Here is a 61,722-nt window from a genome sequence, read left to right on the forward strand (position 1 = left end):
GAGTGTGGACGGTCGGAGCATATACTGTGTTAGCTTAGCCGATCTCCATTCCGAAAACACGCATTTTGAAAGATTTTTCACCTGCCGTCTGTCTGCAGACTTGTCAAAGCATTAATTCATGGTTTTTACTATCCGGTATTAGTATGTTGTTACTTCGGCATCATTTTGAAACGTGTATTACAATTAAATCACGGTCAAATATGTTCATTTTGTTGTAGTTGTAGCCAGCGATTCTCTCTCTAGTTTAGCATACTCAGCCCTGACTCAGCCTGGTTGTTGGCCCGGAAAGAACCTCGATTTTATGGGGCCAGAAAAACTGTGAAATAGTACCCGTTAGCCGGAACTACGCCAAGTGGAAACGCAACCAAAAACGGGCACGGCACGGCACGCTTAAAGCGAGCTCCGCGCTGTAGTGGAAATGCGCCATAACAACCCCCCCTCTGGCACAGTTATTTTGGGGGTCGCGGGCTGAAAAGTTTGGGAACCCCTGTCTTAGAGCACCATTGTGTTCTTTTTTTTATATGATCATTATTGTTATAAAAAAAACAAGAGAATAAATTAAAAACAGTTATGAAATACTATATGACAATTGTTAAGTATTACCTTGTAATAGCCCCCTTACTCCATGTTTAATGGTACATCCCATTGTGACGTCATAAGCATGATAAGCGCGGAGCTGTATATGTCTCATGTTGATTACGCACAGTGGCGGTGCCAGAGATTTTCTCTAGGGGGTGCTGTGGGGTAGCTTGACGTTTCATAGAGGGTGCTCAATTTAGGGTTTCCCATTAATGCACCGGTGCTACAGTTGAATATTCTACTGCAACACTCCCCACACGCACACACACACAGTGTTCCCGCGACTGTTACAATGAAGGCTCTATAATCAGCTCCCGGCATATAGGTGTAAGCAGGGGTAAAGTGCTATTTTTACAAGTGGGGAGTGGACCTAACCTCCTATAGGAGGGTCCTCACCTCCTCTACGAGGGTCCGGGGGCATGCTCCCCCGTGAAGATTTTTTTTTTTTAATATTGAAGTTAAATGCATCAATTGGTGCACTTTGAGAGCAACATTAAGCGGTCTCTGCGTTCTGTTTTGCGTTGTTCATGGATGGATGAGACCCGAGCCAGCATACAGTTTAGACGATTTCCTTTTAATCACTGACAATCTGACAACAGATATAACAAATCAGTATAACATTTTGTATCCCTCACAGTGACTCCTCCTCTCACGTGGAAACATTTACAAAAACAAAAAGGGAAGAGGAAACGTGAGGGACACAATATAAAGGGGGGGTGTACCCACAAAAAGAATCTTCGGAGTATAGTGACTACATTTCAGAAGTTCCGCCCACTGATCTCCGACCTTGTCAGGTATTGAACATAAATAAACGAAGAACACAGAATTAGCGTGATTATACTAATTTAAATAATGTACAAACAAACACCACTGCATATTTATAACTGTTACAGCGGGTAAGGTCCACAAGCCTAACACACCTCTGGCTCTGAACATAAAATTAAACACAAGTAGGCAACATATAAATAACTATAAACAGTCAGAATGTTTGCCTCAACCATCAATGCATTACATTTATAATAGGCAACAGAGGGGGTGCATCATCATGCACTTACCATTAGACGTCTTCATAACAAAACAATGCGTCAGGTGCAGCCGCGGGGCCGGGCATTTCCGCGCCTTCCTCCTCATCTCCATCCTCCAACGGCTTTTCTTGGTCCTCCTCCTGGTCAGTGACCGTGACACTTTCAGCCTCTGCCTCACGAGGCCTATTATGTGCAGAATCCCTCTCGCTTACTGGTGGTTTTGATTGAGTGTCCACACGTGGACGTTTAAGGACTAAAAAACGATCAATTTTTCACTTTGCTCAACATCCACGTTAGCAAATAATTTGGCTCTCTAGCTAACAGGAAGTCACTCAAGTGTCACAAAGTAATTTAGCCTATGGGTAGGTCAAAAATCGAATGGGTGCTGGCCATTGGCCTAATCATATCACCTGTGTTGTCTTTATGTTTTTGGTCAAAAATGTGTTTGTTTCACATTTGCATTGATGTAATCAATAATTGTTCTAATTTAATTTAATAAAAATAATAATAATAATAATTTATTAAAAAAAAAGAAAAAATAACATATTTCTTGGGGGTGCTTAGGGGGTGCTTTGGCAATCATGGGGGTGCTTCCCCCTAGCTCCCCCCTGGTGCCGCCCCTGATCACGCAGCACTGCCATGCTGGTTCATGTCCCTGAATAAATGGATGAGAGAAGAAAAATGACTGTGCATACTTTATTAGTTTAACAACAATAAAACAAGAATACAGTTTAAAAGGGGAGTGATTTGTAAAATATCCATAAAGAAAAAGTAAATCTGTTTACAGTTCTGTTTCATCTGGGTGTTGAGAGATGTATCCATAGATCTCTTAATGTTGCTCTCGAAGTGCACCAGATTGATGCTTTTAACTTCAATATTTACTCCATACAGGAGGTTATGTCCACCCCCCACTTGTAACAAAAATAGCACTTTACCAGGGTTCGAGTTATGTGGGAGCCAATGGGAGCTGAGCTCCCATAAGGAGGGGTCTGAGCTCCCACGGACGCAGTGAAATCATACATCTGTGGGGGTCGCTAATACATTACCAACAACCATTATTTTAAAAGTCCAGCTAGTTCTAGCTAATGATATGACTACCTGCTTATTAAAAGACACCTAAACAATAAGTGTCGCTATGCAACCGGGTGAGGCCGCAAAGTATAGCGCAGCATTTGTTTACATGCCCACCGAGGCATTACCAACAGATCAACGCACAATCAACCCATCCAGGACATCTCTTTCTCCACATTAAGTGTTAGACATTAGAATGGACTATTCTTGTCTGTCACATACTCTTTTGTCTGTCACATAAATGGCGCAAGTTGCGCAACTGATGTGGTATTGCGCTAAACGGAAATTATTTTGAACGGACACTTTGACCGGAGAGATTTAGATTTACCGGTCTTCAGCATATTTTACCGGTCGTAGTCCGGTAATTACCGGCTAACGGGAACTCTGGTGTGTGTGTGTGTGTGTGTGTGTGTGTGTGTGTGTGTGTGTGTGTGTGTGTGTGTGTGTGTGTGCATGCGTGCGCAGTGCGCACACGTTAGTTTCAAAGACCCCCATAGAGCTCAGTTTAAAACTCGAACCCTGACTTTACCCCTGCTTACACGGTAAACTATATGCTGTGAGCTGATTATCGAGCCTTCATTGTAACAGTCGCGGGTGTACTGTGTATGTGCGTGTGGGGAGTGTTGCAGTAGAACATTCCACTGTAGCGCCCGGTACCCTATGAAACGTCAAGCTACCCCACAGAACAGGATGCCAGAACAGTAAACAGGATGACACCACAAGGCAGCCATTCTGTTTCACCAAGCCTTGCATAATGCCATCTACTGGTGAACAATGCATCACAACTACAACAAATAATAATTTATACAAAAAAAAGGCAAGGACGAGCTTCAAAGAAATGTCAAGTACATTGTTACGTTCCCCCTCTAGGGTAGAGGAAAACAACACACATCAGAATGGAATAGGTAATAATTATAACAGGGTTTAATGAATAACAAAAGGGTGTACAACAAATAAGAGCCAACGTAGCCTAAACTGAACAGAGGATCTATAAAAAAGGGCGCAGGTATCCTGCTAATAACTGAAGGAGGACTCTAGAAATTAGCCTATTTACACACCTGTAACCACTACTAATCACTACTAAAGGAAAGGAGGCCGCAGGGAAATGCAGCTAACGGGGGAAACAAAACACGCCACTTTAAACACATATCTCAACACGCTACTCTAAACACATAAATAAACACCAACACTGAACACAGTTCAGAAGAGTCAAACACAATCTACTAGTTTAAATATGAAATGTCCACACAGGAGCAAGATGTGTGAGGCGTCTGATTGCAACAGAGCCTCCCGAGTGATAGCTGTCCTCAGGCTTTGTAGAGTCATCTCTGGCAGGTGTGCGCTGGGATGGCACGGGGATTGGAGCGCGTCGGGCTCAAATCAGTATCTTCGGAGGCGGAACCAGGAGATGGTAGCCAATGACGTTGAAGCAACCACACAGCTCATTTACATAACTTATGTTTTTGCTGGTTCTTATGTAACATAAGAACAGGATTAACAGGACCTGAGAGGCGACAGCCGTCACATACCAAAAATAGTGAAAAACATGAATTATAAAGCTTAAATCTTTCCTTAAACCATGAAAAGAAGCTTTCCTCACAACCTGTTTCACAGCAAAAGAGGACGCAGTCTGCCCCATTTCCGCCTATATGGAGCTAAATCTGGGCCAAAGGTTTTGCTAAATTTGAAAAAATCTATGGAAATTCAAGTTTTGATCCTGAACTTTGACTACAAATAAGTATTTGAAAAGTGTTTTCAGGTTGAATATTATTTTTGATTCAGCATAGCAATTATTTTATTTTTTATTTCATTACTGTATTTTTCAAAGTTCAGGATCAAAACTTGAACTTTCAAATACATTTTATTTTTTAGAATGATCAAAACTTTTGGCCCAGATCAAGCTCCATACGCCTAACATCTTTAAACACAAAATATAAATATGGTCTTCCTTAAAATGTTGTAGTAATTCATTAGTAAAATGCTCTTTCTTGGTAGGCCTATCCAGGCAAAAACTACCGTTTTACTCTTCAACAGTTTACTGGGGTGGAAAGTAACTAAGTAGGCTACTGTAATTAAGTACACGTTTGCGGTACTTGTACTTTATCCGATTATTTTCGTTTTATTCAACTTTGTACTTCTACTCTTCTACATTTTGAGGCACATTTTGTACCTTTAAATCCACTATATTTATTTTACAGATTTATTTAACCTACTAGTTACTTTATAAATACAAATTTTGACACGCAATACTTTAAATATGATTACAACAATATTTAAGTAACTGAAACAATGAGTGGGTTAACAAATAATTAATTGGCATGAAATTGCAAGTTTTGTGTTTAAAGATATTTGATATTTTCAGTTTCTCAAATGTGAAGATGTGCTGCTTTTGCTCTAAAATTATTTAAAAGTATTCATTATGTTTAGAGTTTTTTCTTCAAGGAGTACTTTTACTCTTACTTTTGTACATTGCAGTAGGCCTACATCCTACTCATAGACTGATCCTACTCGTAATTAAACACTTACTAATGTACCGTTCTCTATGCGGTACTTATACTTGAAATTGAGTGTTTTTACAGTAGGCTTGTTTGAGACGCGTTGCGGCTCGCCTCGAAAGTAGACGAGAATAGCCGATCGCAGCCGGGGGAGGTCTCAACAAGCTCGCCTGAAGTCGGACAGCTCGGAGTCTTCTTCTTCTTCTTCTTCTTCTTCTTCTTCTTCTTCTTCTTCTTCTTCTTCTTCTTCTTCTTCTTCTTCTTCTTCTTCTTCTTCTTCTTCTTCTTCTTCTTCTTCTTATTCTTCTTCTTCTTCTTCTTCTTCTTCTTCTTCTTCTTCTTCTTCTTCTTCTTCTTCTTCTTCTTCTTCTTCTTCTTCTTCTTCTTCTTCTTCTTCTTCTTCTCTCCGTTTTTTGGCGGATTGCAAACAACTTTAAGGTGCATACCGCCACCTCCGGAGTCGGCTTGACTCGGTTTGCATTTATAAAGAATGCACACATGTGTTTAATCGTTAATGTCAGATATGTACTAAGTAAATACATTTGTTCCTGCTCCAGATTAGATTCAACTTTATTGTTATTGCACATATTACTAATGTACTGAGACAACGAAATGCAGTTTAGCTTCTAACCAGGTGCAACAAGCAGTAAAGTGAAAAGTAATGTACACAATCTACAGAATAAAATATAGAATGAATTGAATGATGAATAAACAGTGAGGGGCATGCATATACACAGCAGCCTGTGAGCAATATGAACAGTGTGTATGAATATGATATATAAAGTATGAAAACGGTAAGCAGTGCAAGTATAGTATAACATAGATATTAATTTCATGATGATAAACATTGTGGAACAATTATGAAACATTTTAATAGAGGGGGCGACGTAAAACTGACACAAAACAACAACAAACTTTTGCCGAGCCAATTGGAGAGTTTCATCACCAGCACGTGGTAAAAACCACCAATGAGCGCTCAGCTCGAGATACCAGCGAGTCGTTTCCATCAAGCATTTCGCTTCCGCAGCCCGTGGAGAGGAACTGCGCCGCCTCGCCGCGCCTCGCTCTCAAGGCTGCGGGCGTCTTTGTTCCGCGAGATTTCAACGTCTCATGTAGGCGGGCCTCCAGAGCAAGTCGGACAAAATGACTAACCATCATGCAACGCACTAGCAAGACGTTGATCGAAATTGCGCAGGTCTCGCTTGTCTCAAACAAGCCTAAGAACATGAATAAGGCCCAATCCCAAACCACTCCCTCGACCCTACCCCTCCGTGATGGAGTGAACTCCGTCTGTAGCCACACTCGCAGCTCAACGAGGCTCCCTCCTGTCAGATGGAGGGAGTAAATACAGCAGCAAGCTTTGGGACGGCCTCCCCTCTCTCCGGCAGAAACAGGAAATGCCGTAACTGTATGTAACAACGGTTTCAAATCAGCATCTCTTAGACAAAAAGTTTAAATGAATAACTCAAATAAAACTCCAAACGTTTTTCATTGTGTTTTTTTTGTAAAGCTCTTTTAGTTTTAAACCTGATGTTTATAAGCTTCTTAGTTTTCGCAACAGTCTGTAAATATACACAACTTTATAATAAAATGCACACATTTACCTTTTTCTAGACTAAACACAGGTATGATCCTAAAGTTAAAAACATATGAGGTTATCATGAGGTTGTTAACATCGCAGTTTATCAGTGGATGTTTGCTGGAACTACTTGTAAACAGCGTGTTTCCTGACGGACACACACAGCGTGACTCCGGTCAGGTAGAGACCGGTCTCAAGTCAGCACCGATGCAGACTCGCTGTTTGAGGGCTTGATAGCCCACTCCCCCTCCACACCGCTCCACACTCGTTGGTTTGGAACAGCCCTCAATATGGCGGACCCTCCGCGTGAACGCGCAAACGGAGGGGTAGGGTGTAGGGAGCGGTTTGGGAATGGGCCTACCTTTTCCAAACCTGACAGTGTACGGCTTTAATATTATGTAATGTATTATTAAACTCCGCCCGACTGTGCAACGCCGTAGTTGAAAACGAGCACCGCGCATTTTGATGACGCCATCACGAGCCACAACAAAAACAACAACAGCTGTTAGCAGCTAACTAGCTGGCCTAGTTACTGAACACCGTTATTCTCAGATTTTTAAAAAGTGAGATGTGTAGTCGTTGATTTACACTTACTAATACGTTCGCATACAAAGCACACTCTATAGAAAACAGCAACAACGCGTTTTATTGATGTTTTATCTCATATTCCTTTGTCTCTGATCTGCTATCGTTAGCTTCTAACAGGATGTCTTTTGGGAGCCCGGTCCACTGAGAGGTAAATACTCCACTGTTGTCTGGATGACGGCAGTGTAGATGGTGAGGGGCTGAGAGTCTATTATGGGATGTTGTTTGGACAGAAGCTGAAAGGTAACTGTCCCCAAAGCAGGAGGGCTCGAGTCATGTTGCACACTGATATGTCACTGTAGTGTTTATTAATTACAATTGAGTGTAATACCGTGATTAAAGTGAGCATGTGTTAATAACAGTAACTATACGTTTACTCAGTGGTGGAAGAAGTACTCAGAATGTTAACTTGGGTAAAAGTAGCAATACTAGATTATTCAAATACTTTGTTGCAAGTAAAAGTCCTGCATTTAACATCTTACTTAAGTAAAAGTACAAAAGAATCAGCATCAAAAGTACTGGTAACACGTAATGGCCTATTTCAGAATCATATATTTAGATTTATTTAGGATTATGATTATCTTCATCCCAGCTGGTAAAGGTTGAGCTACTTTTAATTACTGTTGGATATCACATAATGACAACTTTGATTAAATAGTTGATTTATGTTTAGTATTGGGTCAAATCTAAATCTGAAAAGTAATTGGTAACTAAAGCTGTTAAATAAATGCATGGAGTAAAAAGGTATCCAACATGTAGTGAAGTAGAAGTTTATTTGGCTCATACCCTGAAAATGCGTGGGTAAACTACCTCAAAATGTTACTTAAGTACAGTACTTGAGTAAATGTACTTTGTTACTATCCACAACGACTTTTACTAAAGTGTACAGTTGTATTTGTAAGTAAATAGAGACTACAATGTTCCCCTCAGTGTTTGCATAAAGGACCCCTGCTTAAAGAGATCACATATTGTATGATTGCATCTCCAGCCACATACTCAGTGATATTGATCCTGTACGTTGAACTGAAGCCATGACACCAGGTGGAGTTTAAATACCACTCCTTATTGTCTACAGATCTGTGTTTGCTTTACATGTTAATGAAACTGATATTATATTGTGAGTTCTGGTATAGTGTTCCAAATTCCCAGGCATACACTGCGCTGTGGTGGATACAAATGAGGTTAATTCTTAATAAATAAAACAGTTTTTAGAATTTAATTTGTACTTATTTATTTTTTATTACAGTTTTCTTTTGTTATGGTTTATCTACTTATTTATTGTATGTTGGTTTGCTTGCTATTTTTGGGTCAATTAAAAGGATTGAACTGTTAAACAAATACTATGTGACCCTCACATAAGGAATAGAAAAGGAGGTAGATTCTGATTGTTATGACCTCAGGCATGTTGTATTGCCTGCTTTAAGACAGACCATGTCACAAACCAGTGGGTATTATTTATTTGCAGCATCTTAAATGACTTCTTGTCTGTTTATACTTTCTTTCTTTATCTCTTCCCGAAGGCTGGATATATTTATGGCAAAGCCAGACCACAAGACCACCCGGTGGAAAGTCTGACCTCCACCAATGACCACCAACATTATATCATCATCTGTCATCATGTCGCCACGAAAAAGAACCCTGGTCCCTGTCAGCAGCCGGAGGAAAGCACCGGACGACTACTTCCCCTTCAACTTGCTGCCGGTGGAGTGCCAGCTGCACGTCCTGTCCTTTCTGAACGAGGTGGATAAATGCAGCTGTGCTCTTGTCTGCCTCAGCTGGAGCTGCCTGGTCCGCTCCTGGAAGCTGTGGCGGGTGGCCGACTACTCCCGGCGCGGGGTCTTCCACATGGGCCAGGAGGGGCTGCTGGTTTCGAACCGGGAGTTTGAGCGCTGGAAAGCCTGGGTCCACCACTACACCCACCACCTGGTGTCCCGCAGGGCCAGCCTGCTCACGCTGAAGGCCAGCTTCGACCTGGGGGACCGCTGCAACAAGTGGAGCGAGCTGCTGGGCCACCTGCTGGACCACGTGCACTGCAGAGACCTCAGCCACCTGGACCTGAACTGGACCTTCACCCTGCTGGAGCCGTTGGACCTCAGGGTGCACTCCAGCTCCAGCTCGCACCAGGACAGCATCACCAAGATGGACCAGGTAACTGCGCTCACTGATGAATTCAACTGATTTACTTAAAACAATGGCTGGTGCTTTAGCCTCGTAGTATTGTTGCTGATCAGCCTGCCCAATGCAATGAATATGACCAAAAAGACAGTAAAGTCAACTTTGTTATCAATTTCTCCGTGTGTGTGATACAAACAGGGAGATCGAAATGCCGTTTTTCACCGTCCCCAAGAATTAGAACATATACAAATATATTTGTATAGTTACATACATACACACCCACACCCACTTAAATATATATATATATAGACACATATACTGTACATACTTTATACACACTTTAAGAGGTAATCATATTTTTATATATATAAACAGATTAGTGTCACACAATTTATAGATTTAACAATTGAACAATAATGAGTAATAAGTCATCTTACACGTTTTTGATATGCTTGAATGCCATTATGAGTGGAAAGGCTTCTTAGTAGAGAAAATGAAAATGCTTATGTTTAATGCCTGGTTCACACATACATTGAATTGGCTTTTGTGTATAATGGTGCATACATAAACAGAGTTAGATGAAGAAAGTTGTTGAAAAAAACAAGCAAATGTCGAACTATTCTAATACTATATAATAATATGATTCTATAATGATGTGATATTTCCTCCATGCACTTTCCACTGTTGCACAAGTCTCATTCTGTTTCCAGACAAACTGCAGAAGGCTTTTGTAAAATAGTGAACCCCAAAGATCCAGAGAGGATCAGATATGCTTTATTGATCCCAAATTGAAAGCAGCATATTAACAAGGCATTTCACATGAGCTTTAAATACAATGAAACAGATTACAATTAAGGCAAAAATAGAAATAAGTAAATATATACACATACATCTCAATCTCTAGATGTATGGCAGCCATTCCATTCCAGTGTCTGTTGAATTCCTTTTATGTTCATTTTACTCAAACTCATACCTATAAATTGTTGTTTTTCCAGAGCCGTGTATCTAAGAAAGAATGCAATGAAGGATACACTTCACTGATCCCCCTAGGGGGACATTCAGTTTTAGACCAATCTCATAATACACAAATATAAACATATATACTATGTAAAAGTGTGCGTTACAGTTTTCTAAATATAACATTTAGATGCAGTGAGGTAGTGTGAGTGCAATATATGCACATTTTTGTAGGGTCCTTGAAATAAGTAACTATGGAGAATATGCAAAGCTCTGCAGAGGAGGTGTGCGTAACCATGGCAAAACTATGACATGAAACTAAATGTGGACGGAGGTTTTTCACTGCAGACGTTTGACTTGTCAAACACTCTGTAACTAATGGTGTAATTACCTGCTGCGGCCATTGTTAATGATATAGGTTCCACTTTTCTGCTGGGACTGCTAGGAGTTCAAATGTCTGCTGCCAAGATGGGCTTGGTTTGATTCAGGTTTAGCTTATTTAGTTGTACTTGTAGGGAGATTTCGTTTGCAGTCAAAAATACACGGTATCCATTTTGCATTTCAAACAACACGCTCAACAGGCCAATCGTTAAACAGTATCCTAGACTCCATCATATTACAAAACCACTAAAGAAATCTGGCAACTTTGCTCATTTTTTTACTTACCCTTTCCACCAGATGATTTTATAAATTCTATAAATATAATTTTTGGGAGTGATAATGTGGATGTTTTTTTGTCTTCAAGAAGGCAGCTTGTCAGAAATGTTGGAACTGCTAGTTATGTGTTCTTGGTCATACCAATATACAGACACTTCTCCAGGAAACTAACCCATGGTTGACCTGTTTGTCTGACTTGGCAGGTGACCAGTTTCCAGGAGCTGCTGACCAAACTCACCCACAGCTGCCCCCGCATCTCAAAGATGCGTTTACACTTCGACTGGTCGGACGTGTCCATGTCGCTGCTCACCAACTTCCAGCAGCTTCGAGTCCTCGAGCTCAAGTACTTCTGGGTCTTCAAAGGAGTGACCCCGTCGACGCTGCAGCACCTTACCAAGTCCCTGCCTAACCTGAAGTCCCTGACTCTACAGATCCTGGTGCCGCTGAGGAACCTGGGCATCTCGTACACTCTGGAGTCTCAGTCTCTAGAGTTCCTGGACGTGTCCCCCAGCCGAGGCTTGGTGTTCTCCTGCCTGAAGCTTCCCGCCCTGCGCGAGCTTCGAGCCAAGAAGATTGTGCGAGGCATCACCCTAGACCGGAGGACCCGGCTGAGGATCCAGAGCCGCTGGCCCTGTCTGTACCACGTCCTGCGGGAGGGCACGCCCCGGCTCCAGGCCCTCAACAATGAGAGGCTCCTCCCCACATGGAGAGAGGAGAGATACGGGGAGATGTCGGCAATCCTGGAACAGTCCTGTTACTGTGTGCAGCATCTAGACAGCTGGCTCTGGTAGCACATTGCAGCAGTGACCATTAGCAATAAACCGTTTAACCCCTTTTGAAATAACATGGGGTGTTTCTCAATGTCGAGGAGGCTTGCTTGGTAGCACATGTACCTCCGAGTGAGTTCCTTCAGAAGCGAGGCAAGAATGGCTCTGGAGCAGCTTTCCTCGACATTGAGAAACACCCATGGTGTGACATGGACATGGTTATGGTGGCCGAAAGGCGCAAACACTCTACATGACGCAAAACATTTCCATTAGGAGAAACCATGCTAATATAAAAAGACAAATGTGCTGAAACAAATGCAATGAAGAAACATTTTCACTAACTTGACAACACATGCAGCATTTCGAAAACATTCCCCAATGTGAAGAAACATGCGCAGCGTTTACTAAAACAGCTTGAAACACGAAACTCTGCAAGAAGCTCAAAAACACAACGGAAACCAGGGGACACCAAAAAGTGACATGTGTTGTCAGGTTGGAGAATATGTCTCTTCATGTGTTTTGGAACATTTGTGTTTTTGTATCTGCATCGGTTCTGAAGCTGCATTGAGTTTGTCCTGATGGAAGTGTCGTGGGTTGTTGTAGCGCGTTAGCACCCGTTAGCACCCGTTAGCACCTGCTGGCCACTGTACATGGTTGCACATAGTACACAAAATGATCGTCGAAATAATTCAGCAGTTTTTTTATTTTTCATTCTTTAACAGGAAGTTACAATCGAAAACAAGTCTAAGACTTTTATTGAGATTGCCCATTATCTCCAAAATTGTTTCATGCTAATTGCACTCGGGCAAGAATTAATATAATTGTATTGGTACAAATGACACAATGAATTCCGGTTCTTGATAATTCCTTAATGAATTGAACTTTTACACTGTTTTAACAAAGCTATATTTAACTATGTTAAATCAATCCCTTCCTGGGATTGTAGCCCATGTTGTATGGACAGATGTTTCTGGTGTTTGAACTACTATTATTACTTGAAAATGAGCTTTGTACAGATATTACAAGTGGAAGTGTTGTCATCTTTCTTCGTGAATTGAGGCCACACTTTGGACCCTTTCTTCCTCTCAGCCAGGACTTCTTCTTGCTGACATTTCTAGAAGTCTAGACTCATGCCGAAAAATGATAAAATCACTTGAAAAATCGGAGCTGAATAATAATTCCGATGGATTGGACGATTTTGGATTTGGATTCTGCTCCCTATGCACTGTGTTGTACTGGCCCGGGTTACTTTTTCAACATGAACTACAGCTCTACCTGAAGTGTGCATGGTCCATGTACCATACATGAGACTAGATGGTGTGTAATGGCTGCTTAGAGTTGTGAAAATTGCCTTTTTTAAATAAACTAAAAGACAAAATTGTGAGAGAGAACTAGGGAATAATGTATGTGCTGTTTTAAGTTCCATTCCTTTTTTAACCTGAACCCCAGCTGAAATCTGTGATTTTGCAGTTTACATTCTAAACAGTAGAGGTCCTTATTGTCCAAGATGGTGATTTGTTACAGCAGTGTGTGTACACATGCACTTGTGTAACAGTTGTAATCCTTTCACTTCAGTTCTTGTGCTCGTGTGTTGTACGTGTGGCAGGTGTGTGCTTGAGGCTCGTCACAATATTTCGATGTACATACATGTGAGTTTTGGTTGAGATGATGAACGTTTTGAATGTAGAACATTTCACAAGATTCCTCATAAAGAACTGTATTCAATCTCTTCATTCACACGCCATTTTTTATTTTACAAGCAACATTAACAGCTTGACAGATGATGGCTGTGATCCCAGAAATGATCCCCTGGTTTCTGAGAAGAAAATCCCTCCTGAGCCAAACAAATACATGATGTGGGAGTAGAAGAACCTGACATTCTGACACATGCATTATCTGGGGCCGTTTCGCAGAATAAGAAGTGATGCATTGAATATCCTGGAAGACAACATTTCCTTGTTCTGGTGAATTTATTCTTGGGTCACATTTAATGCACATCATTACGGCCGCTAAACAAAGGTAATGCCCCTCCACCTGGCTCCAGTCTCTGCCATGGTATCTCTTGTTTGAGACATCTTACTCTTTCAATATGGTCAGGTTGGTTTGATTTCCTAGAACCTGCAACAGGAACATCTGTTCTCAGTACAAACATCCGTCGGCGCACCCTGCTCAGGGCCCATTTTCTCCTGCACTGTTGCCATTTAGCCTCTGATGGTTCCTCTCCTGAGGTGAGTAATTATGTGGGTGTTGTGGAGGCGGTGGTCGTGATCTCCTGAGGTTGGGCATTTCTAGCTCATTTCCTAAAACACTTTAGATCCTCCTCCTCTTTTCTCTCCTCTCTTATCCAACCCCTCCTCCTATCCTCCCTTCACATACTTCTCGTTTCTAGGTCAGGATCTCTGTTGACATGTATCTTTATTGAAGCCATCATCTGGCCCCCGTGCATTGCGGTTTTTACCAGGAGCCATCACTGCACTCTGGAGACCTTCCATTCCAAGCTTCTTCTGAAGGACTATTACTCACCAGCAGCTCATTGTTTCCACTCAGGCGTGTGATTATTGTGATGGTAGTGAGGGAATGTGTGATGAGTGCAGTTTAGGGAAAGTGTTTCCTGAAGTTTACCTAACCCCTTTATTAATGGCAAGATCTCAGAAACCACCTCCAGATGTTTGAGAGCACAATCTAACCGATTATTTACAACACGGCCAGTGAACATCGCCCTCTTCACACGGACGCTTACTCTTTGCTCCTTTGGCAATGCCCGAGTTAATGCTTAATCTAAGTACAGTCGTAATTGCTAAGGCCAAGCCCAGTTCACGGGAAGGAGGTTACTTGTTTGTGAACAGATCACTGCAGAGGCACTCAAGCTGAGGGACTCATCGAACTCATCTCTTCCTGACAAGCACCTTCAGGACAGACCACCATGTCTAAGAACCCCTCGGTCAGCAAGGCTTTCGCCGCCGCCTTCGTCGTCCTGACGGCCTCCGCTATAGCAGGCATTGTCACCATGGTCATTTTGTACAAAACCCAGATCGCTACAATGAATCCCACGCCCCGGCCGACTTTCCCTTCCACCACCACGGGTCTACCGCCCGTCACGCGGCTTCCGAAGAACCTCGTCCCGGAGAGATACAAGGTCTTGCTCTGGCCTCGCTTCTACAGCCAGATCCTCGAGGAGGTTAACGTCACCAGCCCCAACCAGACGGCGCTCTTCACTGGAAACACCACCGTTTACTTTCATTGTGTCCAGGGCACAAGCTCCATCTACCTCCACAGCCAGAACCTGGATGTTTATGGTCCAGTGGTGTCGAGCACAGACACAGATGAAGGGATCCGTGTTACCAGAATGGAAAACCACCAAGACCAAACTAACTTCCTGGAGATCGAGTTGGATTATGCTTTGAAGACGGGGGGGAACTACAGTTTGTTTCTGTCTTTCAGAGGAGAAGTATCAGGTGGTCTCGAGGGGTTGTATGGTAGCGCATATGAAGAAGGTATCCCAGCTCATGAAGATGATACAGATACAGACAGGTGGGTACAAAGAGTTTAAAGCTTTTGAGTGTATGTGTGAAGAATTAGTGATAATGGCGTCAAACTATTCTGACGATACTTTTTGCTTAAGAAAACATCCTGCCAAGTTTTAGCAAGGACACCGTTATTCACCAAATGTTAAAATTCCCTTATGTTTTACTTTGTGACTTCAAGATGTACACATATATGGAAATGGATTAGGGCCAAATGTAAATTTAAAAAAATGGAGATCTGACCAAGAGTTATTTATTTTTTATTCTGAGATGTCAAAATTCCGAGAAGGAAAATCTGAATTCTGAGAGAGAACTTTTTTTTCTTAGAATTTTGAGAAATTCAGATTTGAACTAAATAGAGCCCTAATCCTCAGTTATATTGCTACGGTTTCACAGAAACTGAAAGAACGTATGTTCAGCATTAAGCCTTTTTATCTGACACCCACTAAAGTTCTGTGTTGTAAATTCCCCTTCCTTCTGATTTAGTTATTAGACCGAATGTGTTAGTCTATGACCTTCTGTCTGTCAGTTTCTTTTACTTAGTTTCCCTAAAATGTAATCATGAACTCATTGCTTATTGATGAATGAATCCATTTTTATTTTCTAATTACTCAACACTGAAACATAATTTGTTCTGACATTACTTACAGTAGCTCCTCGAGCCGTCTCCTATATTCAACACATGTAGAAACATTGAGACATTAAAGAGGTTAAAGAATCATTTTGCTTTTATTTTGGAGGTTTTCTTTAACGTTGGCAGGTTAAAACATTCTCAACTGAATGTAGTGAGACCATACTAATATCATCACTCCATTGTTTACTGTTCTGTCGGAAAGATCAAATAATATACTCTAATCTTATAAAAAGATAAAATAAGAAAGTAAATCCAAAGTAAGAACAAATGTATATACAGTAGTTGTCGGCTGCAATATGTTAAGTATATATATGCAATATAATATGTAAAACAATACGGAAAGTATAGTACAGAAGAGGATTGGGGCCGCATGTGGAACGTTATTGAGATCTGACCAAAAGTTCTGAGAAAAAAAGTCTAAATTCTCAGAACTTTAAAAAAAAAAAAAAGTTTTGGTCAGATCGTCAAAATGGTTTCACATGAGACTCTAATCCTCTTTCACAGTAGAGTAACACCTTGACTTTCATGATAATATTTATAATACAATAAAAAAAAACAGAGAGAAGGAAACACTGTGCTCACAATCTATATAATCATTCAAATCAAAGTGACGCTCCTCATTAATGTTCCTATCTTTTTGTGAACAATTCAAAGTTAGATTTTTCAGATTGGAGTCAGTAAATCTGAGTACATCTAGATGTTGAGGATTTACTGAGGTCTTTTGCTAAAGGGAAAATAACAATATTTAGTGTCAGCTATTCATCTGAATCTATCAAATAAAAAATAACTAAGGCTGTCAAATAAATGTATCAAAGTTCATTATGGCTTCTAAAATGTAGAGGAGTAGAAGTAACAAGTAGAATAAAATAAAAATACTCGGGTGAAGTAAAAGTACCCCAAACTTGTACTTAAGTACAATACCAATATACAGTATATGTGGTTTCAGACAGACGGAATAAACTGATGTATTTTTGATGAAGCTGTTTTCTGTCTACTTTCTGTAACTGATTCATTTATCATGAATAATGTGCTAGTAGTGTATGGTGGCACACACACACACACACACACACACACACACGTTTGTCCCTTTATTTATAGTGTTCTCTTTAAGGAAATAGGATACCCCAACTCATTTTTGTCTTCATCTTGCTATTATGCTTAAAATTAGAAACCAAATAATAGGTACTGGGCACTCGGATGTTGCTCAGTTGCCAGAGTCATATTTCACCCTTCAAAGTTTTAAGACCACCTCAATGTGCTGCTACAATGCACTATCACTTGACAATCTCCACTCACCACTAGAGATATTGCATTTGGCATTGGCAGATATGTGTTAGTTATTCTCAATAAATCAACTTTTGTCATGGTTTGAGCCAAACTTACAATCTACCTGTTACAAACGTAGAGGACACACAATGACGCTGTATCCACCAGTATTTAAAATACGCACATTTGATGGAGTTAAAATTCAACGGAATCTATTATGGGTTTTTATGATACCCAAATTGTATCCTCATTATCTGTATCCAGTGTTCCTGCAGTGTTTACCTGACAATATACTGTCTTTCTCTGTAATTGTAGATTCCTTATTGCCACCAGTATGGAACCAACATTTGCCAGGAGAGTGTTCCCTTGTTTCGATGAGCCAGATTTTAAGGCAGAGTTCGAGGTGACAATAATCCACAGGAGAATCACGACGGCTCTAGCGAATGGCATAAATACAGGTAAAAAAACAAGCAGTCACAATCCAAAAACATAATATAGTACTTAATTTCTCTTGAAAATGATCCAATACATCGTCCTAATACTGGTCTTCTTTGTTTCTACTCTCTCAGACGGTGCCAATATTATAGACGACGATTGGAAAGCCACAGCTTTTCAGCCAACACCGTTGATGTCAACGTACCTGTTTGCCTTCACGGTTTCAGAGTTTACTCCAACCCCCTCCTCACATCACCGTGTGAAAATCAATGTATGTGTACTGTAGACGTAGGATAAATGATATGTCTTTATTCTCGGTATGGAGTTGATGTTTGCTTCTATCACTTTCAGATCAGGTTTTGGATATATGATGGGAATTATGTTCATTCAAATAACCATAGGTACTGACTACAGTCTAAGCATAGGTACTGAATAGAGTCAAAATGTTATGTCATATCAAAATAACATTCGGAACCATGAAACCAAACCGTATCCAATAACTGAATAATTTTCAGGTTTAATAACTTAGTTTTTTACATGTCACTCCCACACTTTTGGGATTATTTCAAATTATAAATATGTAAAAGTACAAAACCAAAATATGTATCTTGCGTGCTTTATGTTTTCCCATACAGACGTACGCTCGTCCTAAGGCCACTGCAGCAGGACACGCTAAATATGCAGCGGATATCACGGGAAGGATTCTCGACTACTTTGAGCGCCGTTTTGGCATTATATACCCACAGAGAAAGCTAGGTAAGTCTTTGTCTACACAGGAAGAACATGTAGACTATATCCTACTTCTTTATCATTTGATATTAGTATACAGTACAGGCTACTCATTTTTGACTTATTTGCTATAGGGTTCACTAGCAAGGACCGTACCCCAACATTTTGTCATTTAAAGATTTAATGAAGGAGGGTTAGGGTTAGAATAAATGGATGGATGTAGGGGAGGGGAGGGGGCTTGAAGGGGACAAATGTTGTTTGTGAGGCTGGTTTGGGGGGACGTACTGAAGTCAGGGCAGTGGGAGACTCTTGGTGGGGGTTCTGTCTCTGGGAATTTCAGTTTGAGCCGATTATGGGCCCCAAGACAGTACCTAGAATGACACATTTGGAAAAGTATGCATATAGTATTGGATATATATAGGAAGGGGTGGGATGAAGGGATGAGGGGTGTGAGGGATGTAGGGATCAAGGAAGTAATAGTTCAATGTGTGAAGGGATGTGGGTTAGGATAAGGGTGTGGGGGATGAAGGGATGTGGGTTAGGATGAGGGGTGTGAGGGATGAAGGGGTCAATGTGTGAAAGGGGGAAGACTTGTGGTATAGGATGAAGGGATGAGAGGAGTAAGGGATGAAAGGAGGAAGAGGTCAACAGGTAGAAGGATGAAGGAAGAGTGCTAAGAATCGGTTGGAAGATCATGGGAAAGCTGTCAAAGATCCTCAGCCTCAGTTCCACCCTCCGTCACTCGTCAGGCGATCATCATCCTCCAACAACATCCAAACTTTTATTCTCAAGAAAACAATTCAAAAATGATCAAGTAACTACTGGCTCAATGTATTTCAGTGCCTTTATAGATAGGTGCTCAGTCTTTTAACAGATCATGCTGATTTATTTCTTAATTGTTTGTAAATGACTTATGTTTGTTGTAGATACTTTTTTGTTTTGGAAAGAATGTTGGTATCTAAACAATTCTGATAAAAACAAAAGCTTACACAATATATTCTGGCTCATGTGGGCACAGCCAGTAAGGAACCACACATTCCAAATGTATGTATCATCTCATTACTTGTACATATTTCTGTGACTCCTACAGATCAGATTGCACTGCCAGACTTAATTTCCGACGGAATGGAAAACTTGGGGCTGATCACGTACCAGGAGGGGGAGGTGCTCTATGAGGAGGGGGTGTCCTCTCTGCTTGACAAGGAACACATCACTCACCTCATTGCACATGAACTGGCACACCAGGTTAGAGGAAACTGCTCTTCATCCACTTTTGTCAATAATTAAAAGTCAAAAGGAGAAATGCCAAAATGACATTAGCATTGCTTTTTTTTGTCGACAGTGGTTTGGCAATCTGGTGACGATGAAATGGTGGAATGATATTTGGCTGAACGAGGGCTTTGCCAGCTACATGACATTCTATGCAGTGGACGCTGTTGAGCCTGACTTTAAATTAGTAAGTTCAGACCAAACCTTCACCTCTTCATTATGAGGGTCATGAAAAGCTTGATGCAATAAGACAAGACAAACACATCTCCATCTCTTCATGTCTCTTCTTGTTTCCCCAGAAAGATATACATATCCTGAACAACCTCCACTCTGCGTTTGAGGCGGACGCTCTGGCCTCCTCTCGTCCCCTCAGCACGTCTCAGGGAGATGTGCAGACCACTTCTCAGATCATGGAGATGTTTGATACTATAACCTACTGTAAGGTAGAGGCAGCACATTTCAATGAATACACCCTGCATGAGGAAGCATGGCGAAGGATTTTATTAATACCACGGTCCAAAATCAAGCTCATGGGGGGGCATAATACTTTAGATTTCTCAGATGTAGATAAGTGCTTTTTAAGATACTGTATTTGGAGTGGTAAACATTAAACTACGATTTTATATAAAATCAGTGCAGGAGCTTAAATGATCTTTGAATGAGATTCAGACTGATTAATGTGGACATTCAGAAGAGGCTGACATGATCACAGCATTTCTGAAAATGAATGTTGGCAATTTTAAAATAAAAAAAATGTAAAGAAAATGTATGAATACACTTTTTAGGCAATTATCTCACAACTTGTATTAAATACATCACCGAAAACAGTCCGAGGACCGAACCTCTGTGACGTCAATGTGGGTACGTCCTATTAGGAAGTGTAATGCATTCACTTGAGAAAACAATAGTTGTCTGTTTTTTTGCTGAGTTACCTCAAAAAAAGATTTCATATAATTTAATCAAATGAAACGTGTCCGTTTAGTTGAATCAAGTTTCATTATGACTCATTACTATACAGATGCTTTTGTCATGAGTTTGTTGAATTTGCGCTGAGCCCCAGGACTTTGCATCTGTTCAGACGTACATTACACTGCTTTGCTACTGCAGTGTTTCACCAGAATCATAGGAAATGATATCAAATGCTTTGTGGGCATGAGGCATTTGAAATGCATTCAGGCTGGCTACAGTGATCCAAGAGCCAATCAGGTAACTGCTAAAAATACAGAATCCCCAGGGAAAAAACAGGGAAGATATATATTTGTTTTTCTCAGTGAGCAGTCTCTTCAGTATGTTCATGTAACATGTATTTGGTGTTCACTCTGTAGGGGGCAGCTGTGCTGATAATGCTGGCAGACCTCGTGGATCAGCCCGTTTTCGACAAAGCAATCGGAGTAAGCAATTACATTTAATCTCATTCAGTTGGGCTGAAATACAGCTGTAGTCTTTATAATTGCCTCTGGGACTGTGCATCCTTTTGGTAATACCAAAGTTTGTCCAATTACATGGCTTACAACATGGGTGGGAGAGCTAATATCAAATGCGATGCCTTAAATGGGGGACTGAAATGATAAAAACTTCAAAATCACATAGACCCCTTGTAGTGTTGATATTGGGTCAAACTGTCTCGTTAATGAGCACAAGAACATGCTTGAGTTTCAGTTTCTAGGTTTTGTGCAATACTGGAAAAGGGATAAGGTACAATTATCACAGTACAGAGAAGACCCAAAGCAGCTCTAAGAGCAATGGTGGCTAACTAGCACTAGCATGTTCCAGGTTTTTTAACTGACATTGTTTATTTGAGTTTGGAGTCATGAAGTCAGTTAGCTTAGGTTATTTGGACAAAGTGTTATGTTGCTCTAGTCTAAAGTCTAACATTCCAACATCTGGTTTTGGTTGTTGTTGGTTTTTATTGCAATGTGAAAAGACAAAGAAACAAGTTTAAAATCCACAATGTTAGACGAACTTTACAACATTGTAGACATACATCATCTTCAACATCTTTGCTGTTGCAATGTCTTTTCTGCGATTTGGAAAATGAAAATAATACTTTTTAAACGTAACTGTAACTTCTATCTGGATCTCTCGATGTTTCTGTTTTAGAGGTACCTCTCAGACTGGAAGTATAAAAACACAGACCAGAACATCCTCTGGGAATACATACAAAAGGTAAAGTGTTGGATTAAATCAGGTATTTCCACATGCAAATGTTTGGTAAGTAATCATTGATGAGTCATATAATAAATGTTGCAGGCAGATGACGAGAGTACAGGCGAAAGGAATATTGCCGAGGTGATGAACAGCTGGACTAAACAAATCGGCTACCCTGTTATCACCATCAACACTACCAGTGGAGAAGCCTTCCAGAAGCACTTCCTGTTCAATGACTCAGCAGTATCTAGGTATGCGCCAAATGTGTACCCATTTAGGTCAAAGCTCTTATAATACTCATAACAATACAGTTCATTTCAAAATTCTTATCAAAATAAATGAATATTGAGTAAGAATCAGTTAATATTTTCAATCAAATAAATTAACATCTTAAAGGTGGGGTAGGTAAGTTTCAGAAACCGGCTCGAGTGCACTAAAATTTGAAAGTACACAGCCGAAAAGAATCCGCCCCTTCCTTCAGACTTCCTTACAGAGCACCTCCTCCAACACACATGAACGCGCAATGCACGCCCAATGAGGGCACGAGATACATTTGTGCGTGCACGAGATGGAAGGCTGACAGACAGGGCGGCAATCCAATCCGTTTAGCCGGGCCGGCTAATCGGATTGGTCGTTCTTTTTACAGTATTACGGCTTCCACAGATGACATTTTTTAATGGATTTTTTGTCAAAGCACTTAAGATATTCATTGCTATCGGGATGTTAAGAGCATTCCATGGAATATAACAACAAGTGTATCTCGAGCCGGTTTCTGAAACTTACCTACCCCACCTTTAAGCATTCATTCTTTAGAGTGTGTGGGGGAGAAACTCCCTCTGTGGGGAACATAGGGATTTTAACCTTTGCAGACCATTGACATGCACAAACTTTTTTTTTAAGTCAATGAAATAAATAACTATTTTTAGGCCAAAATAATGTCATATAACATATTTCTAATATGGATTAGATACATTGGATTTCTGTCAACATCCAACACCAGTGCAAAGGAATCCCGCTAGTTAAGATGGTGTTATCATTCGTTTGCTTGTTTACTTGAATCTTGCAAACTCTTGGTGGAAAATGTGAATAAATGTAGTAATGTGGTCAGTGCCCATTTGGACAAAAATTGAGAAAATATTTTACATTTACTATCTTTCAAATGCCAAAGTTCATGAATTTGTCTTCAAGTGACTTCACTCAAAAATGTTTTACTCCCTCTCAGAAGAATTGTCATTCAGACTCAGGTGTGTGGCTGTTTTGGTTGGCAAAATGCAGTTATTTATTTAGCAATCACTTTTGTCTGCCATGCCTGCATGAAATCACTGCAACAGACTGCAGTGTTCAATAACACTGCCTGCTGACACATTCTTAAATTGCATTGGCCATACTCAGAACAGCTCTGGACTCTTGCATGTTGGAAGTGCAGAGAACTGGTTATTGTACAGGAGATTTGATTTCATGCACCCTTTTACAGGTCATCTTAAAAAGCTTCTTTCTAAGTTGCCTTTCAATTCTTCATAGCTAGACACTGAAGAACCCTTTCCTCGACTATGAGCATCCTAATTGTTTTTGTCTTTTGTTTTCTGTCCATTTAGTCTTTCGTGGCACGTCCCGATCAGAGCCATGAAATATACAACTTTGTTTCGTCTAATCTGGTTGAAACCCGGCGAGTCAGGTAACAGGATGTAAAACAGAGCCTTTCTCCTGAAACCCAATTTTTAACACTTTGTTTGCATTTTGGACAAACAACCATTACATTAGATCTTTTGTATTTCATCAGGCCCAGAAAATATAAAATAACTTTTAAATATAAATAATTATTTGGACCTTTAGACATCATCTATGTGATGGTCCTTGATTGGGTAAAATCCAGTAAAAGTTTGATGAGACCGAGAAAGATGACCTTATACACAAGATAACTTTTCATATCGTTTTTAATGTGTATTCATACTGTTCCATTGATCTTTTATGTTATTGCTTTTTGAACAGCAATGAAAGATGAATTTGTTGCAACTAAAGGAGAGTGGATTCTGGCAAACGTCAACTGTACTGGATACTACAGAGTCAATTACAACCCAGAGAACTGGGATCGCCTCATCACTCAGTTGCAGAAAGACCCACGTGTGAGTACTGAGCCAAACCATGAGGTCCAGCACACTGGGACATTCATGGTTCCCAGAGGATACATTCAAATGATTTTGTAGATCCCCAGACTCTCTATCTAGCAATACCAGTGAGTTCAATGTCATCAGATTAGGGTTTGTGCATTTGTATATCATAGCTAAAGTTATTACATTACATCCTGTTTGGAACATGAATATCTGTACCCAAATCTGTGCCAATTCATCTGTTAGATGTTAAGATATTTTGCTGAATAAGTGAAAAATATTGATGGTCTTGATGGAACATTAAGGCATCAATACAATCAATATGAATCATCCTCTGGGGAACATGAATGTCTACAAAATGTCATGGCAATTTATCAGTTTATAACAGTCTGGATGAACTGACTGACTTTAGCTTAGCGGTGGTGACGTGAAGTCATGGGATGTGATGTAGGTCATTTGGAGCCCCACATTTGCTTTTTACTTCTGGCGATTGCATTTAAGCTTCAAAAGTCACAAACTGGTGTAAATAGTTGGACATTAACCTGCAAAACAAAGCGTGTACGTTTCCAAAACTTGTGTGCCACTGGGGAAATCATTGCTTTTTGTAAAGCGATGCACCATCACTGTACCACTCTATTGGTAAGCATCTTTAGACAGAACTCCTAATACAGGAGCATAGCTTACATTTAAAGAAATGAAGGCTTTATATCGAACTTTTAAAATAGTAAAAAGTTATTGTTTCCTGATCTAATGCAGAATTTTCACATTTATAGTAATATCCTTGATTTCAGATGTCTACATACTTGGAGTCTTTATAAACTAAAAATGTAACTGCCCCTAATGTTGCTCTTCTTCCAGCGGATCCCACTGATGAACAGAGGGCAGCTTGTTGACGATGCATTTAACTTGGCAAGGTAATAACTTGGATTCAGATAAACCACACTGCTACAAATCCAAGTGTGTTCTGATCAAACCTGTTTTGTTTTTTTAAATAAGGGCAAGCTAATGTCTGCCTCTTCCTACAAATGTTATCTCTGTTTTCCTCAGGGCCAAACTTGTCAACGTGACTCTGGCGTTAAATTTAACGCGCTTCATTCGGAATGAGACGGAGCTAATACCCTGGGCAGCAACCATCAGCAACCTCGGGTACTTTGTCCGCATGTTCGACCGATCTGAGGTGTATGGCCCAATGCAGGCATGTACTATTAAAACATTATTTTAACTTGTAATAATCCAAATGAACAATTCTTTCTAACATCACTAAATGAATTGACTGTATTACATGAAGAAGCAGGATTGAACAGACTAGATGTGATTGGTGTCAATGTCCTTCCCGCATCAGGACATAAAGAGATGAGTCATAAAAGTGTTGTGTGTGTTCCTGTAACTCTGCTGTAAACGTGTCTCTTCCTATAGATGTACCTCCGTAATCAGGTTGAAGGCCTTTACAATTCTTTCAGAAACGACACAGACAATTCCACAGTCCCAGCTGATCACTCCTCACAGTAAGGACAGATGGGTTTTTATGGCGTCATATAACACTATCACATGTTTCGGATACAAACTAAAATGACTTGATTGGATGGTTCTTTGGTATCATTATTTTAAATATCTTTGTGTGTGTGAAACTCCAGCACATTAGCAAAGACCAACCTACCAAGATACAGTGTTTTATATATATTGTATTTTTTTATTAGGACTTATTCATCAGAATCAGAAACAGCATTATTGCCTTAAGTCGGTGCGTGCATAAACACAGTCAAAGAAAATACATTGTCAGAAAAACAACCAACAAATAATGTATATATAATATATATACCTAACAACTACGTACAGTATAATATGACAAAATACTCGTAAAAAAACAAAATATATGCAGTACTGGTATGAAAAGTGTAAAGCCGTGAAGATATTAAAGGATCATCATCATTTAACACCTACTGATCATTTATAAATATTCAGCTAATCTCCGAAATGTGCTTGTAATTAAACGTAATAATGTTCCTTAATAAATGACATATCAAGCTGAATGAATTCAAATGCATTTTTCATCAAAGCAAAATCGCATCTCTATCTTCTTTGAAACACTTATTACATTACATTTATCATCATGTATTACATCTACACTTCTAACATAGACATTGTGCTTTATTCCAAGGCAAATCCAGATAAAGGCCATAGATGTGGCATGTTCCAACGAACTCCCAGAATGCATTGAGATGGCTCAACATATGTATGCCGACTTGATGAAAATCAACAGCACCAACAAGTACGGACAATATGGCATACGTATCTTTAACATCACATTTATTGTCTATCTGCCATAGTCCTATAGTGAACCCGGAATGATTGAGTGACCCAACGTTTTATGAAATACATTTAAAACAGGTCCCCAACACGTAGTGCTGCCGGATGCTAACTTGCATGTTGGGCAATTTGCACAATTAGCATCAGTTGCAATAATTAGCATATGGTGACTATAGTTAAAAACTGGCTTGGCCAATTTGGACTATTTTGAATGTTGAATCCATTTCTGAATTTTTCAGGATCAAAAATGGCAGTTTTTACCAGAAACGTGCCATATTTTTACTCTATTACTATTTTACTGGTGGGCTGATTTTTATTAATTTTGGGTTGATTGTAAAGTTTTAGGGGACCCGTTTTTTAGCTATTGTCTGCATAGGCTAATGAATGCAATTTATGCTAATTGTGCAAATTGCCCAAATGGGGTCCCATACTATACATTTCTATCATGAAACTTTGGGGTACTCAACATCACAGGTTCACACTGCTGGCAACTAGACTTTTATACTTCATACCTTCTGAAATGATGCTACACTGGAGGTCTGTTGGTTCTAAGGTTCTCACTGTAACAGCTGTCATCCTGTTCTGTTGCTTTACACTCCAGCAATGATTTAAGAAAGGTAGGTGTCGTTATGATCCCTTTTTTCGTGTTTGTTGTTGGTGCCTGCTGTTCCCCGTCTGCATTGTGGTTTTTATCTTTAAAGTTGCTCTGGGCTGGATGTTAACATGCACTCTAAGCTTAAATCATATACTTTGGCGACCATGGCAATCCTTTTCCAACTTATTGAAAAAGGGTTTGCCAAAACAAAACTCCTGTACCTTCACACTAGCTTTCTTTGTATTTTGGAAACCAGCTGCAACTTTCAAGTAGAGACATTGACTTTTCAATAAATGTGTATTCTTCACAATGAAAAAACTGAAACGTTGACTTTACATTAGGTTCAACGGAATATTATTTCTTTCAACGAACCTAAAACTGTAATGTGCAATTTGTTGACATAATACATTTAATTAAAGTCAACTTTTCAGTTTTTCAGTGGTGGAAAGTAACTAAGTATATTTACTCTAGTATTGTACTTAAGTACTTTTTTGAAATAGTTTTACTTTACTTGAGTATTTCCCTTTAAGGCGAGACACTACAGATGAATAGGGTATTTTTTTTTAACTTAAAGATATCAGCTAGAAATTTCTCCAATTAATTACTTACATTAAGACAATTGTTTTTTGTATTACAAGTTTTCTGAAATAGCATGTTTAAATATGCAAATGAGCCATAATCTCATTAGATATGCGCATATTTTAATACATTTCAGGAACACAAATCTGAACATTGGATAAAGCCAGGTTAAAAAGTCTTGTTTCATTTTGTAGTCATATTAGTATATAAGGCTTTTACAGAAGGGATTTTGGATATCACTTTTTACAGCCCTAAAATATCAATTGTCACCATGTTTTTAGGTATACAATGTTGTATAATTCAGGCTATGAATGATATATGAACAAACCCTTCAGTAAAAGCCTTCATAATATTGATAGGAATATAACTGGAAGGTTTGGTGTCTCAACGTGCTACTGAAGTGGACATTTCGAACTCAGAGTAGGAGAAAAAACTCATTTGAAAACGACCTTTAAAGATTGCAGTGAGGCGCTAGCTAAACCCTCCTGTTCTCTTGATGACAGCTTGCGCATCGACGCACTCCATGAAGGTATTTCATGTTCGGGGTCATTTGTTTTTTGTATAACCTTGCTTCATGCAAGTGACAATTGTTGTCGTCTTCCCTGTGAACGTTTTTTTTGCTGTTCTTTTGCCATTTTGAGATTTAAACTTTCCAGCGGAAAGCTAAGTGTTTTAGCACACCACGTGACGCATCTGAACGAATCACGTTTTTTGGTTTAAGACCCCTTTGTACTTTTGGTTGCAGATACAAAATAAATGACCAAATTTGGATCCGATGAGATTGTGCAGTAGACGGAGCTTTCCAACGATACCTCTGATTACATGGTGCACACAGCGGTCGCGGTACTTTATGTTACGTTAAAATGCTAACTTTTGGTGAATTTAGGAGAAATATACAGACGCAAATAGACAGACTATATTAAAAATAAACATCTAAATGTGTATTTTTTACGTTTTCCTTCCAAAAGCCTGAAAGAAAACATGTTATGGAATCAAAATAGCACAAAATCTCAAAATTGACCAGTGCATGAAAAACGATGTTTTTGCCTGCCGTGTCTCGCCTTAATCCTACTTTATACGTCTACTCCACTACATTTAAGAGATTTTAAATAATAACCAAATAATATAATACTGGGACAAAGATCCATTCTGCATAATGACTCATTTCACTTTTGATACTTTGAATTATTGTGTACTTTATATCATTCGGAAATGGATCATGTTAATTATGCAAAAGCCTACTTTTACGTTTTGTACTTTAAAAGTACATTTTGTCTTGATGCTAATACTTTCGTACTTTTACTTAAGTACAATTTTGAAATCAATAGTGGAGTATTTTGAGACCATTGTATTTGTACTTTTACTTAAGTAAAGGATCTGAGTACTACTTCCACATACATGTACATGCATGAAAGTGTGTTAATACATTTAGACGGCATGTTGAAATGAGACAGTCCTGATGTAATGAAAATGTGTGTGTGTGTGTGTGTGTGTGTTTGTGTGTGATTCAGCATCCACCCTAACCTGCGGTCTGTAATCTACTGCCAAGCTGTGGCTCATGGGGGGAAGGAGGAGTGGGAGTTTGCCTGGGACCTGTATCTTCGCTCCTCGGACGTCTCGGAGAGGGACCGGCTCCGGCGGGCTCTGTCCTGCACCAAGAAGATCTGGCTGCTTAGCAGGTGACCTTTTTACCTTTGTTTTGAAAAGTGGTTGGGACACTTCTTTCAGATAAAAATAAAACTGTATTGCGTGCAACCCTTTTTTTGTACACACTAGTTTCCCTACCATTTGTAGACACAGGGTTCACAGTGTCAGGCTACAGACTGTTGTCATAGGAACCATTATATGTGTGGGGGAAAATATTTAGGAAGCCAATAATCTACGTCTTTCTTTAGGAGACTTGCACACACCTGCTCTCCACGGCGACACACATACCTGCAAACATGTTGTGATAAAGTGTCATCTTTGTAAACCAAACCCTTGTAGGGGGGTCTGGGGAAGATGTTTTAATAAAGCAGTGACACTTATTACTTCAGGCAAACAAGCCAAACCACATAGCACTTCTTGTGTCACCAGAAATACACCGACCAAGTTTGACTAGACAAACTGTTCTCAAGATGTGCATGTTCAAAAAGTGGTAGGGACATGTCCCCAGAGTCCCCAGCGCAAAGGACGCCTATGCTTTTTTACCGTGCACATAATACCTTCTTTCAATATGCTAGACTTTGATAAGGTGAATCCCAAACACACAGTTGTTATTATGAAGTGAAGAGTTTGTCAGTGGCTTCCTTATCTTGCAGATACCTGGATTACACTTTGGACCCTGAGCTGATACGTCTGATGGAGGTTGCTTCCTCTATAAGCTACGTCTCGAGGAATGTGGCCGGGCAGGCGCTGGCCTGGAACTTTATCAGAGCTCACTGGAACTATGTCAGATATGGGTAAGGTTATATTGCTTTATTTTTCTGAGTCATGAACAGCTTACAGATTGTGGCATTGGGTTTAACCAATATATACTTGATGCTATGTTTAAATGTAGCCGTTTCTTATTCAGACAGATTTGCAAGAAAATTACAAGTACTTGTGGTTAAACCCGAAAACATATGATAGGGTGGAGAAACGAACACAGCGTTGAGATTATGAGAACTTGGAGCTCAGACATTCTTCTTATGGTTTCTTTAAAGCTCAATCCAACTTTTTCATGGGGACAGAAATCGGACACAAACATTTGTCCTAATTCTTCTGAAGTTGACTACAACAAACAGATCTGAAGTCCGAATGAATTCTCCTTCACATCTTTCCTTCACCCTGTGACGTTTCCCATTTAGGACAAGTGGTTAGGAAAACAGACTTGACCTGACACCAGCCTGTGTCTATCCAGAGATGGGTCTAGGAAACTTTTAGCCTAACTTTGCTAGACTTGGCTCAGGTTGTGCTGTGGCATTACATCTTAGCAACATTGATTACAGAGCTACATGATGGATACAAGATTCAAGGAAGAACCTCCACCACCTCATAGCACTGACTCAGTGGTAGTTTAAAGAGCAGTATCAGCCCCACAACTCCTCTATCAGTCTAACCCTAAACACAGTATTGGCTTGCTCATGGGCTTATCTTCTCAGACCTGCTCTCAGGCCATGAGCTGCCAGTTAAAGACGAGGTTGTTGTTGTCTGTGTTGTCTTTATGGACGTTCTGCTGATGGGCTCCTCATCACAGAGGTCTCTGGACACTGAAGTGACAAGCGGGCGAGTCACTTAAATAAAGAAGCAGTGCCATAAAAGAACAAAATATAATAAACAGTGGCTTATATCAATCTTCTTCAGATGTCATTAAGTACAAAGGTCTTGTTATTTAATCAGTGCTTATCATTATCTCTCCTTCATAAAGTCCCCACTGCGTGTGCCGTTACCAGGAAGCGAAAAATAAATTGGTATCAAAGTTTACACACACAACAGACATACAAGGTTTCATTTCATGAGCAAACAGGGACACCTCAGATGAGCTAAATCAAATTACCAGAATGGTCTCGGACTTCTTCATACTGTTTTACAATAAAAAAAAGTGTATTAGGCAGCTTAAACCAATGCAGTCTCATACAACACTCCTGCAGTAAAGTCCACCTTCTTTGAGGCCATGATTATTGCAGAAACTGTTTGAGATATGTGTTGACTTTTGCCCATTTTAGAGTCTGCAAGGGGTTTGTGGTGTTGTTGAACTGCGTTGCACTACATGGAAGATACACTGAACAAAAATATAAATGCAACACTTTTGTTTTTGCTCCCATTTTTCATGAGATGAACTCAAAGATCTAAAACATTTTCTATATACACAAAATAACCATTTCTCTCAAATATTGTTCACAAATCTGAAAAAATCTGTGATACCACACCGACAGCATGATTATTGCACATAAAAGGCCACTCTGAAACGTGCAGTTTTGCTTTATTGGGGGGGTCTGGGGGGGTCCGAAAACCAGTCAGTATCTGGTGTGACCACCATTTGCCTCACGCAGTGCAACACATCTCCTTGGCATATAGTTGATCAGCTTGTTGATTGTGGCCTGTGGAATGTTGGTCCACTCCTCTTCAATGGCTGTGCCAAGTTGCTGGATATTGGCAGGAACTGGAACACGCTGTCGTATACGCCGATCCAGAGCATCGCAAACATGCTCAATGGGTGCAGGCCCGGTTCCAGAACAAAATGACTCAGGGTGCATCTGAGATTAGAGAGGGTGCAGTGGTAAAGTGCTATTTTTATAAGTGGGGAGTGGACCTAACACCCTCTAGAGGGGTCCGGGGGCATGCTCCCCCGAGAAGATGTTTTTTTAAATATTGAAGTTAAAAGCATCAATCTGGTGCACTTTGAGAGCAACATTAAGAGATCTATGTGCTCTTTGCTTGATTCGTGCCTTCCCAGTCCCTTATCATGTAGCCTATAAGAGCATGGCGCCAGTTGTTGTAGCTGTAAGGGAAACTTCTGTGTAGCAATGCAGTGGGAGTCACCGACTCAGGAAGGAGACACGGTAGGAGCAGTAGCTTTGATGTCAAACACATGATGGTTTATTTGGAGTTACGGCCGGAGAGATTCACATCACAAGTCCAAGAGCCAGAGGTTCTGACTTCACGGTAGAGTGGCCACGTCAATTCTAAAGAACTCAGACCCATGTATTTAACTAGTTCTGAGAGCATCATCAAACTGCTGCATAACAAGATAAAATCATAACACCTCTATCAGCTGACGCCAACAGGCAGGAACAGGGAGACAGAACACTGAGAGCACAGCAGTCAAGGTTACGAGGTGTGTGTGCTCAGTCAGGACAGTTTGAACTGATAAACTGGGTCAAAGTTATGGGCCTTGGAAAATATTTCCACAACAGTAGCCAGTTGTGATGAAGGCATCTGACGTACTTGAACCGAAATGTCTACATGCATAGCAGAAGACGGCATATTTTTCACATGAATATTCCAGCCAATCTCTGTTTTGAAACCATGAGCTGCAAAATGAGCGCCTTACCCCACTGTACAGGCGAGTTGGGAACTTGTTTAAATATACCTGGGCAGGCTCTGTTTTGCCGAGGTCCTCTGGCACTTGCGGGCCGCTGAGGGGTGGCGGTGTTTGGGGCAAGGAAGACGGCTACGGCTGCTCCGCCTCCGTGGGCGAGGCGGGCATTGCCGGCGAGTCGCGCGTTAGTGTCCACAACAGTGGCCGCGGGTAACGTAATGTCCCCATGATCTGAACTGTTATTACCTGCAGTAGATGCAGTGTTACTGCTGGCGATAAGGGCTGGTTGTTTTAACCATTTTCTGATGTCCATCACTGACTGCTGTGTAAGCACACGTCACGCACACCTGACATAATAAGCAAAAATAACGGCACTAATTATTTTAACGCGATTAATGCATGTGTATTTTTTGTCCTCGGCCGCCCCGTAGTTTCAGAGCGCATCGGGTTTAAAATACCATCTACAAGCTGATGCTGACAGCCCCGCTCCTGCTGCCTGCTTGTGGCAGACCACACTTCCACGCTCACCGGCAGGCACCGACTGGCTATTGGGAGGACCGGGAGGGTGTGTGTATGTGTGGCCCGAGCGAGCGAGAGAGAGACCTTACGTGCATTGTTGTTGTTAGCATCTGGTGCTAGCTAGCTGCGCTAACGGATATAAGGAGCTGCTTAAATGAAAACAGAGGAGCGACATTTCGCCGACAACTGCGCCGAGCACTTGACTGTATGCAGGAAGCCAGACAGTGGGACATTATACGAGAAGTCAGCACACTCAGCACGGAGAGTGCAACATGATTGCAGCGTCCAGGCAGCTCCCGTTCGAGCATATGCCTTGAGTTGCACATAGCTCCAACGATCCATCACTCACACACACACACACACACACACACACACACACACACACACACACACACACACACACACACACACACACACACACACACACACACACACACACACACACACACACACACACACACACACACACACACACACACACACACACACACCATTTGTATTGTATTATTGAATGAGAGAGGTTCCAGGTTGAATTGAGGCGAATATTTGTAATGTTCAGAAGTTGTTGTGTTTAATATTCATGAGAATATTTGTCATTGTTCAAATGATAATAAACATTAGCATAAAGCATATTTGTCCACTCATATGTTGATAAGAGTATTAAAAACTTCACAAATATTCCTCTAAGGTACATTTAGAACAGATCAAAAATGTGCGATTAATCGCGATTAACTATTTTAATCGACTGAGAGCCCTAATAATAACGTTACTTACCGTTTAAATTGACCAAATAAATGCAGCAGACAATGTTATTTAACCACAATTACAATTTATTTTATTTCAAATAAATTCTTCTTCTTATTATTATTATATATGTCATATTTTTCACTTTTAATTATTTATTTTTTTCACTTTTCATTTTTCAAATGAGGGTGCATAACGACTCAACTGAGGGTGCAATGCACCCTTATGCACCCCCGTAGAACCGGGCCTGAATGGGGGACATGTCCGGTGAGTATGCTGGCCATGCAAGAACTGGGATGTTTTCAGCCTCCAGGAATTGTCTACAGAACCTTGCAACATGGGGCCGTGCATTATCATGCTGCAACATGAGGTGATGGTCGTGGATGAATGGCACAACAATGGGCCTCAGGATCTCGTCACGGTATCTCTGTGCATTCACAATGCCATCAATAAAATGCACCTGTGTTCGTCGTCCATAACATACGCCTGCCCATACCATAACCCCACCACCACCATGGGCCACTCGATTCACAACATTGACATCAGAAAACCGCTCACCCACACGACGCCACACACGCTGTCTGCCATCTGCCCTGAACAGTGAAAACTGGGATTCATCCGTGAAGAGAACACCTCTCCAACGTGCCAGACGCCATCGAATGTGAGCATTTTCCCACTCAAGTCGGTGACAACGACGAACCGGAGTCAGGTCGAGACTCCGATGAGGACGACGAGCATGCAGATGAACTTCCCTGAGATGGTTTCTGACAGTTTGTGCAGAAATTCTTTGGTTATGCAAACCGATTGTTGCAGCAGCTGTCCGAGTGGCTGGTCTCAGACGATCTTGGAGGTGAACATGCTGGATGTGGAGGTCCTGGGCTGGTGTGGTTACACGTGGTCTGCGGTTGTGAGGCCGGTTGGATGTACTGCCAAATTCTCTGAAACGCCTTTGGAGACGGCTTATGGTAGAGAAATGAACATTCAATTCACGGGCAACAGCTCTGGTGGACATTCCTGCTGTCAGCATGCCAATTGCACGCTCCCTTAAAACTTGCGACATCTGTGGCATTGTGCTGTGTGATAAAACTGAACATTTCAGAGTGTCCTTTTATTGTGGCCAGCCTAAGGCACACCTGTGCAATAATCATGCTGTCTAATCAGCATCTTGATATGCTACACCTGTGAGGTGGGATGGATTATCTCGGCAAAGGAGAAGTGCTCACTATCACAGATTTGTTCAGATTTGTGAACAATATTTGAGAGAAATGGTTATTTTGTGTATATAGAAAATATTTTAGATCTTTGAGTTCATCTCATGAAAAATGGGAGCAAAAACAAAAGTGTTGCATTTATATTTGTGTTCAGTGTAATTGCTGATATTTTGTCCACCCTGTCTCTGCTTCCAGGGATCCAGTCACGCTGATCGAGGAAGTGACCGGCAGGTTCTCCACCCAGTTCGAACTGGAAGAGGTAATTTATGGATGTCTAATCATTATTACGAAATTGATAATACTGTCATGCAATGCCATCAAGTGGGAACTCCTCTCTCCAGTCACGCACCGCTAACTGATTCATATTCAACAAATGAGTGGATACACCCTACAACTTATCAGATGTATCGTTGTCATCGTCAGTTAATGGATGACGGCAAGTTAGTTTATCTGTGAGCCAAAACCTCAGATCTCTTACAATGTCATTTATTCTCATTAAGATGATTTTTTTGTATCATTTAAAGGTGGGGTAGGTAAGTTTCAGAAACCGGCTCGAGATACACTTTTTGTTATATTCCATGGAATGCTCTTAACATCCGATAGCAATGAATATCTGAAGTGCTTTGACAAAAAATCCATTAAAAAATGTCATCTGTGGAAGCCGTAATACTGTAAAAAGAACAACTAATCCGTTTAGCCGGGCCGGCTAAACGGATTGGATTGCCGCCCTGTCTGTCAGCCTTCCATCTCGTGCACGCACAAATGTATCTCGTGCCCTCATTGGGCGTGCCGTCATTGGGCGTGCATTGCAGCAGTACTTCAATGACTCGCCAGCAACAGGCGGCCACTTTCACCAGTCTGCTGACGTCATGTGTGTTGGAGGAGGTGCTCTGTAAGGAAGTCTGAAGGAAGGGGCGGATTCTTTTCGGCTGTGTACTTTCAAATTTTAGTGCACTCGAGCCGGTTTCTGAAACGTACCTACCCCACCTTTAAGGTGAAGGCTGGTTATTTTTTATATTTTTTTATTACCAAAATATTTCATGAAAAGTTGAAAACCACCACTAATAAGTATTTATACAGCCTGATATCTCTTCTTCTTCTGTTCCATAGAGCTCCATTGTTGTTAAATACATCAGTGAGCCACACTGTTGCGCTGGTTTCATGTTCATCCTTCATTACCTGTTCTTCACTTTTGGTCAATCCCATTTTTAATCAAACTATATTCAACTTATTCTGCTTTGAATTAGGTCCAGTGTAAAGGATTTAGTGACGTCTAGTGGTGATGTTTCAGAATGCAACCAACTGAAAACCCATCCTTTACTAACAGCTCCTTTTCCAAGTGTGTAGAAAATCTAGAGCTGACAAAGGTAACGTGAAACAAAAAGAGGCCTTCTCTAGAGCCAGGGCTAATGTAGGAACATGGCCATGCAACAAGTTGAACTCCGTAAAACGGACTTGATCCTTATTTTTATACTAAAGGCTCATTCTAAGATAACACAACAATCCCTATTTGTAGGTGATTATAGACCTATAAAAACGGTGTGTGTGTTTATGGTGATGAAGAAAAGTGTGCAAGTGTTGCTCATTATTGAGTTTGGAACATAGAAAGATGAAATGTCAGATTTGGCCTTCTATGTGTACCTGGTTAACAAAGCAATGTGGTTGTACTTTTCATTGAATTATCATCAAGCAAGATAAAACCATGGTGGTCAGACATGTTTTGCCTAACCTAACATTACTGTGTGTGTGTGTGTGTGTGTGTGTGTGTGTGTGTGTGTGTGTGTGTGTGTGTGTGTGTGTGTGTGTGTGTGTGTGTGTGTGTGTGTGTGTGTGTGTGTGTGTGTGTGTGTGTGTGTGTGTGTGTGTGTGTGTGTGTGTGTGTGTGTGTGTGTGTGTGTGTGTGTGTGTGTGTGTGTGTGTGTGTGTGTGTGTGTGTGTGTATACATACACACACAAAGCTGGAGCGTTTTGTGAAGGATTATGATCTGGGTCCAGCTTCCAGGGTGGCGTACCAGGCCATTGAGCAAACTGCAGTCAACATCCAGTGGGTCAGCGAGAACAAAGATGTTATACTAGAGTGGTTTGAAAGAGAAACAGCTTAGTTGAATGTAAAAAAAACAAGAACTCTTAACGACCAGTGGTCCTAGCATTTTTACATGAGTTAGCTCACTTTCCTCTGTCAATCAATGCACTTCAGAAACAAGAACTGATCAAGACTTAATCAGGAAAATAATCATCATTCGATTCCCCAGACTGAACAGGGAGACTGAATCATAGCATAGAACCGACTCTGAAACAAATGTGACACCAAGTGAAGACACAGTGTTTACAGTATGTATGTACATTATTTATATAGTATATTCAATGCTAACAGTCAAAGTAAGAAGAGAATTACCCTACTGTTGGTCATTATTGCACATGATACTAAAGATGCTATATTGAAGTATAGTCGTTTGAAAAGTTTAATGTTAGATTCAAAATGATCACATTTACTTTTGAAAATCATTTTTGTTGTTGCTCTTTATCACAGATGTTTTAAAATCTTTGTTAAATTTGAAAATGGATTGAAACTTCCAATAGGTATGTTATTCTCCAAAAAAACATTGTTCTAACGTATTATGAAAACAAACACTAGTTCATTGGAGCAGTTAAATGAACCCGCTTGTGAATCATTTACACAGCTAAAGGATAGAACTTCCTCCATTTGTTTACAGGAACACATGTATGTGTTTTATATATGTTGTAATCAAAGACAGCATTATTGTTGTATGTTGTTGAAATTGTGTTTTTTGATAATAAAACATTGATTAAGTCATTTAATCCTTAACATGTATATTTTACAATAGCTATAGTGACTCACTTTAATATCTATTGTAAGAAGATGACCATGATAATAACCAGCAATAAAATATTGTTTAAATAACTTGAGGTTTGAATACTCTTTCGATATATAACACTCCACTGGATTGTTTTTAGCCTGTTTATTCAACACCAACAAAAGCAGCTGATTACAATGTCTCTCGACTGAACACATGTAGAGTATTTGTGCATGAAGAAGATTCAACTTATTGTCATTACGGTACTATGTAACGAAACGGTTTCTCTGCATTTGACCCATCCTAGTGTTAGGAGCAGTGGGCTGCCATTATGTACGGCGCCCGGGGGCATGAATTCAAACGATGAATATTTGGCGTTATATCAGTTAATATAGTAGCGAGCAACAAAGAGAGAGCTTTACCCAGAATGCCATGCACCCCTGAAACAATTAATAGTGGTCCCCTTTCAATACATTACACAGTATGTGAAACACTTGTCAAGAAAAATATATATACAGACAGACAGAATGACAGTCTCTGAAGATAGAACTATGGATATTTTACTTTAGAGTCAAATGTTCCAAACCGTAGACAAGACTTAAAATGATTGTACTGAGGAACCAACATAGTGATGAAGTTAGATATTTGGGTATGTCAGAGCGGTGCAGTGATGACGTATTTGTGTAGGTCGGACTGGAAATTAGCATCTCAAGGGCGATCACAACAAAAAGCAATTGGATTTCAGAATATTGCAGAAAATACGTTTTGTGTCAAACACACGTAAATGTTACTTATCACGTTTTGTTCGACAGGATAATATTAACACAACACAGCGTTTTAAGTAAATGCGATCGGCAGCAGTACAACGTTAATGTAATGATGTAAAGGAACTAGATCCCGGTCACATGGCTGCGGACTTGTGTCGGCGAGAGGACATTTAGCAGTCTCATTTAGCCACTTGTTAGCAACTGCCTTTTTTTACACACATGGCAGCTTCAGACATTCACGAGTGGAGTTTTTGCTGACTTATTTTATGTTGTAGAACAAAACATCAAACATTTCGTACGATTGTGTTAACCACAGACCTTAACCCAGGCTTCTGGATGCACTCTGGATTCAACTTGGACCTAAACTGGCAAAAATAGAATAATGCGCCAAGAAAGATTGAAAAGTTCCAGTCATAACAATGGGGATCTAAAGTACAGAGTGTTCACGAGAGCTAACAGCTGAGAGAGTCCCAGTGTCACGTGACTTCCAGCCCAAGGCCACATGTGTGAGAGGTTAGGAGAAAAGTTGTCCACTCCGAAGGCAGAGGGATGGGGGTGATCCAAGCTGAAGAAGCTCAGCATGCAGCAGGGCCAGAGACTCTCCTCACTCCTCCTGAGAGAGAAGCAGAGAGTCAGTCAGATACCTGCCACCGTGGAATTCTGCTCCCACTTCCTGACTCACTGAGGTTCACACTTAAGAAAAGTCTTTATGCCTTTTGGTACAAAGTGATTCAGTTAGCATACTGTCTTACAGAATCAAACAGCTACAATGACAGCAGCTTGTGGAGTTTGTTCTCACTTGGAGCGTTTGGTCAAATGAAGCACAGACTTTCTGTCCTGTGAATGATTCAAGAGAGAATAGAACCCTGCTGCATTAGGGCTATAGAGTGGTAGATTGCTCATGTATTTGTGAAAGACAATCTGGAAGTAAGCATTGCCATGGCTCCTTAGACAAAAGGAAATGGGATTATTCCAATTAATGAATATTGCAGGAAATAATCTCAGCGGCAAACACACCTTTATGATACTTTCACATTTAACTTTCACACATTCACATTGTTATCTCACTTTCAACTGGTCTGTACGTGTTATTAACTGATATTGATGAAACTGATTTGCTCGACTGTCTCAAATTGTAATGATTGTATGCATTGCTTGAATTTCACTTAACAGACTGTATGTGGTTTGTCTTGTGTGTCATGTTTTGCATTTTGTCTTTTTGTTTATGTATGTCTGTAAGTTGTTGCTATTGTCGGGACCCCCTTGAAAACGAGATGGTGCATCTCAAGGGGTTTATCCCAATCAATAAAAATGTCTATATTTAGTTGAAAGGCAATACACAGAAAACAGCATGTAAACTAAGCTAAAGGCTAATGTTCACGTGCTACTGTATGACACAGAGACGCTTCCCACATACCAGTGGGGTATTTACTGACTTTGAGACAGAGGAGAGGAGAAAGTGCTAACTTATTTCCAGGATGCAGGTCTCATTCCTGCACCGCTAGAACTATAAATAAGGTAGGTTTTATTAGTCCCAGTATTTCGTCTTGGGTGAGATTTGGAAGGTGTCCTCCTCACCCACTCGTCCTCCTCCGCTCCCTCTCCCCCGGGCATCTGGGAGCTGGCTCCCTCTGTTTTGTTGGCCAAGATCTTCTCCGTCCACGATGCTCCGGCCTTCTCATCTCCAGCGAAGTTACACTTGGTCACCGTGCCACCGTCCACCTCGGCTAAGGAGACTGGAAGACACAATGAAGGTGGAAAGTTCATTTATTTAATTGATTGAGCCAAAAGAAAAAGACAACACAAAAAACGTAAAACAACAAAATGAAGATAATTCAACGAAACAAAGGTACGTCAGCATACAGATCTTCCGCGGGTGTTCACAGATCTTACGTATTTCACTTTAACATGAAATAATCATGACCAAATAACTCTCAAAGTTTGGAAAAAAACATTGGGAGTCATTATTTAGTTATCATTTGTTCTTTAACAGTTTATCTCAATTCATCTTTACTTCAAATCTTAGAGTATCCTTTCCTTTAATGAGTGTACCGGATGCACATTCACTCTTTTCTCCTTTCTACGGTACATTTAAAGCAGTAAATCAGCAGGGTTTGGCCTCACATATGAAAGGACTGTTTCCTCTGGTCTTCAGCCGTACTTCCTGTCCCGTCTCCAGTTCTGTTTGCTCCATCTCTGCCTCGGGGTACCAGAAGGCCCAGGTCCCGTCGGGGCGGTGTTTATCGGTAATCTTCAGCAGCTCAGATTTGTTCACCGTCGCTGACAGCTGATCCTCAGAGAGACGGTCCGACCCGCCTTTAGCTTCCACCTCTGAGGAGACAACATGTTTATAAAGCTGATGAAGTTAGAAGACACAACAACTCACACTGGCTCTGAAAGCTCAGCGCACTGCAACTTTAGAACAGTCTACAGCCAGATGGAACAACACAAGCAAATAATAAAAGCATCTTCACCAATTAGACAACACATGAAAAAGTCAGAAACGCTTAATCTCCCCAACATGAAGCCATGTGGTTCATGTTGTGCTCTGTGGTTCCTATTTTCTGCATTACTGACATAGGTTAGCGCGGCAAAAACAAAGTGATGCATACAGGTGATTTCCCCTGTGTGTATTCAGTCCAGCTCCGGAAAAGAATCAAGAGACCACTCCACATTGTTCTTAAATCTCAACCCCTACATGTATGGCAGCCATTCCATTCCAGCGTCTGTTGAATTCCAACACAGAGAAATGCTTAGAGAATAAAATACAAAATAAAATCATTTTACTCAAACACATACCTTTAAATAGTAAAACTAGAGAAACTGATAATGCTGCAGTGGCCTCTTCATTTTTTACAGAGCTGTATATGCCAGCGGGAAAAAGTTATATATAAGCGATATAAAGTTATTTCTCAACACGTTGGCATTACATATTCTCTTCCTGTGTTTTTAATTCTTGCTTTTGTGCTCCACGACACCAAGTCAAATTCCTCGTACGTGTAAACCTACCTGGTAATAAACCCGTTTCTGATTGGCATTTTTAAGCCAGTTATATCCAAAAATCTGAACATGACCTTTTCCAGAACAGGTTAACAGTGCAGCATAAGTTGCCATGGCAATCTAGCCAGGTTAAAGATGATCTTTGTAACAACATCAACTCTGGTTTTAGGCCTAGCTTAAATAGCTAACTGACTAATCTAGCTTTGCTTAGTTGTGATCGCTCACTCAACATCCCTCACAGCATAGTTGGCAGATAGACAAGTTTAATAAACACGCAACTCAAATGTGTGATCCACTCACTGTAGGAGGACATGAGGAAGCCAGTGTTGACCTTCTTGGTGTCGCTGAAGTTCGGCTCCACCTCCTTCCCGCTGGCATTGAACTTCCTCTGGTGGACGCGGCTGGGCCTGATGTACAGCACATAGAAACGGGCCTGCCAAGAACAGACACAGTGAGGCTCGTTTCATCGGAGTGTGAGGTTCAACGCTGACAATGATTAGGTAGTCTTCGGAAGGTCTTTCTCCCACAATAAAAGAAGGAAGGTTAGACATTTGACCTTTTGATTGTTGCAATCAGTGATCGCATGTCTGGAAACATCCAGCAGCTTTCCTTCTAGAAGAACCCCCGGGCCACTAAATGGAAAAATAAAATTATATTGACACTTGTGTAAAAGTACATTTCATGTAAACATCAAATATCAGCCGTGTCGGCTACATACCCTTTAATAAATATTTTTGATAAATAGGTGCAAACTGTAAGACCACATTAAAACAACAAAAGTTGAAAAGGACATTACAGATACAATCAACAGAATTTAAAAGTTTAAAGGTCCCATGTCATGGCCATTTCTACTGATCATAATTCCATTGTTGAGGTCTACTAGAATAGATTTACATTGTTCAATGTTCCAAACTCACATTGGTTTCTCATACAGCATCTCTGTATGTGTATTCACTCTCTGTCCCTATGAGCCCACTGTGCTCTGATGTGTGATTATGTGTTACAATGGCGTTTGCTAGCAACCAGAAAATGACACCAGTAATGACAAACAGATGAGAATGCTGCGTGGGGTCTGGGTGCCGTGTTGGCGGGACGTTGCTGGGCTCGCTGCTCCGCCCTGTGGGGCTCAAGGAGCGGACAGTGTGAGCTGGATTACTGGTGTCGTCTCCTGGTTGCTGCGTGGGGTCTGCGAGACAGCGAGACAGCGAGACAGCGAGACACCGCGAAACTCAGCCTGAGCACACACACACACTCGTAACCAGGCTGTGAGTTTGTGTGTGTGCTCAGGCTGAGTTAAGGCTGGGTTTTGCGGTGTTTCGCTTTCTCAGGCTGAGTTTACCCTGAGAAATCCGCGGAGCTGCGGCTGAGAAAAGATAAGGCTGAGTGAGTGAGTGAGTGAGTGAGTGAGTGTGAGTGAGTGAGTGAGTGAGTGAGTGAGTGTGAGTGAGTGAGTGAGTGAGTGAGTGAGTGAGGAAGTTTGCGGATTGGTCCAAATGACCAATCCGCGGAGCCGTTACGTCACTGTGACCCTTACGTCACTACGACCAGGAAGAACACAATGGAAAAAGAGAAATGTCCAACGAGGCGTTCTAGGGCAGCACAGACAGGTCTTCTCTGTGTTAGAGTTTTACTCACTACAGGGTGTACTTTCAGGGTTTGTGACTCTGCAGACCTTTACATGCAGAAAGAGCTACATAACACACAAGGGGTAAGAACCAGAGAAGCATGACATGGGACCTTTAACATAAAGGCTTTCCTCATGAGCATTTCATTGTGTGTTTATTGTACAATAAAGGAGATTAATCGGATAAGACCTGTTACAAAAGCAACCGTGCATTGGGTTTATTTTAGGAGAATTATGTTCAAGAGCTTTACAATTATGAACTCCCTTTAAGATAACCCTGTGTAATGGATGTTTACAAATATATATATGGCAAATGAAACCACAGCAAGCTCAATTATTTATTTGGACAGGTGTTTTTAACTTTAAATCTATAAAGTGGTGTCAAACTAGTTTAAAGGCATAGAGTGTATACAGTGGTGTAAAGTAACTAAGTACTTTTACTCAAGTACATGTACTTAAGAACAATCTTAAAATAATTCTACTTTACTTGAGTATTTCAATGTGTTGCTACTCTGTACTTCTACCCCACTACAGTTCAGAGGTACATGGTGTACTTCTACCCCACTACAGTTCAGAGGTACATGGTGTACTTTGACTCCACTACATGTATTAATCCCTTTAGTTACTTTACAGATCTGGATGAATGATGTGAAATCTAATCAAGTGTTGAATCAGACTTTAGTTCCACCTGGAGTAAATCCACCAGCTACCCTGCAGAATACAAAGTCATTCAAACTAGCTGCTCCTTTACCAGCTTTGAGAACACTTTCATGATCAATCATTATAAAACATATCATATATATTATTCTGACATGGACCAATCTGCACAATGACTACTTGTACTACTTTAAGTAGATTTGACACTAATACTTTTGTAACATTTTGATTGCAGGCCTTTTACTTGCATTCCTACACTCTGATACTTCTACTCAAGTACAAGATCAGAGTACTCCTTCCTCTGACTGTATATATAACATATGTAAAGAAGGCGTTAGCTAGCAGCTAGCTAACACCTTTTCTGTCTTATTGAGATTACTATGGCTCTCTGGAGATTCACTTTAATGCGGAATATCCAAACCCTTCCAGAATGATGCGTTAGAGGTGTGTGGGACAGGTGGGGCTAGGTCTCAGTGAGTATGGTTCTGTCTCAGAGAGTGATTCTGTCTCAGTGAGTGTGATTCTGTCTCAGTGAGTGGTTCTGTATCAGATAGTGGTTCTGTCAGTGAGTGTGATTCTGTCTCAGTGAGTGGTTCTGTATCAGATAGTGGTTCTGTCAGTGAGTGTGGTGGTTCTGTCTCAGTGAGTGTGGTTCTGTCTGAGTGTGGTTCTGTCTCAGTGAGTGTGGTTCTGTCTGAGCCTACCTGTGATAGGAGGACGGAGCCCACGCGCGCTCCACCGTCTCATTGTGCACCGGTTTGTTCTGTAAGGACGTGTTGTGATAAATCCGGCTCATCTTTCACAAACTGTTCTGTAACTTTTCCCGTCAGTTCTGTCAGATTGTTCCTGTTTCCTCATCATTTCCTGTTCCTGCATGTTGCCGCGTGAGAGGTGCGCTCAGTTTTCGTCCCAGCACGTGCCGACGGGAAAATATGCTTCATTCAGCGATAGACAGGGTCTATCATTGATACGAATAATGATTAAAATATTTCATTTTGTAAAGGTAAAACACAATAGAGGTTGCTGGTATGCAGAGGTGGGAGAAGTACTCAGATCTTGTACTTAAAAGTAGACCAGAGTGTAGGAATACTCTTGTTACCGTAAAAGTCCTGCATTCAAAATGTTACTCAAGTAAAAGTAGAAAAGTATTCATCAAAATATACTTAAAGCACCAAAAGTGAAAGTAGTCGTTGTGCAGATTGGTCCATTTCAGAATAATATATATGATATGTTTTATAATGATTGATCATGAAGTGTTCTCAAAGCTGGTAAAGGAGCAGCTAGTTTGAATGACTTTGTATACTGCAGGGTAGCTGGTGGATTTACTCCAGGTGGAACTAAAGTCTGATTCAACACTTGATTATATTTACCATCATTCATCTGTGAAGTAACTGAAGGTATTAAATACATGTGGTGGAGTAGAAGTACACCATGTACCTCTGAACTGTAGTGGAGTAGAAGTCAAAGTAGCAAGAAATTGAAATACTCAAGTAAAGTACAATTATCTCAAGAATATTCTTAAGTACATGTACTTGAGTAAAAGTACTTAGTTACTTTACACCACTGCTGGTATGTCACTTTTTAAGCCAAAGTTTGACGCTGGATGGTCACTGGTTCCAGTCCGAGTATGGACAAAATAATAAAGACAGGCATCTGGAGAAGGGCCAGTTCCCTCCTGAGCCCTGCTGCAGTGTCTTTGAGCAAGGCATTGAACCCACAACGGCTCTTGGTCACTGAAACAAGACGGCCCCCTTGACTCACGTCTCCATAAAAAGCATGTGTGTATTTCAGCGCTGATGTGTATGGGTCCTGCTTGTTGCATGTGTGTATTTGTACTGCAAGGGTTATAATTAGTGAGATCCTAGTTTCCCCTTGTGGGATTGCTAAAGTATGCATCCTCCTTCTCCTCCTTCTTCTTCTTGGTAATGATATACTATCCTGGAGTCCTGCATATTACCTCATGTTGATCATTATTATGGTCACACGTTCCCCACCCTAACAACGCTAACGGATTGGGAGATGTTGGCAAGCAAAGGTTCTGCAAACATCAACATTTTCCTTTATTTTGATCAGACTTCCTAAACTGACTTCCAAATCAGTAGGAGTGTAAGTGATTCTCATTACAAATAACATCATTTCAAGTGTAACAGAGCACTTCAAAGCACATTTTAAAAAAATATATAAAACTGTTGATCGCATGCTTTTTGATAGTACCAACTTCAAATCAGCTGCTGTCTAGAGAAAATTGCAAAGAAACATAATATCGATATAAAGTATTTTGAGATCTTCGCAAGCATGACACCTCCACCAAAGAGAGCGCCCTGTTCTGTGTATTACAGCCACTCTTAGGCGCTTTGAGTGTGCACTCATTCTCTCTTCCTGTAGTGTCATAAAACCCCCTTGTCCAAACACATCGGACACAAACACATACATTTAAATGCCATTTCCAGGATGCAGCTGTTCACATTTCATTAGGACTACACTGTATTAAGCTTTAATATCATAATTGCCATAACAGTCCTTTCAATGAATCCATATCTCAGCCTAGAAAGTTAAAGTTGTAAAGGTCACCTAGGTACAGGAGGACAGAGCAGCCTCCTCTGTATACTGTAAACAGTTTTCCACTGTGTCTGTATTCTCATGTCCTTCGAACTCGTTTGGCATTCCTTTGTTCTTCCTCTACCTCTCCAGGCTCTGCAGATACAGAGGGTTTAGGTTTCAGGGCTTGTTGTGTGTTGAGGGACTGTGGGGGTCTGCAGGGAGGTCCAGAGTCCAGATCTTCAGCGTGGGCTGCAGGACAACATCCTGTTCCAGAGACACAGCTGCTGGGGGAGCGTCCTGCTCGCCGCTGAGCACAGAGCTCCAGTTGTTGTGCAGAGGAGCCTGTCACCAGTGGAGCGTCCACATCAGAGCAGCTCTCTGGGTCCGGCCTGCAATCACTGCTCTGCATTAGATACAAAAGAAGGAAAGTCTGAGATCCAACCTCCCGAAGACTACCTAATCGTTGTCAGCGTTAGTCTTTTGGACAGACTGAACCTCACACTCCGATGAAACGAGCCTCACTGTGTCTGTTCTTGGCAGGCCCGTTTCTATGTGCTGTACATCAGACCCAGCCGCGTCCACCAGAGGAAGTTCAATGCCAGGAGGTGGAGCCGAACTTCAGCGACCCTAACCCTTCTAACCCTAACCCTAACCCACTTCCAACCAAAAGAGATTCATGCAAAGTGAACAGAAACAAACACCAATATGTTCTACTCTGTTAAAGCTCATGATGGTTGGTTTTCCATTGTTGGACGTGTTGATTCAACTCAACTTCATTTTTGGGACTATGCCAAACAAGAAAAACTGCATTCACCGGTTCAAAACAAAGCATTATTTGAAAGGACCCTATTTAGTTTCCCCTTCCCTGTAGTGGCGAGTCCCCAAACGTCCCCAAAAAAAATGTTTAATATGAATACTCCATAATAATAATTCCAAATAAAGAATTACTTATTGAATCTCCAGGATTGTGATTTCGTTCACCCACCTTCAGAGAGGAGTCATTATTCCTCTGAGTGTCTCCTGATGCCGGACCACTCTCCTCCTTGATACCTAAGAGAACACAAGTTCATAGAACCAGATCAAGGATGTACACTAAACACTAAACAATGCTGATACATATCTGTGTGTACAGGAAGTGTAGCGTCCCAGCTGGATGCTGAGCCAGATGTTTCGTCGTTGGGTCCACCCCCCTGGAGCCTCCACCTCGTACAGACTCTCCAGATGTTCTTCATGCTGCTGCAGAAAACTCCTGCACACTGGAGGAGAGAGGACATGATGTTGAGACTTCTGGGTTTACTGCCATGAGAGATTCAAATAAACAATAACAGTGTGCATGTGGCTATGAGAGCTTCTATGTCTTTTTACCATATTTAAATAACCTTGGACAATTTGTATATATTGTACTTAACTCTAATTCATTGCATTTATATTTTATTTAAAAAAGATAACTTGCACACTTGTATAATGTGTGGCTTTGGGCTTTGAATGTGTGATTAAAGTATAGTCTAACTCTAATGTTGAATGTTGCTGTGTGAGCTCGGATGTTTTATTTGTATTATTAATATTATTCTTATTAGGTACATAGTATCTTGTGTTCATATAACTTGTTTTAGTAAACTTAGCTGTTGCTATAACAGTGTATTTGAACATATTTTTTATATTGCTGATTGTGTATATATATATATATATATATATATATATATATATGTATTGCTGGGAACCGAGAAAAAAAACAAAAACCTTTATTTTGTATTTCCTACCTATTTAGGGTTAAAAAAAACATCTTGCCATTTAGACTTTTGAAATGTTACAGTATGTCCACTGTAGAGGAAGTCGGGACCATATTAGTTTGAAAAGACAGCCAAAATTAACAGATAGACTATGTAACGTATTATGGTTATAGAGTGATATCAATACATTCACCTTTATTTAAAACATAAATAAGTAATTGATCTGAACATTGCTGTTTATTTGGTCAATACAAAACTAGTTTGGTTTTTGGTGAATCTTTCCAGATCTTCAAAGACCTTGTAGTCAATGTACTGGAAAAGTACCTCATTGACTCCAGTCGGCACGGGCTGTAGGGTAATCTTGACTAGTGTTATGGATGTGGTCTCCATTTGACCATGCTCACATAAACAAAGCTTGCATTCCTGAGGCAACTCTCATTTTTCATGGCTCCACTTAAAATAAAAACAACAATAAGACATACGTGCTACTCTTGGCCCACAGAGGGCCATGTCTTTCCAGCTCGTCCCTATCTGTCTCTATGTATCTATCTGTGCGCTCATGGAGCATCCTGCATCTTCCCCCCCCCTTCTTCTTGACCCTCTTCTATCCCAGGTGTGAAAGCCTCCTCTCTCTCATCATCTGAGAGCTCAACATCTTAATCTCCCTGAACTATCTGGTACAGAAAAGGTCTGCTTCAGTTCCGTCTCCTGCAACAATATTGAGTCATTAAGTCCTGACGTCCACTAGAATGGACATTTATAAAAGGGCTGTTATTTGAAAACTTGAATTATTTAATTGCTTTCAAAACTAATTATATAGTTCCTCACATGTTAATAAACAAGAACATATATGATTTTCATGGTAAAAATGACAATTATTCAACAATATTTGACTTCTCCTCCTGCTTCTATAACATTTTGTTTTTCGTATGCCAGCCATTTTGGATGAAAAGAAAGAGGAACTTCCCAGCATGCAATTTTAACCAATGACATATCACTGGAAAGACCAGGATGTCCTCTGTACAGCACATCAGGGATTGATAGATGTCCTCTGTACAGCACATCAGGGACTGATAGATGTCCTCTGTACAGCACATCAGGGACTGATAGATGTCCTCTGTACAGCACATCAGGGACTGATAGATGTCCTCTGTACAGTACATCAGGGACTGATAGATGTCCTCTGTACAGCACATCAGGGACTGATAGATGTCCTCTGTACAGTACATCAGGGACTGATAGATGTCCTCTGTACAGTACATCAGGGACTGATAGATGTCCTCTGTACAGCACATCAGGGATTGATAGATGTCCTCTGTACAGTACATCAGGGACTGATAGATGTCCTCTGTACAGTACATCAGGGACTGATAGATGTCCTCTGTACAGCACATCAGGGATTGATAGATGTCCTCTGTACAGTACATCAGGGACTGATAGATGTCCTCTGTACAGTACATCAGGGACTGATAGATGTCCTCTGTACAGCACATCAGGGACTGATAGATGTCCTCTGTACAGCACATCAGGGACTGATAGATGTCCTCTGTACAGCACATCAGGGACTGATAGATGTCCTCTGTACAGTACATCAGGGACTGATAGATGTCCTCTGTACAGCACATCAGGGACTGATAGATGTCCTCTGTACAGCACATCAGGGACTGATAGATGTCCTCTGTACAGTACATCAGGAATTGATAGATGTCCTCTGTACAGCACATCAGGGATTGATAGATGTCCTCTGTACAGCACATCAGGGACTGATAGATGTCCTCTGTACAGTACATCAGGGACTGATAGATGTCCTCTGTACAGTACATCAGGGACTGATAGATGTCCTCTGTACAGCACATCAGGGACTGATAGATGTCCTCTGTACAGTACATCAGGAATTGATAGATGTCCTCTGTACAGCACATCAGGGATTGATAGATGTCCTCTGTACAGCACATCAGGGATTGATAGATGTCCTCTGTACAGCACATCAGGGACTGATAGATGTCCTCTGTACAGTACATCAGGAATTGATAGATGTCCTCTGTACAGTACATCAGGGACTGATAGATGTCCTCTGTACAGTACATCAGGGACTGATAGATGTCCTCTGTACAGCACATCAGGGATTGATAGATGTCCTCTGTACAGTACATCAGGGACTGATAGATGTCCTCTGTACAGTACATCAGGGACTGATAGATGTCCTCTGTACAGCACATCAGGGATTGATAGATGTCCTCTGTACAGCACATCAGGGACTGATAGATGTCCTCTGTACAGCACATCAGGGATTGATAGATGTCCTCTGTACAGTACATCAGGGATTGATAGATGTCCTCTGTACAGTACATCAGGGACTGATAGATGTCCTCTGTACAGCACATCAGGGACTGATAGATGTTCTCTGTACAGCACATCAGGGATTGATAGATGTCCTCTGTACAGCACATCAGGGATTGATAGATGTCCTCTGTACAGTACATCAGGGATTGATAGATGTCCTCTGTACAGCACATCAGGGACTGATAGATGTCCTCTGTACAGCACATCAGGGATTGATAGATGTCCTCTGTACAGCACATCAGGGACTGATAGATGTCCTCTGTACAGCACATCAGGGATTGATAGATGTCCTCTGTACAGCACATCAGGGACTGATAGATGTCCTCTGTACAGCACATCAGGGATTGATAGATGTCCTCTGTACAGCACATCAGGGACTGATAGATGTCCTCTGTACAGCACATCAGGGATTGATAGATGTCCTCTGTACAGCACATCAGGGACTGATAGATGTCCTCTGTACAGCACATCAGGGACTGATAGATGTCCTCTGTACAGCACATCAGGGACTGATAGATGTCCTCTGTACAGCACATCAGGGACTGATAGATGTGCTCTGTACAGCACATCAGGGGTTGATAGATGTCCTCTGTACAGCACATCAGGGATTGATAGATGTCCTCTGTACAGCACATCAGGGACTGATAGATGTCCTCTGTACAGCACATCAGGGATTGATAGATGTCCTCTGTACAGCACATCAGGGACTGATAGATGTCCTCTGTACAGCACATCAGGGACTGATAGATGTCCTCTGTACAGCACATCAGGGACTGATAGATGTCCTCTGTACAGCACATCAGGGATTGATAGATGTCCTCTGTACAGCACATCAGGGATTGATAGATGTCCTCTGTACAGCACATCAGGGACTGATAGATGTCCTCTGTACAGCACATCAGGGACTGATAGATGTCCTCTGTACAGCACATCAGGGACTGATAGATGTCCTCTGTACAGCACATCAGGGACTGATAGATGTCCTCTGTACAGCACATCAGGGATTGATAGATGTCCTCTGTACAGTACATCAGGAATTGATAGATGTCCTCTGTACAGCACATCAGGGACTGATAGATGTCCTCTGTACAGTACATCAGGGACTGATAGATGTCCTCTGTACAGTACATCAGGGACTGATAGATGTCCTCTGTACAGCACATCAGGGACTGATAGATGTCCTCTGTACAGTACATCAGGGACTGATAGATGTCCTCTGTACAGCACATCAGGGACTGATAGATGTCCTCTGTACAGCACATCAGGGACTGATAGATGTCCTCTGTACAGCACATCAGGGACTGATAGATGTCCTCTGTACAGCACATCAGGGACTGATAGATGTCCTCTGTACAGCACATCAGGGATTGATAGATGTCCTCTGTACAGCACATCAGGGACTGATAGATGTCCTCTGTACAGCACATCAGGGACTGATAGATGTCCTCTGTACAGTACATCAGGAATTGATAGATGTCCTCTGTACAGTACATCAGGGACTGATAGATGTCCTCTGTACAGCACATCAGGGATTGATAGATGTCCTCTGTACAGTACATCAGGGACTGATAGATGTCCTCTGTACAGCACATCAGGGATTGATAGATGTCCTCTGTACAGCACATCAGGGACTGATAGATGTCCTCTGTACAGCACATCAGGGATTGATAGATGTCCTCTGTACAGTACATCAGGGACTGATAGATGTCCTCTGTACAGCACATCAGGGATTGATAGATGTCCTCTGTACAGCACATCAGGGACTGATAGATGTCCTCTGTACAGCACATCAGGGACTGATAGATGTTCTCTGTACAGTACATCAGGGATTGATAGATGTCCTCTGTACAGCACATCAGGGACTGATAGATGTCCTCTGTACAGCACATCAGGGATTGATAGATGTCCTCTGTACAGCACATCAGGGACTGATAGATGTCCTCTGTACAGCACATCAGGGATTGATAGATGTCCTCTGTACAGTACATCAGGGACTGATAGATGTCCTCTGTACAGCACATCAGGGACTGATAGATGTCCTCTGTACAGCACATCAGGGACTGATAGATGTCCTCTGTACAGCACATCAGGGATTGATAGATGTCCTCTGTACAGCACATCAGGGGTTGATAGATGTGCTCTGTACAGCACATCAGGGATTGATAGATGTCCTCTGTACAGCACATCAGGGACTGATAGATGTGCTCTGTACAGTACATCAGGGACTGATAGATGTGCTCTGTACAGTACATCAGGGACTGATAGATGTCCTCTGTACAGTACATCAGGGACTGATAGATGTCCTCTGTACAGCACATCAGGGACTGATAGATGTCCTCTGTACAGCACATCAGGGACTGATAGATGTCCTCTGTACAGCACATCAGGGACTGATAGATGTCCTCTGTACAGTACATCAGGGACTGATAGATGTCCTCTGTACAGCACATCAGGGACTGATAGATGTCCTCTGTACAGCACATCAGGGACTGATAGATGTCCTCTGTACAGTACATCAGGGACTGATAGATGTCCTCTGTACAGTACATCAGGGACTGATAGATGTCCTCTGTACAGCACATCAGGGACTGATAGATGTCCTCTGTACAGCACATCAGGGACTGATAGATGTCCTCTGTACAGCACATCAGGGACTGATAGATGTTCTCTGTACAGTACATCAGGGACTGATAGATGTCCTCTGTACAGCACATCAGGGATTGATAGATGTCCTCTGTACAGCACATCAGGGATTGATAGATGTCCTCTGTACAGTACATCAGGGACTGATAGATGTCCTCTGTACAGCACATCAGGGATTGATAGATGTCCTCTGTACAGCACATCAGGGACTGATAGATGTCCTCTATACAGCACATCAGGGATTGATAGATGTCCTCTGTACAGCACATCAGGGATTGATAGATGTCCTCTGTACAGCACATCAGGGACTGATAGATGTCCTCTGTACAGTACATCAGGGACTGATAGATGTCCTCTGTACAGCACATCAGGGATTGATAGATGTCCTCTGTACAGCACATCAGGGACTGATAGATGTCCTCTGTACAGTACATCAGGGACTGATAGATGTCCTCTGTACAGCACATCAGGGATTGATAGATGTCCTCTGTACAGTACATCAGGGATTGATAGATGTCCTCTGTACAGCACATCAGGGACTGATAGATGTCCTCTGTACAGTACATCAGGGATTGATAGATGTCCTCTGTACAGCACATCAGGGATTGATAGATGTCCTCTGTACAGCACATCAGGGACTGATAGATGTTCTCTGTACAGCACATCAGGGACTGATAGATGTTCTCTGTACAGCACATCAGGGACTGATAGATGTCCTCTGTACAGCACATCAGGGATTGATAGATGTCCTCTGTACAGCACATCAGGGACTGATAGATGTCCTCTGTACAGTACATCAGGGACTGATAGATGTCCTCTGTACAGTACATCAGGGACTGATAGATGTCCTCTGTACAGCACATCAGGGACTGATAGATGTCCTCTGTACAGTACATCAGGGACTGATAGATGTCCTCTGTACAGCACATCAGGGACTGATAGATGTCCTCTGTACAGCACATCAGGGACTGATAGATGTCCTCTGTACAGCACATCAGGGACTGATAGATGTCCTCTGTACAGCACATCAGGGACTGATAGATGTCCTCTGTACAGCACATCAGGGATTGATAGATGTCCTCTGTACAGCACATCAGGGACTGATAGATGTCCTCTGTACAGTACATCAGGGACTGATAGAGTAGCTCAAAAGAGTCAAAGGAGATGCATGTTATATATAGATATAGAGAGGGTCAGCTGACCTGCCACCATGCTGGGGGACAGCGGAGCGCTGACTCCCAGGATCTCCTCTGTGGAGAAGGAGGAGCAGAAGTCCTCCAGCATGAGTAGCCCCAGGCCCCTCCTCCTCCAGCCCCTCCTCACCAGCAGCGTGTCCAGAGTAGGCAGCAGGTAGCAGCGGCTGCTCCAGCCGTCACACAGGCTGCCTGAACACAGGGGGGAGGGGGGGGGGGGTCAGAGAACCACCACAGAGGAAGAGACAGGCTCTGCAGGACACAGCTCTACCTAAACCTCGAACATCATCAGGAACTAGAGAGGGAATCATTTAGGCACAAAGAAGCCAAATCATCCAATATATTACAACAACTTCAACAGTATTTTGTTTATCAACATTGTGTTTGTTATTAAATGCTATTAGATGGTTCAATATTAACAAATGCAATTGATGTAATAATATAACACATATCGAGGACATTTGTCTGAATAATGAGTACTTTTGATACTTGAAGTACATTTTGCTGATATAACTTTTGTACTTTTACATAAGTGAGACTTTGAATGCAGGACTTTGACTTGTAGAAGTCATTTGACCTTCTTGTATTTTTACTTTGACTAAAGTCAAAGATCTGAATATTTCTCCCATCACTCAAGCTAAGAAACACCAACCTGAACTCAGTTAAAACGTGTTGTGATGGATAAACAAGACGACATCTGGTTTGCATGTTGTTCCCAGTGTGTAATCCGTACTCGTGGTTATGACCTCTTGTTGCTAGTAAAGCTATTGTTGATGTGAATCTTTGTAACTTCCAAAACTTTGATTTTTCTTATTTTTAAAAAGTATTATTTGGCCCAGTTTATCTGGTGCGATTGTGTTGCCATCGCTCTCCGCCCCTACCTTTGTGTTTGATGGTGTAGAAGCCCACCGCCTGGCTGTCTCTCCACAGCAGCTTGCAGCTCTCTGTGCGGGGGTGCAGGGAGAACAACGTCTTCTCCTGAGGGGACCTCTCCAGCACCTGACTGAGCAGGAACACGATCACTCGCTCCATCAGTGACTGCACCTGCAGGACAACACACACACGGACCAGAGCACACAGCATGGAACACACAACCTAAAAGAGGCTATTGTGCTTCTGGGGCTTTCCCTTTCCTGTAGTGTGGTCTTGTGAAGCTGACCGTTGAGCGGCCCGACCAAGCAAGGAGGCAGAGGCAGAGAGATCAAATGTATGACTCCTTGTGGTACATGACACAGCCTCAATCTTACTGTCTCATGTGAACACGGTCACCAGCAACCAGGATCTCCCACACACACAAACAGGAAACACAGAGCCTAAGAGCCACAGACTAATCAACCAACAAGACACAGGTGAGGGGGGGGGGGGGCAACACAGGGCCCCAGGTGAACACAATCAACAACAATGAAGCCATACAACCCGTAACGGAGGCTGAGATCTATGGGCCCAGAGATCACCTCCGTGACAGTTCTATAGGTTTGTGTGCAAAGGCTCAAATCCCCTGTTCCCCTCCCACACACTCCCCTCTCTGGTTTCAGACAGAGGGTGAAAAGAGGTGCTGCAGCACAGGCAGTATGAGAGCTGTCACAGTAGAGACACAGACTACACATATGAAACCTGAAAGCAACATAGGGCCCCTTTCAGATGAATAGATCGCATACACATATGTTTGCTCCCACACTGTTCAGACCGGTCGAGGAAGCCTGGTGTGTGTATTACTGTGTGTTGTAGTGATGCTGACATACAAACAGATATGTAAAAGCAGTTACCGAGATCAAGCCGTTTCTGTCCTTGCAGCATGTCCTCAACGCGTCGTCCACACTCCACCACTGGTCCTGCAGGTACAGAGCCAGCACTGGAAGGCAGAGCACACAGAGTTAGGGTCTGTCTTCAGGGTGTCTGTGGGGGTGAGGGGGGGTCTTCCACACCTTGTGTTGGATCATTAGGAGGGTGCAGCGCCAGCAGCGTACAGTCGGACTGATGGTCATCAAACAGCTGCAACAGCCTCACATTGTTTGCTGTGATCGCTACCTGAGGGGACAGAGACAAAAGGCCCTATTCCGCTTTGAATAATAATGATGGGTTTCATTTGTAACGCACTTCATATTTGAAGTCAAATCCCGAAGTTCTACAAGCAGTGATGAACCTATGATAAACCTCCAGTAGAACCAAACTTGTGTGCAGATATTTGTCACCATGCTAGCAATTGTTAACAGAAACTAAATAAAGAAGTAATAGATGTAAAATATGTTAATAAGGGGGACAATTCTGCCTATATGATATCTTTTCAAAAAAGCATCATTATTATATTGCGCTTACTACAATTTGGATATCGCACTAGTCCCTGTTCTGATTTTGATAAAAGTTTGATTATTGTGCAGGCCTTGTTATGATACCTTTGAAGTGTGTGATAACTCAAACCACTCCTCGTTGTGAGTTCCTGACTCCAGAGAGGAGAGGTAGAGTTCAGATACAGATGTCAGGTCAGTGTCCTCCACAGCTGGAAGGTCGACAGGATACATGGCCTCTCAGAGGGAATACAGCTGTTCAAGGGAAGTTTACACATTTACAACGGTTAAAAAACAAAACACACCAAACATATTCCTTGGATGTAATCTCAATGGGCCCTTTGGGGTGCCATGGCAACACACTTAAAAAGTGATCCCAACTAAATACATTTAGTGCATTTTACCCTTACAAGTGTCCCTTCACAGGACTCCTTTATCTCGTTGCCTTGTTGTACACACAGAGTATTAAAAGGAGGAGGACTCCATGATCTTTGACATACTTTTAGTTCATTCTAAGTAACGTTAGCCTATCTGTGCAGGTGGAGCCGCTTGTGGTTAAACATTAAAGGTTGGGTAGGTCATTTTGGAGAAACCAGCTCGAGGGCGCTAGAATTTGAAAATACACAACCGGAAAAAATCTGCCTCTTCCTTCAGACTTCCTCACAGAGCCCCTCCTCCAACACACACGAACGCGCACATGACCAATGAGGGCACGAGATGAATGTGTGCACAGATGGAAGGCTGACAGGCAGGTAGGCCATCCAGTTACTAACCGTGTGATTGGTCGTGCTTTTTACAGCACTACGGCTTCCACAGATGACGTTTTTTTTTATGTATTTATTGTCAAAGCATTTAATGTATTCATTGCTATCGGGATGTTAAGAGCATTCCATGGAATATAACAAAAAGAGTTTCTGAAATAAATGACATACCTCACCGTTAAGGTTCAGGTCACACAGTTCCATACACATGTGCATGTTTGGTGGATGCTTAGTGTCTCAATTAAGGATTATTTATACTTCATTACTTCAATGAAGTACATTTACTCAAGGACTGTACTTTACTACTTTTGTAGTATTTTAAGTTACTTTCTATAAAACCACAACTTGAAATACACTTTTCAAAATGACTACAATGTCTCTTTGAACTTTGGACACAGCCAGGCTACCCGTGTATCTTACCTGAGTATTGTCATGTATGCCACTTTCTTCTATTCCACCATATTTTCTAAGATAATGTTGTACTTTTCTTTACTTATATCTGAGATTTGAATTGTAGCCTACGTGCTGTATTTTGTGTTGACCTGCGCATGGACTGCAGATGGAAATGAGCAAACTGCTATAATCTGGTACAAAGCATCTTATCTCTTTGAGATGTATGTTATTTTTGTACATGGTCACTGACAACTAAACCAATAAACTAAACTAAAACTTACAGGACTTTTACTTCTAACAGTGTTTGTACTTTTACTAAAGTAATAAAAGGATAGTGTTGTGAGGTTCTTAAGAGACTTCATAGCAGGGCAGCACTGATACCGCAGCATTACTGTGACAGATATGAGTAGTGCTAACATGTGTACTTTGAACTGCTAACAACATAGCGTTACCCATACACCCTCGCAGGACAACACGGTGTCAACATTAACTTACTTTACGACTGAATAAGTAATAACATAGAAGAGTTGTTGACGCTGACCGGGGAGAAGTGTTCTGTCTAGTATTGCGCCGAGGCTTCGGAGACCGAGTGTGTGTCGAGTAATCCCCGAAGCTTTTTGTGAAGCTTGTATCGTTTTGGGCCAGTGACGTCATCGATGACAAACGAAGCCTCGCTGCCTGTCGATACCACGTGACTGCTTCAGGAAGCGAATCAGATGGATGAGTGCAGCGCGCGGCCCCCTCTGTCGCTGCGTCACTCTGTCCGCGTGCAAGCTCCGTCAGGATGACCGGAAGCAGAGGAGGTGGACTTCAAAATATGAGAATCAGAATACCTTTATTCGTCCCACAGAAGAGACATGTACATTGTTACAGCAAAAGTGAAGATAGAGACAAACAAATAAAACACTATTAGAAAGAGAATAGCACACACAATATTAAAAAAAAAAAAAAAATAGAAAATAAATAAAACAACATCTATCAGTATTTATTTATACTAAGGCTGCCTGTTTTCATGGTATAACAAGTTAATGGAACAAAAGCCTCCAAATCTGTGTTAACTGTATTCTGGATTAATGCAATGTAATGGCAAGCATTTTTTATATACAATAAATAAAGTATTTATTTGTGCATTATCTAAATTTCAGCTGACCTTGGTCTGTTTTGTTCTTGATGTGACTTTTGCTTCATAATAAAGTATTTGCTAATCTCTCCATTGATACATACACCCCTCCAGACATGTTTTAAAATATGGGTTATATGTTTAAAAAAACAAATATTTGTGTGTGATGAAAAAAGACTTGAGAAAAGAGACTAAAATGATTACCATTATATCTCATCCATCGCTGTTTTTAAAATCCAGAATTCATAAATAAGTATGCAAAACATGTTCATTAGACACAAGACATCTCTCAATGATCTGGAAAGCACATTTTCAAGACTCAAAATACATTTTGAGGTACCTAAGTATTTATATTTCTAATCAAATGTATACAACTATATCTACTTTTTTGCTTTTTTACCAACCCATCCCAGCAGTGGGTCTAATTTTGGAGCTAGGCTAAATATTGTACTTTTTAGTGCTACATTTATTGTGACAGCTTAATTTTTAAGTTACTTTGCAAATTCATAAACCAAATATATAGATGCGGTATACATATAAATATATACAAATATATAACAAAGCATGTTCTGTGCAATTGTTTGTTATCATGCTTCAGCAGTGGCGGCTCCAGAGTATTTTTGTTGGGTAATCTAGGGCTAACCCATACAGTGGTGGGGCTCAAATCAGTATTTGCAATTTAATTACACACGCGCTATTTTGCCCCCCTTGACAGTGAAACGCCACACGTGAGGTTTAGATTATTTCCCTGTCTCAATCCAAATTGAACTGTATGAAATAAAAAGGCACATTTGTGTTGTAGTAAATCAAAAGGGCGACCTGGAGCCAATCCTGCAATTTCCCCACAGGTGAAAAAGTTGACATGCTGAAAACCCAACCCCTGCAGGTGGTCTGGGGGGATTCTCCCCCAGGAGATTTTTTGAAATACTAACATAAAATACACATTCTGCTACTCTCTTGAGAAGAAAATAAATAAATAAATTCCACACGACATGTTTAAAAAATGTAATGCCATTTTTGTTTTTTGTTACTTTGTTCTGAAAGCTGAACCTGCTGCTCCTCACAGAGGAGGCTGCAACAGTTTCCCGTTGTCTACAGGGTGCAGCTGCCTCCCAAGGGGAGAAAAGTTGTGCTCCACAGAGACAGGTTGGCCCCGTACAGAGGAGTCGCTTCTCCACATGCCCAAGGGACACCGGGGTCCACAGCCTCCCCCTAGACACCCCCACCCAGGTCCCCCGGCGAGCGGAGCAGCGGCCCCCCGTCAGTGACTGAGTTCCCCCCCGCTTTCTTTCCCTTTTCCCTGCCTGGAACAGAACCGGCACCCCCTGTCCCCCTGACCCCAGCCCCCCTGCAGAGAAGGCAGACACGACCCCCGAGTCGGTTCAGAGACTTTGTGTGGTAGTTTAGGTTAGTAGTGAGACCCCTCGGTTCCTATAGAGGGCAAGAATGTGCCCTGGTCTCACTGGAAGGGATGGTAGTCTCCCAGACCTTCCTAGTTCAACTAACAGTGTTTAGTTAGAGTTTTTTTGTTCAAAGTTTTATTTGTTCCTCGTGGGCGAGGAACTTTGTAGTAGGGGGGTAGTGTAGCGACCCTGTATAGGGTGTTGAGTGTGTCACTCAAGCATCCCCATCTCTCTGCCAATCACAGAGCTGCACAGTGAGGCTGGTAGGGGTGCGGGCCTGTGGTTGGGGGAGCAGAGGGGGGAGGGTGGGGAAGTTGTGACGTTGACCCTGCTTTTATGTGTGGGAGTTAGGGAGTAGAGTTGAGTGTGATGATGAACCTGCAACCTGTAACATGTAACAAGTGTCCATGTTTGAACAAAGGAGTCATTAAACCCCAATAACTTGAAGCCTGTTTCCGACTCCCTTTGTTGAACGTTACAATATACACAACTTTATAATAAAATGCACACATTTACCTTTTTCTAGACTAAACACAGGTATGATCCTAAGTTAAAAACATGAGGTTGTTAACATCGCAATGTATCAGTGGATGTTTGCTGGAACTGGCCTACTTGTAAACAGCGTGTTTCCTGACGGACACACACAGCGTGGAGACCGGTCAGGTAGAGACCGGTCTCAAGTGAGCACCGATGCAGACTCGCTGTTTGAGGGCTTGATAGCCCACTCCCCCTCCACACCGATCCACACTCGTTGGTTTGGAACAGCACTTAATATGGCGGACCCTCCGTGCGAACGTGCAAACGGAGGGGTAGTGTGTAGTGATAGGGTGTAGGGGGCGGTTTGGGATTGGGCCTTATTCTCCGTTGGGACTTCCTGCAACAACACCACGCCGTTATCGTGATTCTGATTGGCCAGAAGACATTAGCGAAGACGTTTTATTGAGAAGACGATCACTACGTGACAAAAGTTTTCAAAACCGTTTCTAGTCTTCGGCATATCCGGACAAGTGGCTACTGAAATCAATCTTACTAACTGCTGTCTGTGCAATTTACTCGGCGCGAGTTGGAGGACTTTTTTTTGCTTACTTTAACATCATTTTTCATGGTGGGGCAGGGGCGCGGGAAGGGGGATGCTGAGGGCGCTGCAGCACCCCCTAGCGGCAGGCAGGCGGAGCGGAGCTCCCCTGTCTACAAATGTATTTTATTTTTATTTTATATATATTTATTTCATTGTGCCTGAGATTATATTTTATATTATTATTCAAATGATCATTTAAAACTATATAAAAAAGAAAAAAAATTCAGGGAAGAAAAATAAAAAAGATGTGGAAAAAAAGTTTTTTGTTAGTTTTTAGTCGGCTACTTTTAACGTGACGCACAACAATACAAGTCACTGACATGGCGCAAAAACGCCATGTCAGTGACTTGTATTGTTGAGAGAATTTTTTCTCTCTAAAAACGCTAAATCTGCTAAATCATGTGCATCTGTATACTGGTCAATATCATGTTTGTGGTATTTGAATGATTATTTTATGGTTATTGCTGG

At 41.5% G+C, this 61,722-nt stretch overlaps 4 protein-coding genes across 14 annotated transcripts; 2 read left to right on the plus strand and 2 right to left on the minus strand.

Moving 5' to 3' along the window:
• The first annotated feature begins 6,523 nt into the window (after window positions 1-6,523).
• si:dkey-12e7.1 (uncharacterized protein LOC557553 homolog) lies at window positions 6,524-13,221 on the plus strand. 6 transcript variants are annotated; one of them, XM_034195719.1, is made up of 4 exons: window positions 6,932-7,485; window positions 8,855-9,482; window positions 11,267-11,903; window positions 12,024-13,221. In XM_034195719.1, exons 2-3 carry the CDS (start codon window positions 8,919-8,921, stop codon window positions 11,852-11,854), a joined length of 1,152 nt encoding a protein of 383 aa, XP_034051610.1. In that variant the 5' UTR covers window positions 6,932-7,485; window positions 8,855-8,918; the 3' UTR covers window positions 11,855-11,903; window positions 12,024-13,221. The 6 variants fall into 6 exon arrangements, with proteins under 6 accessions (XP_034051614.1, XP_034051610.1, XP_034051612.1 ...); XM_034195721.1 differs by having other exon boundaries at window positions 6,932-7,312; window positions 7,445-7,577; window positions 11,267-13,221; XM_034195722.1 differs by having other exon boundaries at window positions 6,932-7,312; window positions 7,445-7,485; window positions 11,267-13,221.
• A 574-nt stretch (window positions 13,222-13,795) lies between these two features.
• anpepa (alanyl (membrane) aminopeptidase a) lies at window positions 13,796-37,715 on the plus strand. Of its 2 annotated transcripts, XM_034195716.1 has the most exons (20): window positions 13,796-15,361; window positions 17,570-17,712; window positions 17,824-17,960; window positions 18,325-18,445; window positions 19,509-19,663; window positions 19,761-19,874; window positions 19,987-20,130; window positions 21,013-21,078; window positions 21,788-21,853; window positions 21,938-22,086; window positions 23,431-23,510; window positions 23,825-23,958; window positions 24,802-24,857; window positions 24,991-25,138; window positions 25,360-25,448; window positions 26,102-26,212; window positions 28,936-29,103; window positions 29,725-29,865; window positions 35,096-35,159; window positions 36,859-37,715. In XM_034195716.1, exons 1-20 carry the CDS (start codon window positions 14,754-14,756, stop codon window positions 37,000-37,002), a joined length of 2,838 nt encoding a protein of 945 aa, XP_034051607.1. In that variant the 5' UTR covers window positions 13,796-14,753; the 3' UTR covers window positions 37,003-37,715. The 2 variants fall into 2 exon arrangements, with proteins under 2 accessions (XP_034051607.1, XP_034051608.1); XM_034195717.1 differs by lacking the exon at window positions 21,013-21,078.
• A 151-nt stretch (window positions 37,716-37,866) lies between these two features.
• arpin (actin related protein 2/3 complex inhibitor) lies at window positions 37,867-44,643 on the minus strand. Its single transcript, XM_034195724.1, has 6 exons — window positions 44,469-44,643; window positions 42,040-42,115; window positions 41,784-41,916; window positions 40,608-40,814; window positions 40,062-40,219; window positions 37,867-39,096 (listed from the first exon to the last, which is right to left on the minus strand). Exons 1-6 carry the CDS (start codon window positions 44,558-44,560, stop codon window positions 39,088-39,090), a joined length of 675 nt encoding a protein of 224 aa, XP_034051615.1. The 5' UTR covers window positions 44,561-44,643; the 3' UTR covers window positions 37,867-39,087.
• A 1,163-nt stretch (window positions 44,644-45,806) lies between these two features.
• On the minus strand, window positions 45,807-58,315 carry fam169b (family with sequence similarity 169 member B). Of its 5 annotated transcripts, none has more exons than XM_034195754.1 (9): window positions 58,149-58,315; window positions 56,608-56,754; window positions 56,140-56,242; window positions 55,981-56,066; window positions 55,096-55,258; window positions 54,224-54,406; window positions 47,436-47,561; window positions 47,291-47,355; window positions 45,807-46,708 (listed from the first exon to the last, which is right to left on the minus strand). In XM_034195754.1, the coding sequence occupies exons 2-9, from the start codon at window positions 56,731-56,733 to the stop codon at window positions 46,403-46,405; spliced, it is 1,158 nt and encodes a 385-aa protein (XP_034051645.1). In that variant the 5' UTR covers window positions 56,734-56,754; window positions 58,149-58,315; the 3' UTR covers window positions 45,807-46,402. The 5 variants fall into 5 exon arrangements, with proteins under 5 accessions (XP_034051645.1, XP_034051648.1, XP_034051646.1 ...); XM_034195757.1 differs by lacking the exon at window positions 58,149-58,315 and adding an exon at window positions 56,910-57,140; XM_034195755.1 differs by lacking the exon at window positions 58,149-58,315 and adding an exon at window positions 56,904-57,140.
• Window positions 58,316-61,722: the final 3,407 nt, after the last annotated feature.

This window comes from Gymnodraco acuticeps, unplaced genomic scaffold, assembly GCF_902827175.1.
Source record: "Gymnodraco acuticeps unplaced genomic scaffold, fGymAcu1.1, whole genome shotgun sequence".
Taxonomy (NCBI): domain Eukaryota; kingdom Metazoa; phylum Chordata; class Actinopteri; order Perciformes; family Bathydraconidae; genus Gymnodraco; species Gymnodraco acuticeps.

Bases quoted from the DNA above. Each gene is read 5' to 3' on its own strand.
- si:dkey-12e7.1 (XM_034195723.1), top strand. From the start codon at position 8,919: ATGACCACCAACATTATATCATCATCTGTCATCATGTCGCCACGAAAA. The intron at 9,483-11,266 runs GTAACTGCGCTC...CTGACTTGGCAG, and splicing joins GCATCACCAAGATGGACCAG to GTGACCAGTTTCCAGGAGCT.
- anpepa (XM_034195716.1), top strand. From the start codon at position 14,754: ATGTCTAAGAACCCCTCGGTCAGCAAGGCTTTCGCCGCCGCCTTCGTC. The intron at 15,362-17,569 runs GTGGGTACAAAG...CTGTAATTGTAG, and splicing joins GATGATACAGATACAGACAG to ATTCCTTATTGCCACCAGTA. The intron at 35,160-36,858 runs GTAATTTATGGA...ACACACACAAAG, and splicing joins CCCAGTTCGAACTGGAAGAG to CTGGAGCGTTTTGTGAAGGA.
- arpin (XM_034195724.1), bottom strand. From the start codon at position 44,560: ATGAGCCGGATTTATCACAACACGTCCTTACAGAACAAACCGGTGCAC. The intron at 41,917-42,039 runs GTCAAATGTCTA...TGTTCTTGGCAG, and splicing joins CTGATTGCAACAATCAAAAG to GCCCGTTTCTATGTGCTGTA. The intron at 40,815-41,783 runs GTGAGTGGATCA...TTGTCTCCTCAG, and splicing joins CTTCCTCATGTCCTCCTACA to AGGTGGAAGCTAAAGGCGGG.
- fam169b (XM_034195754.1), bottom strand. From the start codon at position 56,733: ATGTATCCTGTCGACCTTCCAGCTGTGGAGGACACTGACCTGACATCT. The intron at 54,407-55,095 runs GTAGGGGCGGAG...CCCTGTGTTCAG, and splicing joins CTACACCATCAAACACAAAG to GCAGCCTGTGTGACGGCTGG. The intron at 47,562-54,223 runs GTCAGCTGACCC...TCTCTCCTCCAG, and splicing joins GTCCCCCAGCATGGTGGCAG to TGTGCAGGAGTTTTCTGCAG.